The sequence below is a fragment of the Trachemys scripta genome, chromosome 14 (genome assembly GCF_013100865.1).
Source record: "Trachemys scripta elegans isolate TJP31775 chromosome 14, CAS_Tse_1.0, whole genome shotgun sequence".
In the NCBI taxonomy this organism is placed as follows: domain Eukaryota; kingdom Metazoa; phylum Chordata; order Testudines; family Emydidae; genus Trachemys; species Trachemys scripta.
This window is the reverse complement of record NC_048311.1, coordinates 8216627-8288050: the sequence shown is the minus strand read 5'-3', so window position 1 is coordinate 8288050 and position 71424 is coordinate 8216627. Positions and strand designations below refer to the sequence as shown.

Below are 71424 nucleotides of genomic sequence, written 5' to 3'. Positions count from 1 at the left end.
CTTCCTGTCAGTTCTTTCTCTGCTTCCACAGGGGGATCGTGGCAGTGATCAGAGGGAATTGTACTGGGAGGAAGACATAGAATCAGAGGAGGATCCCAATGCCTATCCCCCTTATTGCAATTATGAGCTGAAGGACTCTGGTGAGTTCACCCTGGATCCCATCGGGCAGTCTCCATATAGTCCCCTACAGGAATCACTGGAAGAGCTGCAAAGACCTCCTCCAATGACCCCCATAGTCAATACCTCTGTCACAAAAAGGGGACCTCAGGGAGGTTAGAGAGGAACAGAGGAGCAGGTAGAGACTAGACCCTTTACCCCTGACCAGGTTAGGGCAGTAGGGAAATCAGTTGGCCTGCTGAATAGGAGTACAGCCTTGGAGTGGATGGAAAGAATATCTGGCATGGCTGGATTCACTCCAGCTGTTGTGGCAGCTGTATGCAGGGAGTGTATGTCCCCCAAGGACTTTACAGGGCTCCCTTATGATATCCAGATGCCACCCCTTACCCCTCCCCCAACCGCGGCAGATGACACAGAGAAGCACATAAATGTGCAGAGGGAAGTAATACACACCCTCTTCCCGGGAGAAAGTCCCACCGTTATATTTCATCAAGAGAAGCAACAGGCTGGGGAGAGAGTAGAGAGTTATATAGCCAGAAAGAGATTGGCATGGAAACATTCTGGGCTGACAAATGTCATTAACCCAGACTTTGCAGTCCTCCCTTTCAAACATAAGAATGGCCGTACAGGGTCAGACCAAAGGTCTATCTAGCCCAGTATCCTGTCTACCGACAGTGGCCAATGCCAGGTGCCCCAGAGGGAGTGAACCTAACAGGTAATGATCAAGTGATCTCTCTCCTGCCATCCATCTCCACCCTCTGACAAACAGAGGCTAGGGACACCATTCCTTACCCATCCTGGCTAATAGCCATTAATGGATTTAACCTCCATGAATTTATCCAGTTCTCTTTTAAACCCTGTTATAGTCCTAGCCTTCACAACCTCCTCAGGTAAGGAGTTCCACAAGTTGACTGTGCACTATGTGAAGAAGAACTTCCTTTTATTTGTTTTAAACATGCTGCCTATTAATTTCATTTGGTGACCCCTAGTTCTTATATTATGGGAATAAGTAAATAACTTTTCCTTATCTACTTTCTCCACATCACTCATAATTTTATATACTTCTATCATATCCCCCCTTAGTCTCCTCTTTTTCAAGCTGAAAAGTCCTAGCCTCTTTAATCTCTCCTCATGTGGGACCCTCTCCAAACCCCTAATCATTTTAGTTGACCTTTTCTGAACCTTTTCTAGTGCCAGTATATCTTTTTTGAGATGAGGAGACCACATCTGTATGCAGTATTCAAGATGTGGCCGTACCATCGATTTATATAAGGGCATTTATATTCTCTGTCTTATTCTCTATCCCCTTTTTAATGATTCCTAACGTCCTGTTTGCTTTTTTGACTGCCTCTGCACACTGCGTGGATGTCTTCAGAGAACTATTCATGATGACTCCAAGATCTTTTCCTGATTTGTTGTAGCTAAATTAGTCCCCATCATATTATATGTATAGTTGGGGTTATTTTTTCCAATGTGCATTACTTTACATTTATCCACATTAAATTTCATTTGCCAATTTTTGTTACCCAACTTAGTTTTGTGAGATCTTTTTGAAGTTCTTCGCAGTCTGCTTTGGTCTTAACTATCTTGAGCAGTTTAGTATCATCTGCAAACTTTGCCACCTTACTTTTTACCCCTTTCTCCAGATCATTTATGAATAAGTTGAATAGGATTGGTCCTAGGACTGCCACGTGGGGAACCCACTAGTTACCCCTCTCCATTCTGTGAATTTACCATTTATTCCTACCCTTTGTTCCCTGTCTTTTAACCAATTCTCAACCCATGAAAGGACCTTCCCTTTTATCCCATGACAACTTAATTTAGGTAAGAGCCTTTGGTGAGGGACTTTGTCAAAGGCTTTCTGGAAATCTAAGTATACTATGTCCATTGGATCCCCCTTGTCCACATGTTTGTTGACCCCTTCAAAGAACTCAAATATATTAGTAAGACACAATTTCCCTTTACAGAAACCATGTTGACTTTTGCCCAACAATTTATGTTCTTCTATGTGTCTGACAATTTTATTCTTTACTATTGTTTCAACTAATTTGCCCAGTACTGATGTTAGACTTACTGGTCTCTAATTGCCGGGATCACCTATAGAGCCCTTTTTAAATATTGGCATTACATTAGCTATCTTCCAGTCATTGGGTACAGAAGCCGATTGAAAGGACAGGTTACAAACCATAGTTAATAGTTCTTCAGCTTCACATTTGAGTTCTTTCAGAACTCTTGGGTGAATGCCATCTGGTCCTGGTGACTTGTTAAGTTTATCAATTAATTCCAAAACCTTTTCTAGTGACACTTCAATCTGTGACAGTTCCTCAGATTTGTCACTTACAAAAGGCAGCTCAGGTTTGGGAATCTCCTAAAGAGTTCTCCCATCTCCCCATCCCTTGGACTTGTAAGCTGAGTCTGTGCTCTGTGCAGGAGGAATTGTGCTGTGTCAACCTGAGCACAGGACGAAGGATCCCCTGAGTGCTAGTTCCTGCTCTGCCTCCTGGGTGGAACCCACCCACAGCCTGGAGAGCCAGTGCAACCCCCACCCTGCCTTAACCCCCAAACTGGGGCTGCAGGGAGAGGAAGCAGCCCCAGTGCACCATGGAAAGGGAATCCAGTAGAATGAAGTGGTGCAGAAGGCTGCAGCCAGCGCTCCAGTGCACAGGCTGGTGGAGAGACTGGTTAGGGTGGACGGGCTATGCTGTGCTGGAATCCTATGTCCTTGCCCCAGTATGGGGGTGGATTTTGCCTCTGTAACACCCCTCTACTCAGATTACATTTCCTCCCCTCACAATAAACAAACCTATCATAGCAGATTGAAGCAAGATCCATCCCCCTTTTAATTTCCAATTTGTGCTCGGGGTTGAATTTGAGCTCATAGTGTCTACCTGATACTCAGATTCAGTGGCCAGTGCAGTCCCTCAGAGGCACACAGAGCCTATGAGACACAGCTGGCTTTCAACACTCTAGGGCTCTCTGCACATGGTCAGTGTGAACCCTTTGGTGTGGCAGTCATGGGAATCTCAGAGCTGATCTTGTCAGGCGAAGCCACCAGTGATCAGAATAGTGCTATGATGTCTGCTCCCCAGAAAGGGCTAGTGGGTTTCATGGGGGTAACCATCCAGTGAATGAGATGCTGGACTTTTCCCTGTCCGGGAGCACAAAAACATTGGTAGAAGCCTCCACTTTTAGAAAAGCTGTTTTACTCAGGGAGCTGTATCTTGAGAACCCTTCATCAACTGGTCTCAAATTTGGACCACTAGCCGGACCCTGCTTCTCCACAAGGCACTGCAAATGTCAAGGCAATCAGAGGAATTGTGTAGATTTTAGAGCACTTAAAATAGTCAAGTTTTAAACAGAAAGCTGATCTCAACTGTAACTCTACTCAGCCAGGTGGTCCACTACAATAAGGGAGGTGAAAGCACCCCCACCTCCTCCTCCAGACATTGGGTGTGCAGCTAAGCAGGTGCCTAACTCCGTGCACGGAGGCCTTAGCACATACTCCTCTCATTGGCATCTCCCATTGGCTAGCTTAGGTGGCTTCCCAACTAGAGTGCTGTTTTTTGTAGATTGCAGACTAAGGGTGTGTCTAAGACGCTGTAGCACTGTAGTGTAGACACTTCCTACATCGATAGAAGGGGTTTTTCCATCAGTACAGTTAGTCCACTTCTGGAGAGGCAGTAGTTAGGGTGACAAAGAATTCTTCTATTGACCTAGCTGTGTCTACATTAGGGGTTAGATAGACGTAACTACATCACAGAAGGTGTAAAATATTTCACCACTCTGAGAGATGTAGTTAGGCCGACCTAAGTTTTAGGTGTAGACCAGGCCTTAGCTAGAGTGCTACAGCTGTGTGGCTGAAGCACCGTACTGTACATGCTTCCTATATTGATGGAAGTGGTTTTTCCATCGCTCTAATTAATCCCCCTTTCTGAGAGGCGATAGCCAGGTCAATGGAAGAATTCCATTGTCTACACTGGGGGTTAGGTCAATCTAGCTGTGGCACTCAGGGCACACAATTTCTCACAGCCCTGAGGGACGTAACTAGGCTGATCTATGTTTTAAGTGTAGACCAGGACTAAGAGGGGTTTCCCTGGAGCTAGCTGAAAACACAGGGGCTGAGGGACTGGTTGACAGCTTTATGTGTGTGTGAGGCAGAGAGAAAGAGAAGCAGTCATGAGTGTGATCCTGGCAGGAAACTGAGAGACAGAGCTTGCTTCAGGCACAGGAGTCCCTAGAAAGGCAGACGTGGAGTTCTGAGTAAGGAAACTGCCTGTAGTTTTTTGTTTCTACTATGTCAGGGCACAGGAGTGTGTGACTTTGTAAATAATAACAACTCCACCAAAGAAATACCTGACTCCTATAATTAATTTTTCCTGCCAATGGAAGAACCTAGAAGTCCCCAAATACTGGCTAAATGCTGAGGTCAAAGAAGCAATGGTACACCCTGAGTCAGAATCTAGACCTATGTGTTGGTGGGAAATATTTGCGGGGAGCTCCCGCAGCAAAGAGCCTGTGCAGAGGAGTAGATTGCTCCTAATTGTGGACTTCAGCATATCCATCTTTGTATGCTGTGCAGTCCCCATTGTCCCTACTCTCCAAGCTGACACTCCTCTCCCCTGAGTCCAACAAAACCAAAATTAGGATCCCTGGCTTGTATTTTCCCCCATCAGAACCAGTCCACACAGTGATTATGAGCTCAGTATTGGCCCAAGGAGAAAAAATGATTGGAAGAGACTGGGGCAGCTGGAATGCGGCAGCGGTGGGGATGGTAGGATTGTTCCTTTCCCTTCTGTGTTACAAAGATTAAACCTAAAATCTTCTTTCCAGCTCTTAGCTGGTGTTTTGAAGGGGCTGGGCTGTAACCTTTAGACTGCAAAGCCATAATGCTTAGAGGATTTACCATAATATCACTCTTCAGCTCAAGGGTTGCTGCTGATTAGTGACTTGCTGCCATTTTCATGCCTTGTCACTAGCACACACCAGCTGCCTCTGACCTTAACCCAGGGAGCTCCTGTAGCCCGGCTGGTCCCAGGCCGGGGGTTACATGTTCAGCAAGACACAGCCAAGCCAAGGCTCCTCTGCACACACATTGTCACTGAAATAACTCAATGGGATTTAGTTCCCACCTAGTTTTGTTTCAGTGCAAGTCTGCATGTGGCTGTGGACACCCTCGTTGTGAATTAAGAATGTCCTAGTTCGATTGAGGACACATCTACACAGCACCTGGAAGGTGTGATTCCCAGCCCGCGTAGACGTACACATGTTGAATCTGCTGGAGCTAGCACACTGCCAATAGCAGTGCAGCCGTGGCGGCTTGGGCTAGCCACTAGAGGACAATCCAGCCCGACTCCCATCTGGACACGTACTGTGTAGACATACCCTGAGTTTAAGCATTTGTCATCTTGTTTGTTTCTTTCCCCCCCCCCCCCCCCATTTTCCTTTCATTGCCTTTTTGCTTCTTTACACCCTTCTGCTCTGGTTCTTTATCTATGTAGTTCCTGCTTCCTTCTTTTCTTATCTTTCTCCTGCTCCTTCTCCCCACCTCTCCTTTTTCTTCACTTCATTCTGCACCTGTGCAGCTGATATGAGGTGGGACAGGGAGCTCCCATTATCAGCAAAACTATTTCTGATGCAGAGAGAACAGAAGACCAGAGATCCCAGCAGCCATGGCCTCAGTGACTCCTGTACAGGAAATCCAAGAGGAAACCAAATGTCCCATCTGTCTGGAATATCTGACAGACCCAGTGACCATAAACCGTGGGCATAACTTCTGCCGAGGCTGCATCACTCAGCACTGTAAGTCATGGGCAGAGGGGGACTATGACCATTTGTGCTACCCCAGTTGCAGAGCCCCGATCCGGAAAGGGACTCTCCAGAATAACTATCAGCTAGCAAATATAGTGGAAAAAATAAAACAACTGCCTTTAGGAACAGGAAATAAGAATCTGTGTGTGAGACACCAGGAGAAACTTAACCTGTTCTGTGAAGAGGACTGGGAAGCCGTGTGTGTGCTTTGTGAGAGATCCCTGGAGCACAGATCTCACACAGTGCTTCTCATGGAGGAGGCTGCCCAGAAATACATGGTAGGAAACACTCTGGATCCTGGTTAATTCAATCCTTTTCATTTTCAGACTAAATCTCTCAGATCCACAGACTCTCCCAGTTTACCACACTTTCTCCCTTGATCTCTGGCTCCACCTAAATCTCTCTCTATCAGGCTCCTTCCTCTGGGCAAGTGCAGGGAGCTCTGGCTACTGATGCTGCCCCAGCCTGTCACCCCACACTGTTGATTAGGGGGAGGTGGGTACTAGAGCTCTGTGTGAGCTTTTCTTGCACACAGGATTGAAGCAAAATGGGTCCGTGCTGATGCCAGGCCAGGAATAGAGGGAATGAGCTGCTCCCACCACACCCCTGACGGCCCAGGCACTGCCAGCAGGACATTCACATTAATCATGAACATAGCAGCCTTCGCTCTGCTGCATTGAACATATATGCAGGAGAGGGTTTAATCACAGATACTATGGGCTTTTCCCTAGGGTCCCATCTTTTGAGTCAGATGATTAAAACAGATTCTCGGATTTCATAAAAAGAAAATCAGCAACCCAAATCTAGCCCATATGATTGAAAATAAAAGTTTGAAAATGTGGCCCAAGCATAACTGATATGGTGATGTGTGCCTGAATCTGCAGAGAGCCTGGGCTGATAGCTCTGAGAGGAGGGAACTGCCCCATGGAACTGAATGGGATGTTCCTTCCAAGATCTACTGTTCTGGGGTCCTCATGCACCTCTCCCTAGCTGTGCACTCTGTGTGTGCAGCAGGCAGGTAGGAAGGCTGTGGGCCCAGCTCCCCACTGGAAAATACACATGACAGGATCCAAGATGTACAATCTAGAACTGGGGTACTGCTGTGCCCCCTTAAATCTACAATGTGGGCTGTCTCTCATAATGCTTTGCTAATGTCAAGCAGCAAATCCCTGCAGGTGCTGTCATCACTCAGGAGAACAGCATGTGGAGCCCCAAACCCAGCTAGATTGCATGAATGCTCCCAGAGCAACTCACGAATCACACAGAGAGAGGCACCAGCCAATTCCTCCCAGATCCCAGCCTCGCAACCCACAGCTGTACCACCTTGCCCTGGTCAGAAGCCTGACCAGTATAAATTTATTACCCAGTCCGTCTCTCCCTCGATGTGGAGAGGACACACACTAGCCCTTGTAACCTGAGCTGAGATTTCCCAACCACATCAACCAAAACACACTGTTTTAGGTGAAATATAAAACATATTTATTAACTACAGAAAGATAGATTTTAAGTGATTATAAGTGGTAAGCACAAAAGGTCAGAGATAGTTACCAAAGGAAATAAAAGATAAGCACACAGTCTAAATCTTAAACTTTATTACACTAGGCAGTATTTAGATCAAGCAGTTTTCTCACCCCACTGGATGTTACAGTTCTTAATACACAGGCGTATCTTTTTAAGCCTGGGGCCAGTCTCTTCAGTTGAAGTCTTTGTATTCTCAGCATTCTTGTTGCTTCCAGCATAGGTGAGGGAGGAGAAAGACCCAGGCATGATGCCACTGTCCCTTATTTTATTCTTTTAGTTCATGTGCCTGGAAAATACTAGCCCAGACATGTCCTGGTGGGCTTTGCTGAGCCACAGAGTTGAGTAATCTCCCATTGTGTGATGCTTGTGTGACTGAGTCATGGAGTTGTAAATCCTCTGTTTACTATTTCCCTGCTGGTCAATGTCTGGTGATGATCATTCAGTGCCCACCCGGGTGTTGGTCACCTTATTTGTCATTGTCACTGGATAAATAGCATTAGAGACTCTCAATCTTACAACATATTTCAGTAACAACCATACAGCAAAATCTCATAACTTCATACACACTAGCAATATACATATTTGGACAGAACAAGGGGTTTCAGCATATCACAATCTTTCATATGATATCCTATATGGCATGCATTGTATGAAATATATCATAATTATATGATGGGGTCAATATGGGGATTCTAGGGTGCTGCTTTGAGGTACAGAGTGCCACAGCATGATACACAAATTTTCTGCTGTGCTCAGATTGCATACCCCTTTGACAGAGGCAGAGTGTACCACTATCCCCTTTCTACAATAAATTATGATTTCTGCATAGGGCTGCATTTGAACTCATGCTGCCTGTGTATTACTCAGGTTCAATGGCTGAAAAATTGCCCCTTGAGCCTCTCAAGTCCATGATTTGCTGCAAGCAAGCTAGCTTTCCACTCCCTAACCCTCCCTCTCTCTGCACCTACTCAGTGTTGTTCCTTGGTGCCTGACCCTTAGTCAAGAACCTAACAGTACAACCAAACTCTTTTGCTAATCACATTCTGAATTTTGCTCCCCCACAGGGCTAGTGGGTGCCATGCACTCTCCAAGGGCAACCCTCAAGAAAAAGAGACCATTGTGCCAGGGTCAGAACAATGGTTTGATCCTCAGCTCTGGACAAATATATATGTAACTCTTCTGCCCATCTAAGTTGGCAGCAACAAGGGCCGGGTTCTGTATCTAGGGGTTCTGTTTCAATAACGCAATGCAAAACTGGCTCGAGCCCCCACCCAGTGACCTGGGACAATTACATACCACCCCCTGGGGGACTCTAAGCGGCAATACTTCCCCTCTCGCAAGCACGGAGTCTGAGTGTAATAGAAAATGTTTAATAACATGAGGTAAACGACATCAGCATTAAATTGGAAAAACACCACAAACAGGATTCATAACACAAACCATGAGCAAAAAACCCACCCCAGCAAATTGGGCTGTGTCCTTTCCCTTTGGTTCTTGAATCCAGCAACCCAAAAATCACCCACAGTCCCCAAAGTCCAACACCCCCAAAGTCTCTTGGGTCCAGCAACCACCCAAAGTCCAACAGACCCCAAAGTCTCTGTCCCTGGTCAGTGCAGCCCCAGAGTAAAAAGGGGGGGGCACGCAGGGTGTTAAGGGACACCTTACGTGATCCGAGGCCGGCTGGCCGTTTCTCCGTGGGGTTCCATCACAGCCTTCACCACGAGCCAGTCCACTTCCTGCCATCCCACAAGCTGCTCCGCTCCGCTCCGCTCACCAACCTGTGAGCCACTCCAACCATCCCCACAAACAGCTCCGCTCGCCATTCCTTGGGCCACTCCAACCGGCCCCACAAGGCTGCGCACCACTCGCTGCTCCTCCAGTCATCCCCACAAATTCCTCCGCCAGCTGCTTAGCAATATAGCTTCAGGCTCCCCCACTAATTAACACAGCACCCAGTGATCTCAGCTCTTAATAACGTTAGCTCTTTTACAATTTCAGCTCATAGTAGTGGAGCCCCAGTGCAAGTGCACTATTAGCCCAAAGTGAATTCAGCTCAGCAGCCTGTAATGAGACTCCTAAGGGAACCAAAATTAGCTCTGACATTCAACAGTAGAGAGAGGCAATAGTACAATGGGCATTTCAAACCCTCAGAGAGGGGGCCCTATCCCATCAGGTAAAAATACCTGTCCCCATCCTTTCTCAGTTCACTGGGTTTTGTAACCCATGCTCCTTGTCAAGCAAGTGCTACTTAGGTAATGGTGAAGGACTCACTCAGTCCTTCTGTCATACAACAGTTCCATTGGCCTTGATTCACAGAATCAGGGTAACAAAACTTTATTCTTCCTGCCCCAATAACAGAGAAAACTGGGGATCCCACACCAGCCAAAGTAACCACTTTCAGTTGCTGTTGTTTCATGTCAGGTGAGTGGGTGTGCCTATGCAAACAAGATCAGCCCCTGGAGTTCTTTTCCACACTCGCCATAATTCACCACCAGATGTCAGGGTAGAGCTCATCCTGACTCTGCTTACATATAGTTCCAAACCATGGCAACCTTTGGAGAAGATATGGGGGGCCCTATCCTCAGGAACCCCTAGGACATATGATCCCAAACTTGGATTACTGATGGAGCATCACATCCCCATAATGCACAGCAAATCTCCAGGCAATCTGAGTAACCATGTGGATTTTACAGCACTTAGAAGAGTCCATCTTTAAACAGAAAACTGCCTTAATCTGAACTATCACAGAGCTGGCACTCCGTTATGTTAAGGGAGGTGGCAGCACCTCTCACTCCTCCTCCTGCATTTCCTGAAAAACACAGCTTAAGTGCCTAACCTGCTGGACTCCAAGGGGAGGGTTCCCAGTTGTGGGTCTCTAGCAGAGTCAAACACTTCCCTGCAGCCCAGACTTAGGTGCCAAACACCTTGAGGGGGGTAGGTTTTAGGACACAAACATTTATCTTCATGCCTGATAGCTCCCCACCTAACTTGTCTTTCATGGATCACATTCTGAGGCTACTGTCTCTCCCCATGCATTGTATAGGGACCCTAGGTGTCTCTGGCTTTGTGGATCACAGTGTTGTTCCAGTGATTTTTCTAAGCACCAGAACTCACAGTACAGCAATGCCCAAGTCCCATTTTGGATCTGGGCCTTGGTGCTGGCAGTATTGCATTGGCATCGATCAATTTATGTTTTCAGGCCAGTCTTCTCCAGCTAAGGCTCTAATGACCTTTAAAAATATAGATCCCTTATCCTTTTACTTCTCCCCCAATTCATGGGGGCTAGGTCCATTTGCTGTTTGGGGCCTCACAGCTCCATCCTCATTCCCATACCTTTCTCTCCCTACTTCCCTTTCTATGAATGTTCTGTTTAGATAATGATGGTCTTCCTTTGGGCTAACTAACAGAGTTAAAAGCTGAATACTCAGTGTCATGGTATTGCCAAACTAAGGCTAGGTCTATACTACCCGCCTGAATCGGCGGGTAGAAATCGACCTCTCAGGGATCGATTTATCGCGTCCCGTCAGGACGCGACAATCGATCCCCGAATCGACGCTCTTACTCCACCAGCGGAGGTGGTAGTAAGCGCCGCCGACAGAAAGCCGCAGAAGTCGATTTTGCCGCCGTCCTCACAACGGGGTAAGTCGGCTGCGATACGTCGAATTCAGCTACGCTATTCACGTAGCTGAATTTGCGTATCTTAAATCGACTCCCCCCTGTAGTGTAGATGTACCCTAAAGTGTTCAAGAATCATGAGTCTGATCTCTCCCAGGTGATGGATATTGCTATTATGAGATTCAATAATAATAATCAAAATACTAAATGTTGGCGTTTTTTCATTTGCCTTTCAGGTTCTAAGCCTTTTGGATGCACTTGGGTCACATTTTTCTGGTTTTTCTTTGCAGCCAGAAGATTGAGGAACTTCCTTGTTTTAGAAAATGAAAGTTGAGACCATAGGTGCCTACTCCATGGGTGCTCAGGGTCTCAAGCACCCACGGCGAAAAAATAGGGGCTGCTTAGCACCCAGGGGGCTGGCCAGGGCTGCTGCTGTGGTGGCCCTGGGGCTGCCTCACCCATCAGCTGTTGAGTGGGGCTGCCCCTCCACTTGCTTCTCTCTGCCTCTTCCCCTCCTCACTAACCTTAAGGCAGGATGGGGCATAAAGTAGCAAGTGGCTGGCGGGAGGCGCTCGGGGGAGGGGGCAGAGTGGGAGAGGGGCCTCAGGACAGGCCTCAGGAGAGGGGGAAGAGCTGGTGTGGGGCACCCACCAGCTAAATGAGAAGTTAGTGCCTATGGTTGAAACTCTCCTAATCACATACTTGCAGGAGCTGAGGTGTTAACAATCACGTCAATTATGGGAGAGACAGCTAGCATCAAGAGCCCTCTCCATTGCCAGAGCAGCCTTAATGTAAATCAGAATAAGGCCTTTCAAACACTGATTCCAGCTTTGCCACATTTTTAGCCTGTGAATTGAATATCACTCCTGAGACACACAGACTCTGCTTCTGCAAGCTCATCATCACAGCTGATGCTGATGCCCCCATGAAGCTCCATGATCGAACACAATGGGCTGATTGCAGGATCAGAGCCCTAGTGATACATATTTCACAAAAGTAGGGTGACCATGTTTCCCAAAGAGAAACCTGATCCCCCCGCCCCATGTGAGGCTGTTGCCAGTCGCTGGAACCATGTGGGGTCCCCCTCAGGAGGCTGTTGCCTGTCGCTGGAACCCTGCTTCTCCCGCCCCCATGCTGGAACACTGCCTCCCTCAGCTCTGCTTTCCCCCCATGCAGGGGCTGGCATCTCTGCTTCCCCACCCCTGGCATGTTCCTCTGCAGCACACCCCACTTTTTGGACAAAAGTGGGCATTTGTGCCATTTGCTCTTGCCAACTGATCAAGTCAGCAAGAGCAAACAGGACAAATGCCTCCTTTTTTAAAAAAAAGTCAGGACTGCCAGGACAGGGCAAAAAAGAGACTGTCCTGGTCAAAAGGGGACGTATGGTTACCCTACACAAAAGCCTCAACAGTGTAATGTTACCAGTGGGATCATTCCAGCTGAGAAGAGTCAGTTTCAGGAAGGGAAAGATCAAGTTGGTGCAGATGGGGCATGTTTCTGAGCTCATGATAGTGAACCTTACCCTGTATACTGCCCAGAGGAAGCACGGCCAGAGAACTGTGTGGAAAGTCTCCAGGATGAAGCTAAATCTGTCTGGAGTACTTCAGAGAACCTGTCACTCTGCAGTGTGGGCACAATTCTCCCAAGCCTGCATCACCTAGGGCTGGGAGGAATAATATACAACATCTTCTGCCCTCAGTACAGAGAAACTATGCAACAGGGAAACCTCAGGCCAAACAGGCAGCTGGCAACATATATCAAAACCACCAAACAGCTATTTTACAGGCAGAAAAAGGATCAGGACGGGAGAGGGTGTGTGGGGATCACAGCAGCCTCTCAAACTGTTCTGGGAAGAGGCTCAAACTTCTATCTGTGTGGTTTGCCATCTCTCCTGAGCTCCCCAAGCTCACATTGTGGTTCGTATAGCGCGGTCTACCTAGCAGTACAAGGTAAGGAATTGCTTTCAAGTTTTATGAGTAATAACTTTGGACTTTAATTACAGATTAATTTCATTGCAAGTTGCCTATCACAGCTATTGGTGTAACTGCATCATAGAATCATCAAAGTGTAGGACTGGAAGGGGCCTTCAAAGGTCACGGGACTGTGGAGGCCCCTTGCAGTAGTCCAGTCCCCTGCACTTAAGGCAGGACTAAGTAAAAACTAGACCGTTCCTGACAGGTGTTTGTCTAACATGTTCTTAAAAACCTCCAATGATGGAGATTCAAAAACCTCCCCTGGCAATTTGTTCCAATGCTTAACTACCCAGATCATTTCTCCAGTTTTTCCAGATCATTTTGAATTTTGGAATTTTAATCCTATCCTCCAAAGCACTTGCAATCCCCACAAACTGTCTATGCCATTATCTAAACCAGTCCTCCCTTACCAACAATAGAATCTGTCTGCACCCCACCCCACCCCCATTACGGAACAGTCAAGGCTTCCTGTGATTGGTGTCCTATGGGGGGCGGGACACACTGAGATGGATCAATCAGGCGAACTGCAAAGAATGGAGCAGGAGGATCCCCAAAATGGATGGTTATCCTAATAATTAGATTCACCAAGCCAGCAACAAAACAGCTTCTACAATACCTTACTGGTTACCCAGAAGCCAAAAACATAGTTACCTTAAAGAATCCAGCCTTGGGCTCTGACCCAGAGATCCAAGTCAAATATGATGAGGATTACTGAAAATCTTGTTCGTCATATAAAAAGTTATACCAGTCGCAAAGGATTGGACACATTACCCACCAGGTCAATGAATACTTCAGATCTTACCCAAATACACGCTTACCGCCAATTCTTATTAACTAAACTAAAATGTATTCAAAAACTAGAGAGATTATAGGTTAAAAGATAATGATATATACAGACTTGAGTAAAGTTCTTAGGTCAGTTCATAGTAGAAATGGTGAGCTTTAGAGTTGCCAAGTGTTCTTTCAGAATTAGTTCCATAGGTTATAGTCCAATGTCCAATATCAAGGTGATCTAGACTGTAACTGGAGACCTCAGTCTTGCAACTCAAACATCCCCTGATGAAGCTTAAGCAGATCTGAGATAACAGATCAGGGCCCAAGAGTTCTTTGTATAGTTCTCTGGCAGCCTCTTGACAGCAGGCATTCCTTGGGTGATGCATTGTGGCTTTGAAGTAGACCTCCTATTTACTAAGCACCACCTGTAATTAGCTGCATGGATTAGCATAAGGCAACTGCCCATCTCCTGCCATTTACAGGTAGTTTGCTACATACTTCAAAGAGAAATAAAGACAATGATATTACTACATTCATTGTTCATCTAAATGTTAACATCTCCTTTTGATCTCTGAATTAACAGAATACAGCGCCAGACAAGAACAGTTTGGTTACATTGTTAACCTCTAACAATATATATGCAAACGCACACAAATATACAATCATTATCTCCTAATATGTCTCTAACAGTTGAATCTGGATTAGTTAGTCTGCTAGTGCTTAACCCCTTCTTGGCTCAGTGCCACACTTCCTCAGCAGTGGATCTTGGGCTGAAGGTGGAGCTGGGGGCAGAAATGGGGATATGGAAGGAGCTGAGGCTAGAAGTGGAGCTGGTCTTGGGGTGTGTTGACACCAGGAGGCATTACTACCCCTGAAATGGACCTTTACTGGCTCCCGGTGGAGTGCATTACTGTCATATCAGTGAAAAAGGTCCACAGTAATTATCTTCAATACACAGCAGTTTATTGAGAAGGAATTATACAAGTGGTAAAGGGTTATATCAAGCACATAACTCCTATGTTAGACATTAAGAGCTATACATTCCCCTTAACGATTCTCTCTTTCACAAACATACACAAACAGGCCCTCCACTAGCCTCACGCAGTTCCTGCTTGGCAAACAGAGAAGGTGGTTACCAATTTTATAAATGGTTTCTTCTCTCGTTGTCTGTTCTTCTCAGCCCTCTGGTCTGTCTCAGCTTCCCTCAAGGCAAGGCCTTGGTTCACAGTCCTACTCGAGCCCACAGGGCAGAGTTTTGGCTACTCTGTCTAGCAGCATTGCTTCTTCAAGTGTCAATTAAGGAATCCCAAGCACAGTAATTTACTTTGCTTGATTCTTACACTCTTTTTCCTCAAGGAGTCACATGTCTTAAAAGCATGCCCAGTGGGCATGTGGTTACTAATTTTTACTTGATAAGTATTTTAGAAGGGGCTGGGGGGGGCGGTACCCAACAAAGATCATCCCATGTTTTCTCACTCGTCAGTCATTCACTCTATCTCTCTGTGTGACCTTCTTGCTGTAAGGTCACTATAATCAGACCAACCTGTGCTCCATGCTTGAACTTTATACATGTGATATTTACTTTTGCATGGGCCCATATTTGTCGACTAATAGGCTCAGTATCAATCGGACACACAGACTTTTCCAGTTCTTTATCAAATTTGCTTCTGCTTAAAGGGAACCTGCTCCCAGGATTCTCTGCTGCCATTCATCCATGTTTATGTCATGTCAATTTATGCTCTCACCATTCATTCAGTATGGCCCACCAATTTGGCACCATCCCAACACGGTGGAGAGGGAATGAGGACAGAGCTGGGCTGGGGGTGGAGTGAAGCTGTGGCTGAAGTTGGATCTGGTCTGAGGGTGGAGAGGGAGTGAGGGTGAAGCTGGGCCTGGAGGTGGAGCAAGACTGCTTGCCCCCACAAATGTTCCTCTGTGACCCCATAGAGTGGCATGCCACACACTTAGAGAACCACTGATCTAAATAATTTATGAAGATATTGAACAGAACCGGACCCAGGACCAATCCCCTCAATATGCCCTTCCAGGCTTTACTGTGAAACACTGGTAACTACTCTCTGGGAATGGTTTTCCAACCAGTTATGTACTAGTCTTATAGTTGCTCAATCTAGGCTATATTGCCCTAGTTTGTTTATGAGAGGATCATGTGAGACAGTATCAAAAAATCTTACTAAAATCAAGATATACCACATCTACCACTTCCCCCTTGCACAAGGCTTGTTACCCTCTTAAAGAAAGTTATTAGGTTGGTTTGACATGATTTGTTGATGATAAATCTATGTTGACTGACTGTTACTTATTACCCTTATTATCGTCTAGGTGTTTTCAAATTGACCGACTATTTGCCCCATTATCTTTCTACTGAAGTTTAACTGACTCCTATGTAATTCTCCAGGTTATCCTTATTCCCGCTTTTATAGATTGGCACTATATTTGCTCTCTTCCTGTCCTCTGGAAACTCTCCTATCTTCCATGAGTTTTCAAAGATAATCACTAATGTCTCAGATATTTCCTTAGTCCTTGAATATTCTAGAACATATTTCATCAGGCCCTGTTGACTTGAAGACATCTAACTCATCTTAGGCTTTGTCTATACTACCACTTTTGTAAGTAAAATTTTTGTCAGTCAGGGTGTGAAAAAACACACCCCTGACCGACGTAAGTTTCACTGGCAAAAGTGCTGGTGTGGACAGCGCTATGTTGGCAGGGGACATAGCTAATGCCACTTGTTATGGGTGGTTTAATTATGCTGGCAAGAGAGTTCTCTCTTGGAGGCAAAGACAGGCTACACAGGAGACCTTACAGTGGCACAGCTGTACTGCTACATGGTTCGTAGTGTAGACATAGCCTTAGTAATTTTTAACTTGTTCTTTCCCTATTTTAGCTGCAGATTCTACCTTATTTTCACTGGTTTTTCATTATGTTAGATGTCCAGTTGCTACCAAGTTTTTTGATGAAAACTGAAACAGAAAGTCATTTAGCACTTCTGCTATTTCTACATTTTCTGTTATTGTCTTTGCCCTCTCCTTGAGTAATTGGCCTACCCTGTCCTTGGTCTTCATCTTGCTTCTAAAGTATTTGTAGAACGTTTTATTGTTACTGTTTATTTCTCTAGCTAGTTTAATCTCATTTTGTGCCTTGGCCTTTCTAATTTTGTCCCAACATGCTGTGTCATTTTTTTTATATTCATCCTTTGTAATATGAGCTATGTGAAGCCTTCATTGTATGAAACATGATATAAAAAGTAAATTAAAAGTAAATTATGCAGTATGAAGACTTTAGAAATGCCCAATATGGGGGGGGGGGGATTTAAAAAAAGCTGAATCCTTTTCAAACTCAGCTCCCACTGGTGAAATAAGAGAACTTTCTACAGAACAGAAGCTGTTAATGATCAGTGAGGTTTAAATCACAGGACCTGCAGTCCAAGTTATGTGAGAATGTTGCCTTCAGGCTGGAAATTTCAAGCTGTTGTTGTTACTGCTTTGTATTATTATATTTATTAGTGTTATTTGCATCACTGTAGCCCCCAAAGAGCCCATATGAGATTACCTCAATTTGTGCTGGGCTCTGCACAAAACACAGCGAGGGACAATCCTGCCCTCAGCAGTCTAACTAGACGAGAGAAAGGGTGGGAGCGGAAATGGAAGCATTGAGAGAGGGCCTGCCTGGTCCCCCAGCAGATTGGTGGCAGAACTAGGAATAGAATTTAGGTCACTGAAGGGCCAATCCAGGGCCTTAACCACTAAGCTATGCTGCTTATATTGTCTTTTTGTTAGGCAAAAAGTCAGAGCGGTTACCAATCACTTATAATCACTTAAAATCTATATTTTGTAGTCAATAAACTTGTTTTACTGTTTATCTTTACCAGTGAGTTTGCCTGAAGTGTCTGGTAAATAGCTCAGGTTTGCAAAGGCTGCTGTATATTGACTTTCCATTGATGAAGTGGTGAACCAATTAATACATTTGCACTGCTCATCTTGAGCAGTGGAAGACGGTATATTCCTGAAGTGCAGTGCTGGGAGCTGGGAGGATTTGGCTGGTGCCTTTCTCTGTGTGATTCATGAGTGGCTTGGGGAGCATTCATGCAATCTAGCTGGGGGTGGGGCTCCACATGCTGTTGTGCTGAGTGATGTCAGCACCTGGAGGGGTTTGCTGCTTGTCACTAGCAAAGCATTATGAGAGACATCCAAGACTAGAGAGTTAAGGGGGCACAGCGGTCCCACAGTCCCAGGCTCTACCCTGGGGATCCCATCACACCTACCAATCAAGCTTGGGTAATTGAGGTCTCTCTTTAATTCCTGAAAAGATTGAACCTTAATTGGTAACATGTCTGAATATTGGAGCATAAGCTTTCGTAGGTGAATGCCCACTTCATCAGACGCAAGACTGATGTTGCTTTTTACAGATTCAGACTAACACGGCTACCCCTCTGATGTCGGAATATGACACACTCCCAGTCTGCATTAATAAGATCTCATTTCTTTGGTTTCCCTGGTGCCATAAACCTAGTAGGACTGGCAGTGATCTAAAGAGTCTTGGGGCTTGGGTGTAAAATCAACCCCTAGACACATGCATTGTTAATCTCAAAATAAACCAGCCAAATCATTTCTGTTTCTTCAGGAAAAAATTCAGGCCCACCTGAAGACACTGAGAGAAGAGAGAGAAAAGCTGCTGGGATTTAAAATGGCTGGAGAGTGGAAGAGCCAGGAGTATTTGGTAGCTGCCCATTGTTATTAGCCGGCAAGGACTTGCAGTTAGTAGTCAGATTCCTCTCTGGCCTTGGTGAAGGTGGACTTGTGTGAATTTCTCCATGATCATGATTGCTTAGGGTTACCATATTTCCACAATCAAAAAAGAGGACACTGGGGGGAGGGGGGGAGCCCCGCCCTAGCCCCGCCCCCGCCCTGCCCCATCCACTCCCTCCCACTTCCCATCCCCTGACTGCCCCCTCAGAACCTCCAACCCCCCTGCTTCTTGTCCCCTGACTGCCCCCTCATGAGAACCCCCCACCCTAACTGCCCCCCTAGGACCCTACCTGTCCCCTGACTGCCCTGACCCATGGGTAGCAGGTTTGTAGAAATTTTGGCGGTGCCCAGAACCCGCCCCCCCACCTGCCTTAGGGAGGAGGGTTGGGTGGGGGGAGGAGGTCTGGGGTGCAGGTCCTGGGCTGGGGATTAGGGTGCAGCAGGGGGGCAGGGTGCAGGCTCTGGGATAGAGTTTGGGTGCTGGGTGCAGGCTCCGGGCTGGGGCAGGGGGTGGGTGTGCAGGAGTGAATTCCTGCAGGTGAGACTGAGTTAGAAATATTCCAGATACCAACACAGGGACAGGGCAGCTCCTGCATCAGGAGCACTGGGGTCCAGCAGTCAGAGAGCTCAGTGTAACTCAGTGTGTGCATTCCTGAAAGGTGAATGACTATTTCTCTTTGCAGCATTACAGACACATTGATATTAGAGATGGAAAAGCCCCACTAGCTCAGTGAATTCATGGTCCTGGGGACAGGCTAGGGCCTCTTTTCCCCATATTTACAGTACTCCTTCCCTTGGATCCCTGGTGTGTCAGGTGATACTGAGATTCTTTTTCTCTCTCTCTCTCCTCTCTAGGATGTCAGAAGCACCTTGAGCAGGTACGGGGCTCCTTCTCACTCCCCTCACACTTCACAATGCTGGGAAAAAGTTTGGAAACCATTGTAGGCACTGATTCCATGGGTGGTCCAGGGCTAGAGCACTCACAGAGAAAAATTAGCAGGTGCTCAGCACCCACCAGCAGCCATGCTCCCCTCTCTCTTGCCCTCCCTCCAGCTCCTCCTGGCTGCCATGATCAAATGTTTCATGGCATTCAGCAGGCTCCAGTAGGGAGGGGGAGGAATGGGGATGGGGCATGCTCGGGTGAGGGGACAGAAAGTGGCGGGGAAGAGGAGGGGTGGGGCAGAGTGGGGGCGGGAAGAAGCGGGGTGGAGGTGGGGACTTGGGGGAAAGTTTAGAGTGGGGGCAGGGGTGGACTGGAGGTGGGGGGGTTGAGCACCCCTCGGCTAGCGGGGAAGTTGGCACCTATGAAAACCATGTTAGCACTGCATCTCCCCAGGGCCATACAGCTAAATGTGTGGGGGAGGTTACATTTTGGATACAAATATCTCTGATCAAACTTCATCCTGAAGACTTTGGGATGATACATTCAGTGGGAAAGAGTGACCTAAAGTATTTCCTAGTTATGTTACATCCCTGGGGGACTGGCTGCCTCGAGATTGTGGGGATGGAATATGGGCCTTTCTCTACTGGGGCACTATTTACCATTCAACCTAGGCCAGCAGTGATTAAGAGTCTTTCCCATCTGAGGATTGTTTGGAGACCTGTGTGGAATGAGCTGGGGAGAGGGGAGCTGGTGTATCAGCTAGCTCCTCCTGGACAGATTTCTACAACACTTAACATGGGAACTTCCTGTCCATCAGAAAATGGAGGCCACCGAGTGAATTGACCATTGAGAATCAACTCCCCTTTTATCCCCAGAGCTGGTCTCGCCAGACCAGAGTTAAAGAATATTAATGAGACCTTTGGGGGGAAGGTTGCACAGCCATGGCCTGTGCTGCACCTGCTCTGAGGATGGGAAAAGTGGAGGAATTCTAACTCCAGGCCCATTAGAGCAGCAACTCACTAGCAAGAAATTATGAGTCACTAAATGAAATAGAAAAATGTGAAGTTATTTCTCTCCAGGTGTGAGAAGGGGAAATTCCAGCAACCAGTGGAGATCTCCCAGAAATCTATTGCTCTAATGGAGGCTCTGAGGAAATTCAAAGGTACTGAGTAGGAATCTAGAAGGGGAAATTGGGATGTGCCTCTGAGACTGTAAGAGGGGATGGGCTCTGGCCAATTGGTGCATAATTAGATGACATATCTATTTAATGAGAGGTGGAAAGTAGAGAAATTGAGCAGGCATAACAGGGGCCCAGGTGTCAGGACATCTCAGATTAATTCATGATTTACAAAGGTCACAACACTGAGGCCCAAATTTAACAAAAGGGCCTAATTTGGGGACCCTGAGTATCTCTCTGTACCACAGAACTTGCATGGGGGTCAGAGAAACAGGGTTGCCATTCTAGATAGATCTTGGGGCATCCCTAGCCTGTGCCAAAGTCTGCACAGACCTCTGCAGCCACTGAATAGGGGATTCACAAACTACCCCCTGTGACGGGTTGGATCACAGAAACCCCCTTGGGAGCTGCCACCAGATGTGCAAAGACTACTCCTGCTCCTGTTTTCCCTGCCAGCTCAGGACTCCAGCACCCTGTCTTGCTGAGCCAGACACTCCTGTTTGGCTCCAGCCACAGACCCAGGGCCTGAATCACTCGTCCCAAAGCTGCAGGTTTACCTGAAGACAGCTCACAGTAGTGTGCTTGTCTTTAGCACTCAGATGCCCAACTCCCAATGGGGTCTAAACCCAGATAAATCCGTTTTACCCTGCATAAAGCTTATGCAGGGCAAACTCATAAATTGTTCGCCCTCTATAACACTGATAGAGAGATATGCACAGTTGTTTGCTCCCCCAGGTATTAATACATACTCTGAGTAAATTACTAAATAAAAAGTGATTTTATTAAATACAGACAGTAGGATTTAAGTGGTTCAAAGTAGTAACAGACAGAACAAAGTAAGTCACCAAGCAAAATAAAATAAAATGCGCAAATCTATGCCTAATCAAACCGAATACAGATAATTTCCTCACCAGTTCCAGAGTGCTCCCTTTTACAGGCTAATCTCCTTTTAGCCTGGGTCCAGCAATCACTCACACCCCCTGTAGTTACTGTCCTTTGTTTCAGTCTCCTCCAAGTATCCTGGGGGTGGGGGGGTGGAGAGGCTCCTTCTTTAGCCAGCCAGAAGACAAAATGGAGGGGTCTCCCCTGGGTTTAAATAGACTCTCTCTTGTGGGTGGAGACCCCCCTCCTCCCTCCTATGCAAAGTCCAGCTCCAAGATGGAGTTTTGGAGTCACCTGGGCAAGTCACATGCCCCTGCATGACTCAGTCTTTGCAGGCCCACGCCATTGTCCACATGGCATCTTGCATGTCTCCAGGAAGACTTCTCATGTGGATTGGAGCATTCCAAGATGCATTGTTCCTCAAGTGTCTCCTGATCAGGTACTTAACCTGGCGAATTCCTTCCTAAAGAAGCTGACCAAATGCCTCACAAAGCTTACTTAGAAATCAGGCAAGCATACAGCCCATATTCTTAACCTCGAGTAGAAAATGATATATATGTACAAATAGGATGAATAGATATAGTAGACCATAACCTTTACGGAGATATGTTACATGGCACAGGCAGCACAAAACATATTCCAGTTATGTCATACATACATTTATAAGCACCCCCTCCCCATAAAGCCTTATGGGGTACACTGTCACACCCCCCTCTATCCCTTTGCCTGGTTAGGGGTGAATCTGGTCCATTGAGACAACCCTTTCCCAGCTCAAATTTCCACATTGATAAGATAATTTATTGTTTGTATTTCAGTCTATGGAGGACGAGGGCCCCATTGTTCTGAGCTCTGTAGAGATGCTGAGTAAATAGACCCAAAGAGATTACAACTGAGAGCCCTGACCCTGTAAACTCTCAACATCCCACTAAAGTTGAAGGGACCAAAGTGAGTAAAGTTACGTTCAAGCTAAAGTCTTTGCAGGATCTGGCTCTAGGGTCTGACAAAATGCAGTAGGTGAATGAGACAAACTAGCTGGGGTCTGCAGGGGGGAGGGGATGACAAAGGAAAAACAAACCTCTCTTACAGATCGTATGTCCTAGGATTGTTGTGAGGCTTAGTGGATGTTGAGTCCACTGCTGAGAATTTCCTCAATGAAAGAGGACATTGAAGGTTTCAGATTATAGAATCATAGAATATCAGAGTTGGAAGGGACCTCAAGAGGTCATCTAGTCCAACCCCCTGCTCAAAGCAGGACCAATTCCCAGCTAAATCATCCCAGCCAGGGCTTTGTCAAGCCGGGCCTTAAAAACCTCCAAGGAAGGAGACTCCACCACCTCCCTAGGTAACGCATTCCAGTGTTTCACCACCCTCCTAGTGAAATAGTTTTTCCTGATATCCAACCTGGACCTCCCCCACTGCAACTTGAGACCATTGCTCCTTGTTCTGTCATCTGCCACCACTGAGAACAGCCGAGCTCCATCCTCTTTGGAACCCCCCTTCAGGTAGTTGAAGGCTGCTATCAAATCCCCCCTCATTCTTCTCTTCTGGAGACTAAACAATCCCAGTTCTCTCAGCCTCTCCTCATAAGTCTTGTGCTCCAGACCCCTAATCATTTTAGTTGCCCTCCGCTGGACTCTTTCCAATTTTTCCACATCCTTCTTGTAGTGTGGGGCCCAAAACTGGACACAGTATTCCAGATGAGGCCTCACCAATGTCGAATAAAGGGGAACGATCACGTTCCTCGATCTGCTGGCAATGCCCCTACTTATACAGCCTAAAATGCCATTAGCCTTCTTGGCAACAAGAGCACACTGTTGACTCATAATATAAATTATCTTATATTTATATTAAAGACTTGGGTGTCTGTTTCTCTGTCAAAATTAAAACACAGTTATAGCAGTTGTGGAGATGTATGGACACCCCATCCCTTTTCGAGCTGTATCGTGGTGCACTGAGACCACGGTTACAGTCTACCCAATGGCCAGAATCAAAGGGGCAACCCTTGAATGCAAGGCAGAGTGGCCTAGAGACCAGAGTCAATATAGCAGCCGTCAAGTGCAGTGGCCCTTCGGTGCAGGGCAGTGTGGCCTAGTGGCCAGAGTCAGTATAGTGGCCCTTGACTGCAAGGCAGCATGGTCTAATAGCCAAATCCAGGGGCCACCACCAAAAATGGGATGATGGCCGGGGTAGGGGACCCAGGGCCACCTGACTACATCAGGTCCCAACCCCACCAGGTCCTGACCCAGGGCCCAACAGTAGTGGAGTAGTCAGCCACTGGGTCAGCAGTGAATCCAACCACAGCATGCTGATATTACATGGGTGGGAGATAGCACTCACTCCACCTCCCTGGGTCACTTCCTACCAGTCTTCCGGAAGCTGCAGTCCATGTGACGTCAGGGTCTCTGGGTTCCTTAATTCCCAGGACTCCGACTCCAGCCAGTCATCTGTATGCAACAGATCTCTGGTCTGGGTCTTGGGATCTCCGTCTCCTGCAGGCGAGGGGTGTAATGGCTCCTGGGCTGGTGCCTCCACCAAGAGTCCTTCCTCTTTGGCGGTCAGCCCAGACTGAGCTGGGCTGCTCTCCTTTATACTAGCACAGCAATCGAAGCATGCCCAGCAGGGTCTGCGGGATGCGACTTCCTCTGCCCATAGCGTGGGATTATCCCTTTCCTGCCTAGTGCAGGGTATGCACACCCTGTCACAGCAGTTAAGAGTGAGAATGCTGTTACCAATATGAAAGCAGGAAATCCCATCTCTTTTATTCTTTTCCCCACCAGACACTCTGCCATCTGAACTGAAAACAAAAAGAGGGGGATCCCTGGGAGCACACATACAGGGTAAGATTTCAGGTGATGATTATCTTTAAATTATGACAAAATTCCATGAAAAAATTGTCATGAAATTGTTGCTAAAGTTACCAACCCAAGCAACACTGGGCATGATGCACACAGCCTTAAAAATAAACACATTAAACAGTAAGGAGACCCCAAGCAATCAAATAATGTGACACCAAAATTATTGCTGAGTTCATGTCCATGCTGATTAACAGAAGCACTCTCATGCACCAGCATCCAAATACCCTTAACTCTGACCTTGGGTCAGACATTCATAAGCCTTTTTAATATTAAATTGAGAGGAATGAGTAAAGAGATCTCTCCCCTGAGGGCTGACACATACCTCTCCTTTACCCCAGTGGAGAGGTCTCCTCTATCACTCTTCTCCAGCCTTTTACCTTTCATTTGGGCAGGGTAGGGCTCTCCCATTAGAGCTGCTCACTGACTGGGAAGATGCTCTCCCTCTCATGCTGGCACATCCTCCATTCTCTACAGGCTGCCGATGGGGCTACCTCCCCAATGCCACCTCCTACTCTTTGGTCTTAAGTAGCTTTTCTCCCATGCTCTATCTTCCTCTCTATTCCCTGGTCTGGGAGTGGTGAATGCATTTAGCAGAAGGAGCTTTCCTCAAGGGTTTAAAGCTGTTACCTGCCTCTTCTGCTCCCTCCTTACTAAAAGTTTCTGCTACCTTCCTTGCTGTTTCTCTGCTGCTGGGAATGGACCAGCCCCAGCAGGGGGAGCAGGAAGCAGAAGCAAATGAGAAACTAATAAAAGTGATTCACATTAAACAGGCTGAGGAACTGCAGAGACATCTCTGCTGAGTCTCAGGTGCCCAAGACAAAGGCAAATCCTTGGGAACGTCCCAACTAGAACAGGGCTGCTGAGTAGTGTGAGAAATCATCCCAGCCTCTCCCAGGGCTGAGCTCTGCCCCTAACTCTCTGATTCTCTCTCTCTCCTCAGTGAATATGTCTCTGGATTCAGACACGGCTCATCCCGACCTCGTCCTGTCAGAGGATCAGAAAAGTGTGAGATGTGGACATGCACGGCAGGATCTGCTCAACAACCCTGAGAGATTTGACACTGAGCTCTGTGTGCTGGGCTGTGAGGGCTTCACCTCAGGGAGACATTCCTGGGAAGTGGAGGTCGGAGATAGGGGATCCTGGTCTGTGGGGGTGGCCAGAGAGTCTGTGAGGAGGAAGAGATGGATCAGCCTTAATCCTGAGGAGGGGATCTGGGCTGTGGAGTGGTGCTGGTGGGGTCAGTTCTGGGCTCTCACCTCCCCTGTGACCCCCCTGCCCCTGAGCCGGGAGCCCAAGAGGATCCGGGTTTGTCTGGACTGTAAAAGGGGGCAGGTGACATTTTTTGATGCTGGTAACGAGGCCCCAATCTTCACTTTCCCTTTGGCCTCAGTCCCTGGGGAGAGAATCCACCCCTGGCTCCGGGTAGGGGCAGGAGCTCAGCTCAGACTGTGTCCCTGAGGCATGGGCTGGGGGGTGGGGGTTAGAATATCCCACTGGGAACCCTGGAATCAGCCTGTGGAGCCTCAGACACACTCATCTCTATCACCCTGGATGACTGCTGTCATCCTAAAGGCTATATCCTGCAGTCTCTATGACCCTGGATGTATTTTGCATTCTCTAGACTCTCAAACCATAGAGAGCAGGGAGTGACTGAGGTAGAAAAGCCAATCTCATTGCCCCAAGGATTTTGTAGCCTGTTTGTCACTGTCCTCTATTGTCCAGGAGGACTCGGGGATCCCAGCTCAGGAATTGTCATTAAGACATGGCAGGAATAACCCCCTAGGAATTTTTAAAAAAAAGGACTTCTTTAGCTGCAAACATCCTAATCTCTGCGACTCTGAACTGCTCCCATCTACCCACCCTCTAGTTCCTTATCTCTATGACCTCTGGAATCTCCTCCCTCTTCCGTCTCCAGGGATGGGAGGCAGAAGGGGAGTGAAGAACCCCTGGAGCTGCAGCAGGAGCAGAGGGTCCCTGAGGGGCAGATGTGTGGGATGGGCAAGGGGTAGAATTAATAGGCTGGGGACAGGCAGATGTGGGGGTGGCAGGGACACAGAATTAATTCATTAGGGTTTGGAGAAGCTGGAATCTCCGCAGCAGCAGGGCATGTTTTGTATAAATCGGTGTCATTAAATCTCATTGTAGTCTTTCTGCCAGAGCTCCTGCTGTAAGGGCCAAAGTCACTTCCCTTCATAGAGATCATGGGCGAGCCGGCAACACTGTAATTGTCTCACACCCAGGGGAATGGGCAGCGGGAGTTCAAAAATCAAACGATAGACAAAAGTCAGTTGTGTTTATATATTTTAAACTCGTGATTTTGGGGTTAGTCTCATGCTTTTGGGGGGATCTGACATTTTTATTTTTTGGGTTGTCTACTGGGAGAGGCAAAGGTAGGGTGGATATAACCAGAGGAAATAAAAGAAGCAAGAAGAAAAGATAAATGGAAGTAAATCAAGAAGAAATGGAGAATCCTGGAAAAAGGGTGGAAAATAGAAATGAAAAGAATGACAGGAAAACAGCCCTGAGTGGGGAAACAGTACAGGGGAAGCATGAGGGGAAGGGATAAACTCAAGGAAAAGAGTGGAGAATCTGAGGGCAATGCTCTGTGACAGGGACTAGTGTAGAGTAGGGGAGACAAATAAACATGAATGGGGAATGAGTGCTAGAAAAGAATGCTGAGTAAAAAAGGACAGAATGGAAGAAAAGGGAAGATCTGAGAGAGAGAGATTATAAAATGTTACCGAAAGGGAAAATGTAACTCATTAATTCCATTTATTGGTTCCTGCACATCGGTGATAGTTGACAGTGCAGTTAATAAAACTCTTGTCAAAATCTGTGGATCTCTTTTCCATATGTTGTGATATGTCGCTATGCAGTCTGGGCTCTGTCTCTTGTTTCTTTATATAACCAGGTAAATCAGGAATTCCTCAGCTGTGCTCTGTAGAGAGTGGTTGGTCACACGGTGCCGACTGTCCTCTTTGTTTCCAGATGTTCTGAAGTATATTTAAAGGTGGCTACAAACATATGAAATTTGTTGTTCACATTTCTTCTGCCCATCAGCAATTGTTGTGGTAGGTACAGGAGTGTTCATGGGATGGGACCTGCTCCAAGAGACTCTCTCTAAGGGGTTCTCTACAAGAGGAGGCAGGTTCTCACTCTCCCTCTTTGTAAAATCATAATGCAGACAAGGCAAGTAGCAGTTTCACCTCAATGAGGAGCTGCACTATCTGGGTCCAGTGTGGGGTTACACAGTTCCCACCATATAACCAATAACTTGAGGTAGACACTCTTCAGCTTAACCCACTGGGGCTCAGCTCACTTCTGAATCCTCTCACCCTTCCCCCTATGAGATGTGTACAGGATACCAAGGGGGAAGGCTTGTATTTTGCTAAAATTTTCTCTGGTGAAAGTTCATCTGGCACTCTTACTTCATAGCCATATGTCTGGTGAAGGCTGATATTTTTGTCATCGTGTCAGGTTTAGATCATGAAGGAAATAAAGTTGCTTTAATAAATTTATCACAATCAAAATCATCCTGCTTATCAGTCACCAGTTGCACTAATGCTCTGTAAACAAATAACGATTTGTTTGTTAAAAGGGATCTTGAGTGAGATCATTTCTGTAGAATTTGCTAAGTATAAGGGGATGCACATGACATTGCATTGCTATGACTACTTCGTGTTTTAAAGTTGGAAGTTTATTCACATACTGTCCTCCACTTATCTTGAATATTTGAAATTTTTGCTAAAATTACTTTTTAGTGGATTTGTGTGGGAAGGGGGGGTATGAGGGGTACCATCCAGTCCTTTGCTTTGCTGATGGTGTAGAGTGATGAAGCTACAATTTATCTTCAGTGCATGATACAGGGGAACGCTAAACTGAAAATAGATTTTTTTTCCATAACGTTTCATTAAAAATGTATTTATGTTCCTTTTCCTATTTCTTATTAAAATTATGTGTACTTGTTATGATTTGTTGTTCAATCTTATTGCATCCATACATTAAAAATACTGTGATAAATAGGCAAAGACATTTTGACATGTGAATACATTAAAATGTCACTAACAATATACTGTATTAAATTTCATGAAGACAATGGAGATGATGTTCATTTTCAGATATCTACAACATGATTGTGTAGTTGAACAAATAGTGAAAGGAATATGAAATGTAAACAATTACCTCATTAATGAAATCAGGACCCTCATCTATCAGCATCCATTGTGGACATCCATGTCAATATATAAATTCCACAGATATTCCTCATCACCTCACATAATGTCATATTCTTAAGTGGAAATTGTGACATTACCCAGGGTACAATCTGGACTGATGAACAGCTGTGTCCCCTCAGTTCCCCAACCTGGGGTGCTTTTTACATCATTTTGCTGTGACAGCCACCACTCCTGGTCTGCTCACACACAGCCTCCAGCATGTAAGTTACTCTCGGCTATACTATATCAGTGCTATACCAGCCACCCTTGAATTACACTGCAGAGCAACACCAGCCAACTCCCAATCCCAGACTTTCCCCAGAAATGTGAGTCTTGTGCTGCCCAGCTCTCTCCTGGACAATACATGCACATAGAAAGTCCATCATTTGTTACTAGAAAATGATATGCACAAATCCAGTTATCCCAAATGGAGTTTCTCAAACACTTCAGTTCAAACACACTGGTTAAGATAAATCAATAAAGCAAGTTTATTAACTATAGGACATAGATTTTAAGTGACTACAAGTAATGAGACATAAAAGTCAGAATTGTTTACAAGAAAATAAAAGTAAAATGCAACTAATGCCTAACTTAACAACCTAAAGTGAATTCAAAGCAAAGATATCTCTCACCAGGTGTTTCAGCAGTCTTACCGGTTGAACTCCTTTCAGTCAGGATCCCTCCCCCCGTTGAATGCTGCTTCCTTTGTTCTTCAAGTGTTGTCAGTGCCATGGGTAGAGAGAAAGGGAGAGACCATTTGGGGCTTCTACTCTCTCTTCTTATAGTTCTTGCTGTTCTTTGAGAATTGTCTCCAGCTGAGGTTTCGGAGACAGAAAGTCTGTATGGATGGGAACCCCAAGATCTTTCTTTGTCAAGATGTAGATTTTTCACCCACACCCTCTTTCCTGCCAGAGAATGGCCACTTAACCATTTGGTTCATTTGATTATGTGAACTCCTAGCTGAGGCATCACCTAGCCTTTTATCTCTGAGGAATTGGTTTGTCACTGCTCTACAGACTTGGGATATGTCTTAGTAATATCATACAGTAGAATCTTTTATCTTTATATATAATGTTGCCACACATATTTTACCAGGACAATAATGGTCAGCAAATTATGAGTTTTCAAATGATACCTCACAAGGCATACTTCGTACAAAATTTATCATAGTCCTGTAAAAGGACTGAACATGGGGGTACAGACTATGACAGAAATGCTTCTAACCATTTTGAGAAATAAACAGTAGAGGTCAATACTTGTAACTGTTCTTCATTATTGGTAATGGCCTGACTAAATTAATTTCCAGTAAATCCAAAGGTTTAATGACCTATGTGCATGGATATAGGATAGAGTTATTATTTGGATTTTTTGGGGACGGACTCCTAGAATCTTGCACAGTTGCCATGACAGACAACGGAAAAATATGGATGAAGGAAATGAAAAATCCCAAAGGAATATGAGAGAGGGTTTTTGTTAGTTTTTTTTCCTGTTATTGTTGTCTTTCATGATAATTCATTTCTCTCTTCTGCTCTAAATTGTGGCTCTAATGAGCATAAAGCCAATCCAGCCTCCATCAGCCTGGCATTTAGGTTTTGACAATGTACCCTGCTTGCCTGGTGCTGCCTCAACTAATCCTGCTTCTGGGAGATAGAGAGCCATTTTGCTTGTCAGCCTAACCCTGCCACCAGCTCCCAAGCTTTTGGCCTGACTGTGGCCTGGTATAAGCACATTTATCTCAATATAACTGCATGTACTCTAGAGCTTGTACCAGTATAACTATAGCAGTAAGAGAATCACACCCATAAGTGACATAGTTGTATCGGTACCAAAATTGTGTGTCGACCAGACCTTACACTGTGTCCATCACCATGGTATCTGAGCTCTTTCCCATCACACATTCAGTGGCTTGACTGACATCTGTCATATGTGGTACCCTTCTACTTTTTCTGCTCCCTTTCCCAGAGGAATAATTGCTTGTCGATTTTTAAAATTAATTAATTATCTGCTCTGTGTGGTTACTAGCAAAGGCAGTCAAAGAACAGCAGCTTGCACTTGGAGCAGAAGATGATTTTTTAAAAAAAAATATTATTTTCCTGGTTCTCAGAGGATGGTTAAGTTTTGTCTTCATAGTTGCTAAGACAATGGAGAAAATGGTGGGTGCCGGTACACAGCCTTGTTTTACACCAGTTCGGATGAGAAAGGGATCAGAGGGAGAGCCATTGCACAGGATGGAGGTAGTCACTGGTCGTGGACGAGTCTTACAATGGTGATACATTTGTTTGGGCAGCCAAACTTTGACATGATTTTCCACAGAACCTGACAGAATTGATGGAGTCGAAGGCTTTGGTCAGATCGATAAAAGCCATATACAGCTCCTGGTGTTCTTGACATTTTTCCTGGATCTGCCTGGCTGCAAAAATCATGTTGGTTGTGCCTCGTGATGTGAAGCCACACTGGGACAGTGGAAGTACTTCTTCTGCAAGAGGGAGCAGGCGATTCAGTGAGATTCTAGCAAGAATCTTCCCAGTGTTGAGGAGGAGAGCAATGCCTCCATAGTTGCCACAGTTGGCCCTGTCTCCCTTCTTGAAAATGGTGACGATGTTAACATTATGTAAGTCAGTGTTGAGATGAGTTCCTGTCTGCATCCTGTAAAACTTGCCCATACCGGTATTGCCCTGGCCTCTTCTTTTGTCATTCAGTGTTGCACACATTCTAAAGCAATATGCATTTCCTCATCTTTTGGGGGCGAAGCCAGACTTTGAGGCACCTGCTCCCCTACTTGGTGTAAACTTTGCTTGTGCCAATCAGAAACGAACATAAACAGGTTTTGGGCCCCGTCCCCTATGACACTTCTATGATGTCATAGTTGGTACTTTATGGGCTGCCTGCCATGTGCAGGCAGGGAGAGGAGAAAGAAAAACGAATCCTGTGTATCCTGTGTACACCCGTAACCGAGCCTGATCACCTCGAAGCCTCTCTCTCAGCTCACGTGTTTCAAACAGAGTTTCTACGTTTGCCGGTCGTTATGCGTTGGTTTGTATTTGCAAGTATCAGTTATTACTAATTGCTGCATCTTTGTTTATAAATATTGTTAGTAGATATTTTAGTCATTGTGTGTTTTAAGTTTCATTAACTCTATTAGCTAATCAAACGCTGCTCCCTTACCCCTTGTAAGAAGGGGTTCCTAAAAAGGCCTGCTCAGTCGTGACTGCTGCTGCCGAAAATGCCCCTCTATCCCAGTCCAGGAGCATGTGATGACCATCTTGCGGTCACCACCTGAATGTAGATCTGTGACTAGGGACTCCTGGTGATCACTTCACCTGTCTCCATTGCCACTCACTCATTGCCTAAGGACTTTTATGGGTGGAGTTGGGAAAAAAGTTCTTCCTGTGAAGAAGGCTGTGCGTGAGTAGTTTAATGTGCGGGAGCCATTGCACACCAGCAACCACACAAATCTTGGTGGAAGAGGTATCGGTGCATGGTGGCAAGGAGGTCTGAGGTGACCAGGGTTTCTCCTTCATTGCAGCCTTCATCCACCTTTGCAGCCATTGGGAGGTGTTCCTACATCAATTCCCTGCTCTGCTTTTGAAGTCTTACATCTACTTGTAAGGGGATCTACAAACCCCATATTGGTCAGAGGTTTGTAGGGGCAGGGGAGCCTCTCCGGCCTGCAGGCAAGCAGTCTGGAGAGAGCACAGAGAAAGAAGTGGGGCAGAAAGGCCTCGGACAGCAAAGGGGGTGATGTACCTGTACCAGGCTGCCTCTAGAAACACAGCCCAAAGGCACTGATGCAGACCACTAGGCCTAATTAAATGCCAGAGGCTAACTAAAGAAAGCCAGTCATGGGGTAGTAGAGACTCCCTGAAGAACCGTATCAAGGACTGGTGACATCACCTGATTCTGCACAGACTGGCTTAATGACTGTGGGATAATCAGTGAGATGATTATCAGACAAATTCTGTGCGAGTGTGTCCATTTGTCCCCTTATCCTCTTCTCCCAGGTTCTGGCTGCAGAGGAAAAGGATTGTCCAGTAACTAAGGCGCTAAGTTACCCTGAGCAGATTCAGGTTCCATTCTTTGCTCTGTGTAAACTCACTCAAGTCACTTATTCTGTCTGGCCCTGACTTTCCCCTTTCTGAAATGGGGGTAACAGCCCTTCCCCAATCTCACAGCAGCAGAGGCATTGTATAGGGGGGCACACGAGGTCATGTGCCCCCCCATTTGCTGCTTGGCTTTACTGAGCATTCTCAGTAACATCAGCTGTCCTCTGCCCCCACCAGCAGGTACAGGTTGTCTCTGCTCAGCAGTACGGCGAGGCTAAGCACATTGAAGTTTGTGAGGTGCTCAGGTAGTGCGGTGATGGGGGACAGATAAGGACCTGCAATAGCTAGAAGTGCAGCTGTTTCCTGTCCACATCAAATCACAAAACATCACATACCAGATGCAGTTGATTCCTTACCACTGACTGTTCCTTTAGTTCGGGACACTGCCACACCACCATCACAAGAGAATACAATAACGAGCTGTGCACCTGAACTTATTCATTGTTTAGTTACAGTGCTGCTATTCTACAGAAGAATGATCTCTTGCTATTTAAAAGTATGCAGTAGTCCACCTGCATTGTTACTTAGGTTATACAGTGTTTCATGTTAGCCATGTAATTGATAATGTATATGTGTTTGGAAAAATTTTTAAAGCAGGGTGGGCGAATGTGATGGACTGTTCCTTTAAATGTTCGAGCACTCCACCCTTTCCAGTGCAAAGCCTCGCTTTCATGTTAGTTTCAGATTTGCAGCTGAACAATAAAGCCACCACAGCAGAAACTGTCTATCTGTCAGCTCACTGTGTCTGTCTATTGCCTTCTCTGCTAGTCCAAACATAACATGTCTCTATGTCCCTTCTCCCATTGCCTCAGCTCTCAGGTAATCCTTGTTTGGGGGAAGTCACTCACCTCAGGGCCAAAGCTACTTATGTCCCACACTGACTGGATCCCCCTCCTTTGCCTGCTCCCCACAGGCTCCACTTCCCCTCCATTTGACCCCTCCTCAGACAACTTCATGGATCTCCACAAGCCATACACATATCCTGCCTAGGCTGGGGAAAGCTGCACTGGGACATGCCTGTGTCTCCCTGGGAGACTGCCATGTAATGCAGAATCCATGGTGCCACCTTTCTGATGTTGCAAAGGTGCCAACAAGCCCCAAACCCACTGTCTGAGCCAACCCCTCGGGCTTCACCCACACACTGAAGAGGGAAGGGTACAAGTCCTGGTTTGCCCCCACTCAGGTTCCCTAGGTGGCTGTGGTCACCTGGCACTGGATGCCCAGCCTGGCACAGAGATGGACACGGCTGGCTCCACTCTTCACTACCTGTCTGGCAGGGGGTGGGGGAGGCAGATGGACCCTTCACTGCCCAGTCTGGCAGCACCTGGATCCACCTCCCTTAAGCCATGTGAGTTCCCACTCAGCCGCCAGCAGCTGGCTCTGGGGAGAAACACAATGGAACCTTTAAGGGGTTCCTTCACCAAGAGCAGCAGTGATTCTCACCTTGTAATCCTGGGCAGCCTCCTCTATGGAGACTACTGTGTGAGGTCAGTGAGCCCAGGATGTCCTGCAAACCACACAGATGGCTTCTCCATCCTCCTCACAGAAGAGTTGGAGCTTCTCCTCATGTCTCTCACAAAGATTCTTCTTCTGTGCATTCCCTGGCTTTAACCCCGCTGTGCTGCCGGTGGTGGGTGGGGGCCCTGGGCTGTTTTAAATCGCCTGGGGGGGGAGCACCTGGGGGCAGAAGGCGGGGCTGAGGGAGAGACCCAGCCTCAAACATTGCTGGAGCCAGGCCAGGAATATTCCTGGTGCCCAGGCACTACGGGTCCATAGAACTCACTGCCCATCACCTTTGTGCCTGATTCAGGCTCCCTTTGCTCACTGTACTGGGTGATGCAGTCTCGGCAGAAGTGGTGCCCACAGTCTATGGTCACCGGCTCTGTCAGATACTCCAGGCGGATGAAACAAGTGGCTTCTTCTAATGCTTTCCCTAGGGGAGCTGCTGAGGCCATGGCTGTCTGTGTCTTGTTAATGGCCGGTCCCCTTACTGCTTGGTTCAGCTCTTTACATGCACAGAATGAGGTGAGGTGAGGGAATGGGGGTGGGGGGTGTCACAGAGTATGTGGGAAAGTGAAATGGGGTGAGATGGAGAGAACAGGTGAGAAAACTTTATTGACCTTCTGTAGGTTATTGGATATATATATATATGGATTTTAGAGCACTTTGTGACAATCAGCTCTTTACTGCTGAGGGAGAGCTATATCTGAGCAATGCCTTCACCAAATGACCACAACTTGCACCACTAACTCTACCTCTGGCCCTCATATGTCACAGCAATATTTAAAGGATGCATGTGGATTTTAGAGAACTTTGAAATATCGGCTCTTAAAGAAAAAGCTCTGCCCTTCAGACAAAGTTTCCAACAGAAGCCCATTTCCCGAGGCAGACAGGGTAATAGTGCACAGCAGACAGGCAACCTCAGTACTTCGCTAAGGAAAGGACTCCAAGTTACAGGCTCTAGATAATTGCTCTTCTCTGATCCCTGCAGCCTTGAGCTACCCAGTGACTAACACCAGCTGTGCTTCTACACACTCTCCTATGACAGAGCAGCAGCCCTGCAGCACATGTCTCTGCAGCACCAACACCCAGGCTTGAGACAGTTACTAGCTGGAGCTAACTTTAACAGTTATTAACTTTTACAGTATTGCTTCCCCAAAGGGGCACTGGGTGCCAGGCATTAGCTGAGATCAACCCTCAGCAGCTGAGATCAGTTTGGGTAGAATCAGAGCAATAGGCTGAGCCCCAGGTTTGTGCAAATATTTTATAACCAGAAAATGTTACTGTCACTTGTTTGAGGGGATGGGGCCCTGCCTCTTGGGAAGCCCTTATTCAGATAACTTTACATTTGAACCATGAACACTAGCCCAGACCTGCCGAAGGCACAGAAGTTTTCAAGACAATCCACAGCAGCATTTAGATTATATAGCACTTAAAAGACCAGCTGTTAAACATAAGCTTGTCTCAACCTTATCGGTAGGGTGCTGTCACCCAGTGGAGGAAACCAGAAACAGAAGATTAGATAAGGGGTGGAGTCAGCAAGATTGTCAGCTCCAAGGAAGGGATTCTTAAACTGAAGTTACACCACTGACCCCAGTCCCTGCCCTCCTCTGGGAGCCACTGGCAGCCTCCTTCCATACTGGGTTTCACTGGCCATGGATCCAAGCACAGATTTTGGAGCAGACTCAGACTGGTGAGTCTGAATCTACTCAGGTTTACTCACAATGGGCCAGTCCCAGGAAAACCAACTTCCACAAAAATTCATAACTGGTCTGGGTGTCACGTATATCTAGCCTGATCCCTAATAGGGATCTGCTGAACCCAGTGCTATCTGAGAGCATCTGTCCCTCCTTGGGCTGGTACTAACCCCAACCCCATTCTTTGAGTGCATGGGGCTGCATCCCCCTTCACTGGCTCCTGGGAACAAGGGAGAGAATCCTGGACTGCCACTTCTGCAATCTGGGGAATCAGCCCCAGTGACTCCAGTGGGTAACTCCTGATTTACACAAGTCCTGTGTGTTTTCCTGCCCCTGCTCCGTGACATGTGTGTAATGTTACCCAAAATAGTAAGCTTAGGGAGGACTAATGACCCAGAAGAGTTTGGCAGAAAGCAGCACATTTATTATACTGATAGCTAAGCTCAAAAGAAGCCGGGGGGGGGGGGGGGGTCACACTTGCATACTAACGCTCCTAGGACAGGCACGGCACTGGAGATGTCAGGATCCTTCAAGGTAAGTGTCTCACAGCGCAGTGATGAACGGTGCAATGAAGGTAAGTCTTCCCAAGGCATGATGGAATGCAATGTGGCAAACCACTGGCCAGGCAGTCCAGGCGAAGGACCTTCCTGGGAGGTACAATCTTGCGAGTGCACTGCTGAGCACATGGTCCTTTCCCCTTTTAAGGACCTGCTCCTCATGGCCTGCGAGTCAGTGTCTGTTTGGTCACACTCCACCTCCATGCATTGGGCATGTGATTGCTGCCTAATCAGAGTCCCAGACACCTTGTTTACCTGGGAGCTCTTCTGATCTTCCAGTTGCTCAACCAGCCCATTCATCCCACAAGTATTCCAGGAGGGAGGGGGAGGGGAAAAGCCACTTCACAGGTATTCAAAGAGGAAGAGGAGACATAAAGGGGAGGAAAGTGTAACAGACCTTTTGAACCTACAGGTTATACAGAGCATAGTCATACAGAGTATACAGATCACTGCTGCTCCTACAACATCTATCACTCTCCATTTGACATGTGTGGTACAGGGTTTGCTGTTCCTGCTCCTGGTGTTTCAGGCACAGGCAGATCCCTGGATCACTGCCTGACCTTCCTGAACTGGAGCACCCAGGAAAGTGACTCTGCACAAACGGTCCCTCCTCACCCCACCTCTGCTCCCGGGTGGGGGTCTGCAAGTCCCAGAGCTGCTGCCGTCCCTGACCCCCACAGGCTCTGCTCCCCAGAGTGCCTGCAGGAGCCAATCCGGGTCTGGGAGAGCGAACACCCTGGGACTGGGCTAGGGACGGAGTCTCCAGTCTGAGGGGAGAGGAGGGGGGAAGGAGGGAGAAGGCGAGATGGAGACTTAAAAGGGCAGCAGGGGAATGAAGTGGGGAGGGAGGTTCCCAGCTCCCAAGTCTGCCTGGTTCCATGAGTGATGTGATGGGGAACAGGAGGAGAGGTATGCAGTCCCTTTGTGAAGATGCCCCAGGGCCCAAATGAAGAGATGGTGGGAGTGGGACCAGTCAGTCCTTACCGTCTGTCTCTGGACTCAATGTCTCCCCAGCTCTGTCTGTCCCTGGGAGCTGCCAGGCCCCCTGTGCTTCCCTCAAGCTCAGTGCCGCTCTGGAGTGAGCAGCCCTGTGTCCTCTCCACCCACAGGCACCACCTTCCACTGGGCCTGGGGAGAGAACCGCCCCCAATCACAATAGCCCGGCCCTGTCAGGGTGTGTCCTCCCCCCACCCCCACTCTGCATGGGGCAGCTGCTGTGCAGACTTGTCAGATGACACAGGCCAATTGGCAGCTTCCTCACCTTCACTTGACCTGATTCTCCTGTTTGCCCCTGTGTGAACCAGGAATGACAGGTTTAATTTCACTTCCTTGTTCCCATAAAAGTGCTGCCCTAACAGCAACCGGACATTTCCCTTCTGCCAACTGCCTCCTGCTGCGGGGTGAGTTGGTAATAGTCATTGCGACGAGGAGCCATAGGCCATCCTCATGTCAGCCAGTTCCTGCAGCTTGGCCTCTTCTCAGCTCCAGCCAGTCACTCCAGCTGCTCTTGGTGTGGACACTGTACAGGGAACAACTGTGTATGTGGGCATCACATCTCTCATGCGTCTGGCTATCCCTGCACACACCTCCTGTGTCTGTCTAGTTACAGAACCCAGTGCCCATCACCGCAGTAGCTCGACTGACGTTACAAAGCAATCGCTCAGTCTGAGGACCAGGATTATCCCCTTGTCCCATCGCATGCTGAGAAGTGTGAGCACTAACCTCCCCCTCCCTCTGCCTTACCTCCATTATTACTGTATTACAGTAGCGCCCATAGGCCCCAGCTCAGACCAGCCCCCCACTATGCTAGGTACTGTAGCCCCAATTTCCATATGGGAGCAGATGGAGGGACAGTGACTTGCCCAAAGTCACAGCACCCGTCAGAGCCAGGGTTGGGAATAGAGCCCAGGACACCTGTGTCCTATCCACTAGTGCACATGGCCTGCCCTTTCCTTCAAGAGTTGCTGTGGGGAGCTGCTGTGCAGAGCTGGGCCAGGCAGTTTGCTCTGACAGTGGTTAGGTCTGTGCACATTCTCCAAGGCCGTTGTGTGGGTTGGGGGAGGAAGGGGGTTCCAGAGCTGGATACCTGTCATTGAGCAGGCCCTGTCCCCAATTCAGTGGTCCGAGCTGCTGCGGCAAGTCGGGTGCATGGGGAGAAAAGGGGGTTCTGAGAATTGGGGCCCAGTTCGTTTGTGGATCCAGCCCCTGCAGTGAGGCTCAGTGGGAGTTAGGCAGGGTGTGGGAATGGCAGGGTGATGGGGTCACATCCCCAGTGTTAGGTAGAAGATGGGCTGCCACATGCTGCATCATCTGAAGTTTTCTCATGGTATTTACTGGTTAGAGCCACCAGAATCAGGGCCTCCTTTCCCACCTCTGATCTGCATTCCCTGCATGCCCCAGGCATCTGCTGAATTCCCCTTTGCCCACGGGAAAGCGAGCAGCAGAACCTGAGCCAACGCTCAGGGTCTCTAAGCCTCAGGGCACTGTGCACAGTGTGGATTTTAACTCTCCAGAGAATTACTGGGTAACAATACAACACAGTGCAATACAATTAATAATTTCCAGGGCTCAGTTTTTCCCATCACTTTTTCCTTTTTTTCCTTTTCAACTTGGTGACTTTTCCAAAGCTGAGGAAGTTGTGGTGTACTGAGGACTGTGCTGGAATTGCAGCTATCACATTAAGAACAGGGAATGGGGGTCCCCTGGTCCTGCATGCAGGCTAGTGGGTGCTGTTACTCTAGCAAAGCGTGCGATAGAGTCAGTCAGCAGAAGAAGGTGGCGTGAGTTGTGTCCCTTTACCTCAGGGAGCAGCCCAAATTAACTTTACTGTGAAGATAGACCTCGTTAGGGCAGAATGCAGCAACCTGCTTCGGTATGGGTCGGGGGTTCCTGCCTGTGGGTCCCAATACAGGGACAGGAAGTAAAAACTCTTTTCCAACTGCTAGAAAACCCAAAGCAAAGAGGCGACTCCTCTGAGCATTTCAGGTCAGTTGGAGGTATTTACACTGTAGGCTATGAATCAGAAAGCTGCAGATCTCTTCAGATACCTGCTTAAAGGATCCTGACTGTAACCAACAAGCCATTGTTGATGTCTGACTCACAGCCCAGAGAACCGGTCTGAGTGGTTTGTGAAGAATTATAAAGAGGTGAGGAGAAATTCATACAAATAAATATTTCCCCTAACACATCAGAGCTCCAAAATGCTTCACTCATAAGTATTTAGCATTATTACCATACCTGAAGCAATCAATTAATTAAAAACACAGAAATTTTGTTTTTAGAAACTTTTTCTATCCATGGACTCTCCTCTCACCCCGTGCATAGATTCCAAGTGCACACACACACACAGGGCAAACAGAACCAAATACAAACAGAGAAAGTTACACACAATTGTGTCCTCTTTCAGATACGGAGGGAAGCCATTCCAAAAGTCATCTGCTGGATCTGTGTGTCCTGACTTGGTCACCACAATTCTTTGGTAAACCGTCAAATAGTTTCACATTCCAAACTCACAGTGACATTCTGCAGAAAGGCAGCAAGGCCAGGGCCTGATGAATCCCATGATTCCACAGCCAGCAAATTCACCCCAGCCATACCACCGGCATCCAGAATCTGAGCTCTTGGCCCAGCCCACTGTGGCACTGTACAGGGGCTGTTAAAATCTGTATTTTGTTGGGGAAGAATTTCCCCCATATAGACTCTGTGCAACACAGCAGTAGGCTCTGCGTCAAAGGGCCTTTTGGAAGCCCCACCATAAGGGATGTGCTGGGAGTACAGCTGGGGGCTAGTGGGGCTGGGAGGGAATGTGCTGCAGGTAGAGGGAGTAGGTCTATACTGTTAGCAATGTGGGCATTTTTCACAGTATGGTCTCCCATAGGTGGCCCACACTGGGCTCCTGTGACTTTGGGTAGTTCCACTGGCTACCTTAAATTACACTGGGGATGCTCTGCTCCCCTCCTGCTCCCAGAGCAGCCTGAAATCCCAAGGATACAAAAGTGGTGTCAAGTAACCTTTGCCGTCCTCCCCCAGAGCTGTCAGTTCGTGCTGCAAGTCGCAGAGGCCCAGCACAGTTTTGCACCCTGTTTCTAGCCCTTGTGGTTGCAGAGATAACCTTGAAAAGGAACAGAGTGTAAGTGATGCAGTGACACCTGCCTGAGTCTGCACACAGCCTGAAATGATACCACTAGGAAATGGGAATATCTCCATTCCTCACAGCTCGGTGGACTTGCGATGCTATGGAATTCAGCGTGTCTGCCACAGAATTCACAATGTTGCTGGGGCAGGCTGCCCAATGTTTTATCTTCTGTGTCCCTGCCCTGCTGCAAACAGCAGCGGGGGGAGCCACCCCTCACCTAAACAGCCAAGGCTTCAGTCTGAGAAGGAATCTTCCTTCCCTCTTTCAAACATGCAATAGTCCGACCAACACTGAGCAAACACACCCTGGACGCTTCAATTCTAACTAACTATCACCCAGTGTCAGACCTCCTGGAGTGCAGGACAATCCTAATGAATATGTGATTGAATCTAATACAGCCTGATCAATACCTGACACCCCTGGTTGTGAGTCTCCTGGGCACAACTGCTGAACAACACCTGTTTCCTGTCTGACAGTTCTGAGCCCCTGAGTCAGAAACAAGATCTGCCTAAGGGGTCAAATCAGCAATGGGCATTAACACACTCTATCAATATAACAGAATCAAATCAAATAGTAATAATTAATAAATAGCAAAGGAGATGGGAATATAATCTGCAAGAAAACACTCTGCCATCTCAGGGAAAGCTGCACACGCTGGGGTCCCTCTCAGCATTGGAGCTGGGAGGAGAATGGCGTTTTTGGTCCTTTGGCAATTCCAAAATGTTTTTTTTAAAATTGGTCGTGGTTGAACCAAAAATGAAGCTGTTCCGAATTTTTGGCAAATTGAAAAAGATTCATCTCAGGTTGAACAACCTGTTTTGTTTAGTTTCTGGGCATTGTAACGGCCTGTATTAAAACGTGAAGGAAAAGAAGGGCTACCATGGTCAGAGGAGGAGGAGGAACCACTTTCCTCCATTTGTCTCCCATAGCCCAGTGGTGAGATCACTCACCTGAAATGTGGGAGATCCAGGTTTAAAGCCCTCCTCAGCCTGATTTAGATCAGGGACTTGACCTTGGGTGTCCCCCATCCCTGGGGAATGGTGTGGTGTTTAATACTCACTCTCAGTCCGTCTACACAGCAGCCACTGGGAGGTGTCATTCCCAGCTCAGGTAGACATACACATGCTAGCTCTGCTCCAGCTAGTGCCTAAAAATAGCAGTGTGGCCACAGCAGCTCAGACTAACCGCCTGCATATGTTCCTAGGTGGTCCAGCAGGATGGGACATGGGCAGCTAGCCTGAGCTACTGCCCATGCACCACAACCCCACTGCTACTCTTAGTGAGCTATCTGGAGCAGAGCTACAACATGTACGTCTGCCCATGCTGGGAACCACACCTCACAGCTGCTGTGTAGATGCCCCTGGGAGCAAGGGAGGCTGGCGGAGCGCTGCTCCAATCAGTGTCTGAGCTCTGGCTGATCAGCATGGCCTGACACAAACCTCTGCATCCCATAACAACAAGCTTCAACTGCCTGAGCCTCTCAAAGGTGCAGTTCCCCCCTCCTCCTGCCTCAGCCAAACTTATCAATGAAAACAGTTAACAATCATCATTAATATAACACAGAATTTCAAATACTTACAGATATAATCCCTGGACATTTTCTTTATTTTTACAGTTTTATGTGGGGGTGGGGGTTGTGGCCTGGGGGGAATTTTGTGTTATTTCATTGCATCCATGCAGCAGGGGGGCAATGGGGAGGTAGGTCCTGCCCTGGTGGGAGGGAGGCCTGGAGTGCTGTGAAGCGTGCCTCTACTCCACACTCCAGCTGTTGCAAAGTGGCACAAGGGGTCACAGCACCACTCAGGTTGGGCCCAGCTGCCCTTCCATCATGATTAGAGTGGGTGGCCAGGCTAAATATGAGAGAGTGGTGCTGCAAACCTGTTCACCAGGTCACAATGCCACTTACTCAGATCTGACCTGCCCCACTGTCATGATCATGTCTCGGTCGATTGGATGCAAACAACAGAGGTAAGCCTAGTTGAGCTGGCCAGGGTGGGCAACCAGGAAAGGGCATTTCAAAAACATGGGGACTTTTCAAGGTGGAGCCGGGCTTCTGGTTTCTGGGACCCCTGAGCAGGGGAGTTGACGTTTGTGAGTAGACCAGTAACTATTGTGGGGACTGGGGCACTGTGGGGCAGTGGCTGGAGAACTGTTGGGGTTCATGCAGGTCATACAATGTCTACACTCACACTGTCGACCTAAGTAGGTCAACAATAGCTCTGTGCCATTCTGGGAGGTGGTTTAACTGCATCGCCATGGCAGGGTGTGTGTGTCAGCCCCGGACAGATTGTAGTGTAGACACAAACAAACATTGCTCGACACAGAGCAACCTACGTCAATGAAACTTTGCAGTGTAAACCTGGCTTGTGCCTATCGGGGCCGTTTGTGCAGAATGACTTTCATGCCCATCCCCAGAATTTTCCCCCAGGTCTCTCCTCACCTGGAGTCTCCAGCTCAGGAGGTGATGTTGGCAGAGTCTGGGGCTGCCCTAGGGCAGTGGTTCTCAACCAGGGTACGTGTCCCCTTGGGGTATGCAGAGGTCTTCCAGGGGTATGTCAACTCATCTAGATATTTGCATAGTTTTACAACAATCTACATAAAAAGCACTAGCAAAGTCAGTATAAACTAACATTTCATACATACTTGTTTATACAGCCCTACATACTAGACCAGTGTTTCTCAACCTGGGATTGTGGTTTCTTTTATAATTATGTGATAAAAATGAGAAATTAAGCAATTTTTCAGCAATAGCATGCTGTGACACTCGTCTTTTTATGTCTGATTTTTTAAGCTAGGAGTTTTGTAAGCTAGTTTGAAACTTGGGTACCCAAGACAAACCAGACTCCTGAAAGAGGTACAGTATTCTGGAAAGGTTGAGAACCACTGTCCTAGGCCGCTGGTTCAAGCCACCAGAGGAAGCCCCCCTTGACTTGGTGCAGAGGGCGCTATAATGAAGCTAGATTCTCCCCAGCAGACCCCACCACTGAGGAGCAGCAGCTGCTCCGCCCAGGATCCCAGGTTATCTGGAGGCAGCAGCAGTTTGTAAGTGGCTTTATCACTAAGGCTACATCTACACTACAGGCCTTACAGCTGCAGAGTTTTACCACTGCAGCTCGCTGCTGTAAGGTCTCCCGTGTAACCACGAGGAAGCGATCATATTATATTCACTGTAGGGTGACCGTATGTCTCCATTAGGCTGGGACAGTCCCCTTTTTAGGCCCTGTCCTGGCCGTCCCAACTTTTTTAGCAAAACTGTGCATTTGTCCTGTTTGCTTTTCCCATCTGACACTCAGTTGGCAAGAGCAAACGGGACAAATGCACAGTTTTGCTACAAAAAAGTGGGGTGCGACCCCTAGCAGGGCACAGAGAAACATGTGGGTGGGAGGGGGGATGAGCAGTAATGCCAGCCCTGCACCAGAGGGAGGGCTTGGCAGAGCAGCTGGGACCAGGCCAGCCCTGTGCGGGTGAGTGGCAGGGGGCCTTGGTCTGGCCTTGTGCACAGGGTGTAAAGGGGGGCCTTGGATGGTCCTATGTGTGCAGGCGGCTTGGGGGCTTGGACCAGCCCCATGCGGTGTCCCATTTTCCCTTTGGGAAAATATGGACAACCTAACTCACTGCAGTGACTCTGGGTCACTGTGGGGAGCCCCAGGCAGCTGCTGCTGGGGACCCCAGAGCTCTGGCTGCAGCTGGGAGAAGTGAATATTAAGGCATAATATTCCCACTGCTCCCCAGGAGACTGTCCCAGTGCAGAGACCCCAGCCTGGCCAGGAAACCTCATCCTGGGACCCCAGAACCAGATTTCTTCCATTCTCATTGCAATGACACTGCTGGGCAAAGGAACTTCTGGCCAAACCAGCACCAGGAGCTGGCACAGTGTGGCATCTGGGCCATGCCCTTTATCTGGCCATGCCCCCTGCTACCAGATGCAGGCAGAGCCCGGAGTAATAGGAGCCCTGAGAGAAGAACTCACATTTACAAAAGCAAGAAGAGCCAGAAGGGAGAGTGTGTGAGACAAGGGCGAGATTTCAAACTGCTCTGTGAGAAGAATCAGATCCCAGCTGTGAGATGTGTGACAGAACCAAGGACACAGAGCTCACACTACAGTTCCCATAGAGGAGGCTGCCCAGAGTATTGTGGTAGGAAAGCATTGTCCAGTGTAACATTTCCTAGCTGTTGTTGATTTCTTTGTAAGATGCCTGCACCTCTGAACTTGTTGCTCCTCTGTTGGAATTCATCTTTCTAAGCTGACTACCCATAGTCATTAAATAAATAAAGTATTTGTTGGCCTTTCTCTGTATGCACTGTACAGCCCAGAATGAGAGCAGGGCACCACTGGGTGACACAGGAATCCTGATCTATTGCAGGAACACCACTACGGTGTGCCCCTGAGAGTTAAACTGTAACCCAGGAGCCTCAAACCTATTGGGTGGCGTTCTGGGAAAGGGCGTGTTTAAGCACAAGGGAGGCTGAGGTGTCACCACTGCACCCAGAGAGTCTAGGTAGTCAGACACTGGGTCCCCATTCTCAAGATGAGGTATTAGACAATAGGTCTTCACTCCAAGAGTGTGGTAGGGAATTAGGGTACAGGCTGGACTAGGTTCAGGCTCTATAACTGTGAAATACCCCAGGGAGCCAGAGCAGCAGAGACTTAGATTCCCCTCACAGCTGTCCTATGGGGTGGCTCACTATCATCTGTGCCACCTGTACACCAAGCAGAAAGGCAAGCTGAGAGCGCTAATATGCACAGCATGCAAATCACCTGAGCAGAGGAATGAACTCCTTGTCCTTGAAATCAGAGAACACTGGTTATTCCCTCAAATCATCAAGTCAGTGCACGGTGCCATGGGTGTTCTTGACAAAGGAGTTTCTGAAGAAACATTTGCTCACAGAGGTACTAAAACTTTGGCAGCTCACTACATTGTGAGATATTCCTAAACTGGTCTTTCATGCCATTGAAAAGCTGATCTTGGGGGCAGTCCAATGGGACCCATTTTTGGATGATCAGAAGCCTAGATTTGTTTCAGAGAATCAGATCAGAGAATTAGGAGGGACCACAAGGGTCATCCACTCTAACCGCCTGCCAAGATGCAGAATTTCATGTGTCTAAACCATGCAAGACAGATGGCTATCCAGCCTCCTTTTGAAAACCTCCAGTGAAGAAGCTTCCACAACCTCCCTAGGTGTCTGTTCCATTGTCCTACTGTTCTTACAGTTAGCAAGTTTTTCCTGAGATTTAATCTAAATCTGCTATACCTAATTCTAAAACAAAATGTTATAAAAATCTGAAAATGATAAAAGCAGAGTATTTGGGGATATATCTTGGGAACCCCTTGACCAAATAACCCCAAAATAGCCTCACAAGCTGTATTTCAGACTCTTTTAAAGAGTACCATTTTTAGAAGGAAGATACATATCCACATGGGTTTCAATATACTTCAAAGTTCATAAGTAGGTCATTTTGTGGAGGATGGTAGCTCTACAGCCCCTTAATTAAACCACTCAACTTCCACCTTAAAGTGTATCCCCCCTTAGTCCTAATTTGTGTTTTGGTCAGTGGTGAATCAAATCCTCTGCACCTCCTTGCTCCCTCAAAAGAGTGGAAAACACCAAGCAGAAAAAAACTTTATATTTATTTAAAATGTTCAGTTTACAAAAAAAATGAGGGCTTCAATCACTTAGGGAGTGATTATGTAAGGTCAGAACAGAGAAAAAGTGCAAAATTTGCAGAAATCACTTTTTCAATGCATTAAAATGGCTACACTTTTCATGGACCAGTGAATTAAATAGATGGATTACGTAATGAATGACACCATCATGTTCAGTAGCATTCCCAGCCTGTCTGTCACTCTGGCTCATGTCTCTCCTTGTCACTTCCTTTCACTTTCATTCTCCTATCTGGCAGTCTCTGACCCCTACAATCAGCTACACTCCTCAAGGATCACACAGGCCAGTGACAAACAGGCTGCACAATTCTTGGAGCAATGTGGTTGGTTTCTCCATTTCAGTAGCACCTTGGTCTTTATAGTTTAACAATTCAGAGGCCCCATCAAGCCTTATGGGTCATACAAACTGATTGTATCGTAGAAGGTTTTCAGGAAGACAAGAGTTCTCCAGGATCATAGAGATTAGGGTGTCTGAGGCTAGAGAGGTTGATTTCAGGGTCCTTAGAGGGGATGTTTTCCCCAAGTGTCAGGGACACAGTCTGAGCTGTGATTGTTCACTCTGAACCCAAAGCCAGGGGTGGATTCTCTCCCCACTGAAGGAAGCTGGTGGGAAAGTGAAGATTGGGGCATCATTATCAGCATCCAGAAATGTCACCAGCCCCTGTTCATAGTCCAGACAAACCCGGATCCTCCTGGGGACCCAGCTCAGGGGCAGAGGGGTTTTAGGGGAGGTGAGAGCCTGGAACTCACCCCACCACTGCGCCACAGCCCAGATCCCCCACTCAGGGTTAAAGCAGATCAATCCCTTCCTCCTCACAGACTCTCTGGCAACCCCCACAGCCCAGATTATTTCACCTCCCACTTCCACCTCCCAGTAGTATCTCCCAGATGTGAATCCCTCACAGCCCAGCACGCACTCCAGGGTATCAAATCTCTTGGGATTGTTGGGCAGTCTGTGCCATTTGTCTCCCCATCTGACACTTTTCTGACCCTCAGAGAGGAGGAGTTCAGGATGAGCCGTGTCTGGATCCAGCGTCACATTCACTGGGGAGAGAGGAAAGCAGAGTATTAGAGCCAGAGATCATCTCTGAGGTGAGTGGCCTGTCTACTCATTCCTATAAATTTAATATATATAATGTGTATGGATATCTATGAAAATCCCAGGGTCAGAATTAAGGGTGTTTGGATGATAGTCAGTGAAAATGTTTCTGTTCATTGGGGTGGGCATGAACTCAGAGTTAAGGTTGCTGTTGGATTGTTTGTCTGACTTCAACTTGGGAGCATCTTAGTAATGTTTTTATTTTTAGGGCTGGTTGTGTCATGGTCAGCATTGGTTTGGTTGGTAACTTTAACTACAAGTTCAAGAAAACATTTTCATGGGAATTTTCTCATAACTGAAAAATAATTTCCACCTTGAAATCTCACCCTGTCTGTGCGATCCTAGAGTATTCTCTTTTTTTCCCTCCAGTTCAACTGGCAGAATGTCTACGGGGGAAAAGATAAAATCAATGAGATTTTATGTTGTCATATTTATAACAACATCCCCACTCTTAACTCACATGACTGTGTTTTAATTGTGGCAGAGAAACAGACAGAGAGAGACAGAGACACATATAGTTCTTTAATACAAACAAGTCTGAAACCTTCCATTTTCTCTTTCATTCAGCCATCTCACAGCAATGGAATCAATATCCATTAAGTCTCTGAACCATCCTAGGAGGTACAATCTTTAAGAGATGTTTACTGTTCTCTCATCATCCCCCTCCAACCCTTGGTTGGTTTGTCTCATTCTCCTATTGCATTTTGTCATGACCTAGACCCAGATCCTGCAAAAACTTTAGCGTGACCATTATGCTCAGCATTGGTATAGAGCTCAGAACAATGTGGCCCTTGTTGTCCATTGTCTGAAATACAAACAACAACAAAAATATTGCATAGATTTGGAAATTAAGGCTGGATGAGGTTTGGCTCAATGGGCCAGACTCATGCCTGCTCTGGCAAAGGGATAGAAGGGGACAGTTTTTGATCTCCCTAATCAATGCTTACAGAGGCCAGTATAGGCTTGGCACATGATAGAGAAGTCCTGAGGTCCTGGCACAGTTACACCCTTGTGCCACTAGCCTCTTGTGATATTTCCCAGGTGTACCCAGGGCTGTGAGCACTTCACTGCCACATGCCTTACCAAGAGAAGCCATATCTGTACTTGCCTTGGGCCAGCTCCCAACTCCATTGGCCATAGGCAACACAGGCACTGCCCTCTGGGCTCCACAGGCCCTGCTGTCTCACGTCACAATAGTGATTGGCTCATTCCTACCCTCAAACCCTGCAAGCATCTTGCTGGAGCGTCCATGCCCTGGTTCACTGGACACTCATAGTGTTCACAGATTCGCTGCTTCTAAAGAATCTAGTTTAGCAGTTACACTTCTGGCCACTGTGCTGCTTGACACATGGAACTTAGCTATTTTTATATTGAAAACAAACACCATATACTTTTATTTAACAAACAATCAAGATTCAAGTCATAGCGAGTAGTATTGGAAACAAATGGTTACATTTAAAATAGGGCTGTCAAATGACTAAAAAGCATTAATCTGTTGATCTGGGGTAAGTGACTGATCTCTTGGGACTAGAAGCAACCTGAATATATTGTGATTTTTAGTGTAAAGCCTTGTCTACACGACATAGTTTTATCGGCAAAAGTCAGGTTTCATTGACAAAACAGTGGAGGTGTACACACTGCAATGTTCCTTCTGCCAACAAAACTCTCCTGCTTTGCCAACAAAATAAAACCACCTCGACGAGAGGCTTTTTGCAACAAAGTTATATCAACAAAGTGTTATTGTAGACACCGTGCTTGGTTATGTTGCTAGAAATGGCCTCCAGGAGGTTACCCAAAATGCCCATCGTGAATGATCTGGTCAGCAGCCCAATACCCAGGTACACACCCTTTAAAGGCCAGGGAATTTTTGAAATTCCACTCCCTGTTTCCTCGGCATAGAGAGCTCACATCTCATCTTCCCAGCTGACCATGGTGGCTCCATGCAGCAAACATTCTCCCAGTTGGAGTACACCGGAGTTGTTGGATCTGCTGATGCTGTGGGGAGAGGAGGCTGTGCAGTCCCAGCTGCACTCCAGCTGTAGGAACTTCATTACCTATGGGCAGATTTCTCATAGCTTACTAGAAAAGGGTTACGAACAGGACAGTCATCAGTGCTGAGTGAAGATAAAGGAGCTGAGGCAGGTGTACCAGAAAGCAAGGGAGGCAAACCGTTGCTCTGGTGCTACGCCGAAGATCTGCTGCTTCTATAAGGAGCTGGCTGCCATCCTTGGCAGTGACCCCATCTCCACCTCCAAGAGCCTCGTGGATACTTTAGTGAGGCTGCAGGCAGTGGACAGTAGACTCAACCCCAAGGACAAAGTTGTGGACGAGGAGCTTGAATTGGAAGACAATGTGGAGCACACGGCAGGATCGTCCAGTGGCACAGCGAGTCAGGACCTCTTTTCCACTCTGGAGGGATCTAGCCCGTCCCAGCAGTCTGGCTCTGGCATGCATGATACAGGAGAGGAGAGCTTTGGTAAATGATCTTTTTGAGTTGATACTGCTCGGTTATATGAGGTAAAGCTGTCCTTTTCTCTGAGAATTCTAGAAGTGAGTGAAAGGATAGAAATGTACAAGACTAGCTGTTTTTGCGTGTGCTCCACTTTCCCTTGTGCAGCTAAGCAATGCAGCAGAACTGTGTTCATGCACATCGAGATTTCATGGGAATCCTCCACAGAGATCTCTAGGAATTTTCCTGGAGGTACTCGCCAATCCTCTGCCGAAGGTTCCTTGGCAGAGCTGCTTTGTTCCTTCCCCCATTGTAGGAAACTTTCCCATGCCAATTGGCAATCACTTGTGCAGGGACCAAAGCAGCACACAGGCGAGCAGCGTAGGGACCCGGTGTGAAGCCCCTCCTCTGGTCAAACTCACCATGATTAGGGTGCTCACTGAGATGTGTGCTTGCCTGGGGATAGTGAGAAAGTGATTTGTATGTAAAAAGAGGTATTTTACTATAATGATTCAAAGCTATGTGTGAACTAACAATCATGATTCTGTTTATTGTTTGTTGTGCTTCTGCAGATGCAGCCTTCACGGGAACCCCCTACACACCAGCGGAGTGCCTCCCCCAGACAAGGACGCAACCAAGGTGGAGTAAGGAGGACATGTTCCAAGAGATGCTCCAATTCTCAAAGGCTGAAAAAAGAGAACACAGGGACTGGAGAGAGACCCAGAAGGAAAAATGTAAAATAGAGAGGCAGGACAGAAAGGAGAATGAGGAGCACATTATAAAGGGCCAGGAGCGGATGATAAACGTGATGGAGGAGAAAACAGAGATGCTGAAGTCCCTAATCATGCTCCAGGCAGAACCCATGAGTGCTCATCCCGCCCCCCTCTCCCCTTGAAGCTGATACAGAACTGCTTTCCATGCCATCCCAAACTTCCCAACCCATCTTGGTACCCCACTCGTTCCACCCCCTCGGATAGCTTCCAAAATGATAGCTGGACGTACACACAGCTATGAGAGCCTACACTGCCATGTGCTATTATCTCCCTTCCCACAAAGCCTTTTGTGTGTGTTGTTAATAGGTATTTAATAAAAACAAACTCTTTGAAAGATAACCAATCTTTATTTGTTTCCTAGACATGGTGTTTGCTGCTGGTAGTAATATGCAGTGGCAATCTGATCATTTGCTGAGTAAAAATCCAAATCAGGAATCATTGCTATTTTCATGCAAGGTGGCAAGTTAGCAAAGCATGGCAGAGTGCTATATAGATAGACATATTACTGGTGCTCATTGTCAGAATGTTGTCTCAAAGCCTCCTGGATTCGAATAGCCCCCTGTTGTGCCCCTCTAAGAGCCCTGGTATCTGGTTGCTCAAAATCAGTCACCAGACAATCTGCCTCTGTGCTCCATCACTGGGGAAACTTTTCATCCTTAGCCTTGCAAATATTATGAAGCACGCAGCAGGCTGCTATGATCATGTGAATATTTTCCTCATTTAGGTCTAACCTGCCATAAAGGCAGGGCCAGTGCACTTTTAATTTACCAAATGCACATTCTACAGTCATTCTGCACCTGCTCAGCCTATTAATGAAGTGCTCCTTGCTGCTGTCCAGGTTTCCCATGTAAGACTTCATGAGCCATAGGAATTAGAGGAACGCTGGGTCTCCCAGGATCACTATGGGCATTTCAACATCCCCCACTGATTGCAAATTTCTGTACAGGCCAGTGTTCCTGAAGATGCATGTATCACGCACCTTCCCGGACCACCCCGCATTGATGTCAGTGAAATACCCATGGTGATCCACAAGCGTCTGCAACACCATAAAGAAGTGCAATACTCCTTTCTATTGATGTACTCTGTCACAAGATGGTCCAGCGCCAAAATTGGAATATGTGTGCCATCTATCACCCCACCGCAGTTAGGGAATCCCATTGCCGCAAAGCCATTCACTATTTCACTTGCATTGCCAAGAGTCACAGTCCTTTAAACCAGGATGTAATTAATGGCCCTGCACACTTGCGTTAATGCAGCCCCAGTGGTGGACTTCCCGACTCCAAACTGATTCACGACTGACCAGTAGCAGTCTGGAGTTGCCAGCTTCCACACAGCAATCGCCATGCGCTTCTCCACCAAGATGGCAACTCTCATTTTGGTGTCCTTGCACTGCAGTACTGGGGTGAGCTCCACACACAGTTCCAGAAAGGTGGCTTTCTACATCTGAAAGTTCTGCAGCCACTGCTCATCATCCCAGACCTGCATAATGATGCGACCCCACCACTCTGTGTTTGTTTCCCAAGCCCAAATGTGATGGTCCACTGTACGCAGCTATTCCGTGAATGCAAAAGTAATCTGGTGTTGTTTCCTTCCATGGCACACAGCAGGTCAAGCAATTCTGATTCCTATTCAGACTGGGAGTTCATGATATACTGCATGACCATCTGCGATATGTCCATAAAAGTGACCACAACAATACACAGCAGGGCAGGATCCATCTTTTCTGACAGAGATGGCGGGCACACAGTAAACAGCGGCCATTAAAAAGTGCAGCAACACACAGCTGGAATCCCATGGAATGATGGGAAGGAAAAAAATACGTCATAGGACGTTGATCCTGCCCCCATGATGCACTGTGATCCACTCCACCTTCCCACAACTTCTGGCTGCAGAAAGTGGCGAGTAGCACAGTGGGATAGCTATCCACAGTGCACTCCTTCCACTGTCAATGCTACAGCATCAAGTGTGGACATGCTCCGCTGACAGAAGGAGCATTGTGTGAACATGCCTTAGCAATGTAATTATACCAGTTTTTGACTGTTGGCATAAATTGGTTGACAAAACTGTGTAGTGTAGACAAACCCTAAATGACCATTTATCCCTAAATCCAGCATACTCTCTACTCCATTATTCAAGTAATTAATGAAAATATTGATTAGTTCCACACCCAGTTCTGATCTCTGTGGTACCCCACTAGACGCACCCTTACAGTTTGGCAGTGAATCACTGATAACTACTATTTGATTATGGATTTCAAACCAGGTTTGCACCCATTTTATAGTAATTTCATCTAGATCCCATTTCCCTAGTTTGCTTATGAGAACATAATGTAGGACTGTATCAAAAAGCTGACTAAAAGCATGATACAACACATCTAAAGCTTTCCCCCAGCCCTGGACCAGTAACACTATTGTAGCCCATACAGCCAGCTTTAGCAATGTGACATATGGGATCTGTGACACCACACACCAGTCAAGGCACTCATTATTTAACTAGTATTGTTCCATAGCAGAGTCCTTATACATCTCATTCACAGTCTCCTTGCCTGTGCTTGACCCAGATAAGGATTTGTACAGCCAATTGGCTGTTGTCCATTCCTTAAGTCATTTCATAAGAACATAAGAGAACATAAGAGCAGCCATACTGGGTCAGACCAAAGGTCCATCTAGCCCAGTATCCTGTCTTCTGACAGTGGCCAGTGCCAGGTGCCCCAGAGAGAATGAACAGAACAGCCAATCAAGTGATCCATCCCCTGTCGCCCATTCCCAGCTTATGGCAAATAGAGGTTTGGGACACCATCTCTGCCCATCCTGGCAACATCTCAAAGACAACATCTATAAGGAACACATCAACATTCCTCCTTTGGTGGGCGATCACACAGAAAGCCAAACATGGAAAATCCCACAGATGGCCTGTTGCTCAGAAAAGGGCCATCACAGCATTTGTAGATAGGATATGTTTGAGGCGGATACTGTCCTGTGTGGACTGCAGGGAGAGGATCAGCTATAGAACCTATCACATCTTTGTGCCAGGTCATACTGACCAAATGGAAGACATGGATGGAGAGGGTGATCTATGATGAAAATGGCCAGTATTGTGTAGTAACCAGCCATCAAAAGTATTTATGTGATCAATTGGAGTGTCAGGTCACAGAGCCAAATTTCTGTTTTACCCCAAAACAACATACCTTAATAAGACACATAGTGATTTCTCCTGTCCCTGCATTTGAAAGCACCACTATTATCATATCTGACCCAACCTATCAAGACCTAATTGTCCAAAGCACACCAACATTTCTTGTTTATATTCCTCCACTGAATTTACACTTGAAACATTTAGTGGATCAGAAAGACACACACCTCATACAAATTACCAATAATGTCCATGAGGCTGACCAATCTTTTACATCATCTGTATTAATCGAGTGGGAAGTCCTAGCAGCACCATTACGAACAAAAATTGAGTTAAAAGGATGGGTTATCACTCAAGACATTGCAATAGGATTATATTCATTGTATTCGGATGCATGCAGTGTAAAATCAGGAGATTAAGTACAAAGGGTCAAGTAACCCAACAACAACCTAGGGGGATGAAAGAGGATAAAACTAGCCAAAGTGTAAGCATGGGACCTACAACAGGGACATATCTGGTATCGGAGCATCCATATGCTGCATTTATAACTACACAGCCAGAATCAATCCCTCAGGTCCCTTAACCTCAGTGACAGGAGACTGAGACTGGCACCAGAACCTCCCCCTCAGGTAATCAACCATCTACATTATAATATATGTAATAGGGTTCATTTGCAATCACCCCATCAAAGGGGGGACTTATAGCCGATAGCCAGCTTCAGCATTTTATTTTTACTTTGCAGTAATGCAAGGAACCTACAGGCCTGTATCCTGTAAGATATTGGCGTAAGCAGTTAGCATATGGCATAAGTAAGTTAGCCTGAGGCTTTGAGGCCTATAACCTTAGCACTAGATTCCCAAACATGAGAGTATGTGAGTAAATGAGCATTTGTGTGAGGAATCATACAAGATTTCATCTTATCTCTGTATTTTGCTGTCTTTGTATGTGGTATAGATGTCTTTGTCTTTACTAATTGTGCTTATAGAAGTAGTTAAAGCTTTGCTTTGCCCTCACTGTGAGCATCTCCATTGTGCACACCGGGGTTTCCAACCAGACTTAATAACCTTAATTCTGTTGTGCCTGATTCTGGGACTAGAACCCTACTGCAATCCCCCAGCTCTTTAAATTAGAATTAATAGGAAATATAAGCAGTTACTACTAAAGAATTGAGCTATACTGTCAAAGAAGGAAATTAGGTTGGTTTGGCATAGTTTATTCTTGACAAATCCATGCTGACTATTCCTTATAACCCTATTATTCTCTAGATGTTTACAAATTAATTCCTAGTATATGTCTACCTTCCAATATGTATTAAATAGCTACATAATCTAATTATGAACCATTGGACTGAGACCATCTCTTCCCACATGCTCAGAGACTCATCCTGATTTCCTCTCCTTGATCTCATCTCAGTACCTTTGACCTTCCTCAGCGTCTCCATTAGAGCAATAGTTTTCTGGGCGAAATCACTCAGGCTTTTTTCCAGTTCAAGAGAAATCTCTGCCGGCTGCTGGAACTTCCCCTTCTCACACCTGGAGAAAAACAATCTCTTGTTATATTTAATTTAGTAACTCATTATAATTTTGGCTTGTAAAAGCTGCTGCTCTAATGGGCCTGGCATTAAAATTCCTCTACTTCTGCTAGCCACAGAGCAGGTGCAGGATAGGCCATGGCAGTGCAACCTTCTCCCCAAAAGTCCTATGAATGTTGTCCAACTCTGGCCTGGAGACACCAGCTTTAAGGTTAAAAGGGGAGTTGAATCTCCATGGCCAATTTGCTCCTTGGCATCCAGCCTGGTAGTCGTAGTATTGTAGACATCTGTCAAGTGGAAACTAGATGGACTCACCAACTCCCCCCACCCTATCCCACGGCACATAACAGGTCTCCACAGGGGCCTTCAGGTAGGAAAGACCCTTGATCACTGCTGACCTGGGTGGGATTGTTGCCAGTGCCCTAGAGATGAAAGGCCCAGATTCCACCCCATAATCCAGAGACAGCCAGTCCCCCAGGGAGCTGACATCTCTAGGAAATATTTTAGGTTAATAATCTTTTACATAGGGTGGACAATGCCAGATTCTTCTCTACAATGGTGAGAACCTCAGGATTAAATTCATCAGAGAGATTTGTATCCAAAATGTGACCTGCCCCACACATTTTGCTGTGGAGCCCTGCGAAGATGAGGTTTTAACATGGTCTCCAAGCACTTTCCCAGCATTGTGAAGTGTGAAGGGAAGTGAGAAGGAGCTGCAGTACCTGCTCAAGGTGCTTCTGACATCCTAGAGGGGAGAGAACGAGAAAAAGAATCTTAGACCTATGTGGCAGATGCTGGGGATCCCAGGAATAGGATTTTGTATACATGGGAAAAGGAGACCCTGCCCTGGCCTCAGAGCCATTCCATTAGCTGTGCTAATGGGGCTTTTCCATCTCTTACATCTGAATCTGTAACTCTTCAAAGAGCAATAAATACTGACATTTCTGCACTGCACTCACCGAGTAATACTGAGGTCTCTGATTGCTGGACTCTAGTACCCATGATTCAAGAGCTGTCCTGTCCCAGTATTGGGATCTGGGATATATGTAACTCAGTCTCACCTGTAGGAATTCACTCCCTGGCTTCTGACACTTCCCCTCCATCTCACTAATCAGCTCACTGAGACGGGAAATCTCCTCAGAGCATTTGGTGGTACTTTCATTCTGTATCTTTACAACCTTCTTGTCCAGCTTTTCTAGCTGGGCCAGCAGGAGTCGCTCTTGTTCCTCCAGGAACTGCCGCAGTTGCTGAAATTCAGACACAATCTTATGCCTCTTGGTTTGTGTTTGTTTCTATAAAAAAAAAAAAAAAAGGCAGGGCAGGTACATGGAGAGTCTGGAGTCCTGCGTGTGCAGGAGAGAGACTTTATTTGCAATCTCTAAGATTTCTGACATTTGACTATATCCTGTGGTTACTAGGCAGAGGATTTTCTAACACCTTCCCATTTGGCCCCAATCTCTCTTAAAGGGTCATTTCTCTGTCTGACAAGGTCAGGATATTGAGCTATCAGTGTTCTGAGTATCCAGATTCAGGGCAGCATTAGGCAGGACTCAGCACTGTAGCTGGGCAACATTTTTCACACTAAAAATTTTTGAGGTCAAATGTAGATTTGGTGACACAAACATTCATGAATTATGCCAATTTCACCAAATGTTTTGATTTAAAAAACCTGAAAAAATCAGAACATTTCATTTCCACATTTTCAGAAGAAAGTGAAATCTCCTTGGTTTTAATACAATTAAATAATTTTTTAAAATGCATATAATCAAAAAAAGCATTTGGATTTTGTTGAAATGAAACATTTAATTGACCCAAAATGACAACAAATCAGCCTTTGATTTACTGAAAATTTAGGAAAAAAATGTATTTGGTATCCCCCAAAGTAATACTTTTCCTTAAATGTCCAGTGAATGAAAAGATTTGTTGTTCAAACAACTGTATTGAGAACTACATTGACAGAGATGATGGGGAGAAAAAAAAAGAGCCAAACAATTACCGTAAATAATTCAACAAAGAACTGCAGGCTTAGACAGACAGCATTGAATTGGGCACATTCAGTTCACCTTTGGAAGCTTTCCATCCAAGGCACAAAGGCTAGTAATTAATTTATTCATTGAAATAAAGCTTTGATTCTGAAGAGGAAGATGATGGCCTTCTCTAGGGAGAGTTTTCAGGTCCTCTGTCGAAATGTGTGCGCGCACACCCACCCACACACGGTATCCTATGATCATGGAACAACATACAAAAGCTCACATTCACCAGGACCATGGAGACCTCTCAGATCATGTCCCTGCAGATTAATAACAATGGGAACCTACCAGATATTCCTGGATTCTATTCTTTACAATCACATTCAGTCTCAGGAGCTTTTCTCTCTCTTTCCTCAGAGTCTTCAAATGGGTCTGAATTTTCTTCTGAAGAAACAAATGTTTTGGTTGGTTTGATTTTACAGGTGAGAGTGGGGTGATCTTTTCCCGCCAAACAAATATAAATGAATAAACAAACAATACAACACTCTACTGATGACTGGAGAACCTAGTAGGTTTGTGATATCAGAGATACCAAGAATGAAACCTCCTTAATAGATCCTGGGAGTAGCTTATATTTGTACTTTGGGAAATTATTTGGCCCAGTTTCTCCACTGAATTAAACCAGCATGAAACTGGGGTCACATCCTTGGATTTTTCTTTCACCATGTGAAATAACCTATTTTTTGAGTTTTCACTAACAAAGTGATATGAATCCCAGAAGCTACCAGGGCCTGAAATATGGGCTGGATTCCCAAATCCCATTCAGCTTCAGTCCTGAACCCCTGGGGATGGTGCTGACTGGACAAAACTGGTCTAAGGGCAAGTGCAAACCCCCTTAGAGGTGCTGATTTGTGTAAGGAATGGTTGAGTTTTGCCTTAGTGCTGTCCTGAACCCTTTTGGTGGGAATGCCCTCTGGGTAGCTACCCCTTAGTTCCTACCATAGAGCCCAGAAACAGTGGATTGTAGGATATTTGAAAAGGCTGCATTGTGCGACTAATGGAACCACTTTAGCTGGTCCTTGCCCACATACACAATAGAACAGGTCAGACTGACACAGGTCAGCACTGCCAAGGAGTTAGTTTTGCTGCAATCCAGTCTAATCCCAATGGTATTTGGCATGGACCTGCGCTGTCTAAAGCCCTCAAGGTGCTCGGGGTCCACACAGTGTTTAGCTCAGTGACCTTGTCTAGTGCAGGCTGGCATCGGAGTTTAACCCCTCATGGAGAAACACAGGAATTCCGAATCCCAGTGAGAAACCCCATCTCCCTGCTAGGCCTGGGACCCTTACAAAGGAGCCTTTCCCACCTAATGGCCACACTTCATCACTACATAGTGCTGCTGGGGAGGCAGCACGGACTAGTGGTTAGTGCCCTGGCCTGAGGCTTGGGAGATGTAGGTTTTACTCCCAGCTCTGTCACTGAGCTGCCAGGTGAGTTTGGGTAAGTCATGTCCCCTGTCTCAGCCTCTGTTTCCCCTCCCACCCATTGTCTGTTTTGTCTAGTTAGATTGTAAACCGCTCAGAACAGTGATTGTCCCTTGCTGTGTTTTGTGCTGGGCCCAGCACAATGGAGGTCAGATCTCATTTGAGGTCTGTAGGGACTACTGGGATGAAAATAATAATAAAAATAAATATTGTGATATAAATCAGTAATAACAACAGCTTGTAACATCCCCTTCTCCAGTCTGAAGGCAGCACTCGCACATAGACTGGCCTGCAGCTCTTGTGATTTAAACCTCACTGGTTGTTTAACAGCTTCAGATGAGTTGAAAGGTCCCTTATCTCACTAGTTATCTTTAATGCCTTCATTTTTGCCTTTTTCCACATTCCCCTAAACATTTCCTTTTATATCGTTTTTCATACAGTGAATGACACAGTTACATCAGTAGCTGTAGAAGGGAGCAATCAAATAAAACCAGCAAGTTATGATGACATTAACCTGTAATGAAAATTCAGTTAGAATGATTTACATGAGGCAATGATTCCTACCTTGTACTCCTGGGCAGCCTCCTCTATGAGAACCACAGTGTGAGCTCTGTGAGCCTGTGATCTGTCACACAACACACAGATGGGGGTTTGATCTTCTTCACAGAACAGTTTGAGAGGCTTCTGGTGTTCCCCACACACACCATCCCCTCCCGCTCCTTTTGCTTTGTGTAAATTCAGCTGTTTGACTATTTCTAGGACATTTGCCAGCAGCCTGTTCAGCTTAAGGTTTCTCTGTTGCACAGTTTCTCTGCACTGAGGGCAGGAGAAGTCTGTATCTGATCCCTGCCAGCACTGGGTGACACAGGCTCGGCAGAAATTGTCCCCACACTCCAGAGTGACAGGTTCTGTGAGATACTCCAGACAGATGGGATAAGTCACTTCTTCCTGGAGACTTTCCATGGGGTTCTCTGCAGCCATGGCTCCCTCCCAGCAATGAAACTAGGTTAGTTTCACTTTCCTGAGTTCAGAGACTCACCCCGCCTGCAGCAGCAACTGGGTGTTTCTCTTACTGTCACTGACTTTTGCTGTTTGCTGAGCTGGATGGAGCCAGTTGTTGACATTACAGCCCAGGAGGCCTTTGTGGAAAATATGCCAATAAGGCTCTGACTGTCCCCTTACTAAAACTCAGTGGGGGTGTTTTGATTGGTTAACTCCCAGTGCCAAAAGAAAGGGGAAGGGTCGATGGGCAATCAGAACCCTGAGATTGACAGTCCCGAGGAACAATGGGGAGAGGTCAATGCTCCAGGTCAGCCTGATTGACAGGGCGGGCAGGCTAATCAGGGAGTCAGGGGGGGTCCGGTCCTCCCTGAATTGCCTGGGTCAGACAGAGCGGGTTCTGAGCTAAGGAGAAAGCAGGAGCCTGAGCTGAGCTGGGGAGCAGAGCTGTGCCAGCCAGAGGGGCCAGAAAAGCAGCTCAGGAAGCAGGTCAGTATGTGGAGCAGAGTCACAGAAGCAGCCCACAGAGCAGACCTGTGCTGGGAGGAGAGCTCCAGCAACCAGAGCCGGAGGGGCCAGAGAAGCAGCCCAGGGAGCTGGAGGCAGAGCAGCAGCAGCAGTAGCAGTGCTGAGGCAGAGTGGAGCTGGAGCTGAGACAGAGTAGAGCTGGAGCTGGGGCTGGAGCAGTCCAGAGCCAGGTGCAGTGAGGAGCTGGTGAGAGTGAGGGGGACCCTTGCCAGTGGGTCCAGCACAGGGAGACGCCCCAGCCAACATGCCTTGCAGGCCAGACTTGGAGGGGGGATCGTAACCCTGACGGGGCAGATGATACTGGGAAGAAGGGTCCTGCCACCTAGAGCCTGAGAGCGTGTGGCCACCACTAGAGCAAGTGTCTGACCCGCAGCATCCCTGCAGCACAGCCAGGGCCTGAGAAGGGGCCTGGGACTTGTGAGGAACAGACTGAACTTTGCTGACATTCCAGAGATGCTGGTTGTGACGTCCCTGTGCCACAGAGCGGGGTGATGTGTTTTCCTTTACACTTTCCCATTTTTTCCTTATTTTTTTTTAATTGATTGTTGTTTAATAAATTGTATTTGCTTTGAACTATATGTAATGATCAATGGGTCAGGGAAGCATCCAGTGCAGAGAGAGCACCCCGGAGTGGGGACACCCTAGCCCCTGCCCTAAGTAACCACAACAAGTTTGGGGGTTGAGCCCCCCCAGGAATCCTGGGCCCAGCCTTGTTGGGGTTACGAGGACTCTGCCACACGGGAAAGTGGAGGGAGAGCTCTCGAGGTCAGGCAGGCTTCTGGGTAAAGGAAATGGGAGCGAGGACTCCGATCCTTTTGCTAGCCCACTTCACCGGGGTAGTGTATAAGCCAGGAAAGTTCCCCACAATAGCGGGACCATTCCCCCGCTTACATTTGCAAGCCCCTGAGCTGATGGGTCACTGGGGCTTCACCCAGGTGTCAGTGCCCAGCTGGGATGCTGAACTTGCAGGACCAGGGTTTGTTTGTCTAAGGAGTGATACTAAAGTCACACAAGCTAAAAATTGGGTTAAGCTGGAAGGCCTGATTCTCATTTACACTAAGGCTTCTCTGGCAGTGTGCCTGGGCCTTAATGCTAGCAGTGTAATCAACTCTCATGCTTTCATCATGTGGTTCATGACATTTCATATGTTTCCTAAAGCCCCAGCTCCTGAAATCAAGTGATAAGGTGAGACTCCTGCCTTTCATTTTCTAAACAAAAATTTCTAGACCTTGTGGCTCCAGAGAAAAAATTTAAAATATGGCTGAAGTTCAGCCTAAAAGTCTGAGAAATGAGAAGGAAAATAAAAAGAACCCAACACTTATTGTGAACTAGTATTTTGTTTTTTAAATTTAATTATTTTAAGGTAATTTCATCATTTTCGGGGGTCTGTCTCAGTGGCTCCTGATTTTTAAATGATTGACAGTAGTGTGCCACTGAGAATTGAGGCCTTATATTTCTATCAGCTACCCATGGCAAGCCCCCTAAAGTAGTGCCATCATTTGTCTAAAACAGCACAGGCAATAGAAAGGGAAATAGAGAGGCCAAGCCATGTGAATGCACTTGGAGCTGGGCTGTGGACCCAAGCAACAAATGAGCATAGCCCCCCTGAACTTGAGCTGAACTCAAAAGATAAAGGAGAATGTTCACTTTTATATTTAGGTCCTTAGAGCCTTAGCTGGAGAAGACAGGCTTGAATACACAAACTGACCAATGCCAATGCAGGATTGCCAGCACCAAGGGCTCAGAACTCTTGAGACTGGCTGTAGGCATCAGGAGAATTATTTTCCTAAAACCATCACACATTGAACTTTTTGTTTGTTTGAATGCGAGGGATGAGTTTCACTCTGATCATGTGAGTTTGTCTATTCATTTGTTTGTTGTGTGCTTGCTGCTTACCGTGTACCTGCATGATTGAAGTTTATAAAAATATAAGAATGGCCAGATAGGGTCAGACCAGAGGTCCATCTGGCCCAGTATCCTGTCTTCTGACAGTGGCCAATGCCAAGTGCTTCAGAGGGAATGAACAGAAGAGGTAATTATCAAGTGATCCACCCCCGGTCGCCCATTCCCAGCCTCTGGCAAACAGAGGCTAGGGACACCATCCCTGCCCATAGTATAGTGTTGTCTGTTTGGGGGGCTGTGTGCTGAGCCTAGTGACCTGCTAGGCCAGGCTGGGGCTTCTTAATGAGGCTCTAGCCTGCCATCCTTTGATCCCTAATTCCTTTAGCATTCCTTAACAAAAGGGAAGGGCTAACTCAGGGAGAACAGGGGTTTAAAAAGCCAGCTCTTAAGTGACCAGAGGAGCTAGTGAACAGGAGTTTAGTGAGTGAGTGTGAGAGCCATTCTCTAAACTCATTCTCTACACTTAGGCCAATAAACAACCCCCATAAAACAAAACAAAAAAACAAAAAGCTACAGGAGTAAAAAGAATTCAGGCAGCCATCCAGCAGCAGAGAGGGGGCTGTCCAGTTGATTGAACTGAATGCAGCATGTGTGATTACCCACGTTGTGGTGTATATGCACATTGGGTGCAAGCAGCTCATGGCCCTCAGAGACCGAGTATGGGCACTTTAGGCCAGAGTTTGGTTGCCAATTTTAGTTGGACATATTCCTGGAGGTTCCATCACATGACATCATCTTTAATTAAAGATTTATCTTTAATTCCTGGAGACTCCAGGACAACTTTGGAGGGTTGGCAGCCCTAGGCCAGAGTGGTTGAACTGGAGGAGCTAAGGGAGACAGAGAGGTGCAGAGAAGACATTTTCTGGGACAAAGTGGACCAGTCCCACCCCTAGTCTGACAGCCTGTGTGCTGTTGTGGAGGAGGAAATTCGTGGGGAATTTCCTCAGCTGGAGCTGAGGGAAACAGATGATGTCAGGGTATCCTCTCGCACTGAAGATACTCCTCCAGGAAATGGAATCCCAGTTATTAGGAAGAGATGGGAAATAGTAATGGGGGATTCTATCATTAGAAACGTAGATAGCTGGGTGTGTGATGACTGGGAGAGCCACAATGTGAACTGCCTGCCAGGTGAGAAGGTTGCCGATCTCTCAAGACCTCTAGACAGATGTATATGAGATGTTGGGGAGGAGCCTGTGGTTGTCGTACATGTCGATGCCACTGGCATAGGGAAAGGTAGGAGAAACATCCTGGAAGCCAAATCTAGGCTGCTAAGAAAATCCAGAACCTCTATGGTAGTGTTGTAAGGTCTGAGGGGAGACCTTCTTTTGCAGTTAAAACAACAGCTATGAGCTAAGTTGCAGAGAGTCACATCTCACATTCCATCTATTGCACCAAAACAATGTAATATCTGACTGTTAAGAAGGCACTCCTGTCCTAATAGTACTCACCATCACCAGATAAAGAAAGAGATCTTAAGATGTTTAAAGAAAACTTTGTTTGATAGCATTCTGTCTGGCAAGAAACCACTTATCAATATTGTGACTGTGAAATCTGTTCTTTTTGTTTTGCCTTTATGGCCCCTACTTCTCTATTGTTTATCTGTCTGGGCCCTGTCTGATTCTTTAATTGTTTCTGTCTGCTGTGTAATTGGTTTCACAACACTTGAATTAACTCTTGTATGTAAAAGGTGGTAGGCTAGGGTTTGTGAAAAATACTGTTTTGTAGTACTTTATTTTAAAATGATTGGTTATGGTATAGCTAAGTAGGACCTAGATTTTACTATATAAACTGCAGTCCAAAAAGAAGTTCTTTGGCAATCTAACTCCATTACACAGTCCAAGACCAAAGCCACCAGAACTTGATAAACTGAATGACCATTCCATGCAGAAGCCAAAGACGGAGCTCCCAGGCGATTCAATCCTGACTGGACATCAGGAGAAGCTCATCTGCCTTAGTGGGAGTGGTGAGAATTGTATGCTCAGCGTTTGTTTTCCTGTTAATCAATTGTTAATAAATAGAGTTTAAGTATATTACTGTGTAAGCTTCTTTCACTGGTAAGAGGCCCTGCAGACCCATAGAGCTCTGAGTCCACAGAGGGGTAAAGTTGGATCACATACTTCCTGAGTACCTAAAAGAGAGGGTAGGGGAGTGGAGCCCTAACTTGTGCAGTTAACTGCATTCTCTGAAATGCTTCCAATTCCATGTGCAGGGCCAGTTACACAGGCAGAACGGCAGGGTCTCAGAGCATGGATGAGATAACATTGTAGAGAGCAGAGTTTACAGTTTATCAGGAACTGGGGAACATTTTGGGAATGGAGGAGTCTATACAGGAAGGAAATAGAACCAGATTGCTAGCATGTAAAATTAAAAGGCTCATAGAGGAGTGTAACAGGATCCCCAGGGTGCAGCCTGGGACTGTGGGACCGCTGTGCCCCCTTAACTCTCTGCAGGTTGGGCTCTCTCTCACAATGCCTTGTTAGTGACGAGCAGCAAACCCCTCCGGGGGCTGTTATCACTCAGCATAATCGCATGTGGAGACCCAACACCCAGCTAGATTGCATGAATGCTCCCAGAGCCACTCATGAATCACACAGAGAAAGGCACTGGCTTTCCCCTCGCTCCCAGCACAGTACCTCAGGAATATACCGTTTTGCACTGCTCAAGATGATCAATGCAGATTTATTAATTGGTTCACCACTTCTTCAATGGAAAGTGGACATACACCAGCCTTTGCAAATCTGCTCAGGTTTTGCAACACACTTCATACAGCCTCACTGGTAAAGATAAACAGTAAAACAAATTTATTGACTATAAAAGATAGATTTTAAGTGATAGGCAAAAAGTCAGAGTTAATTACCAAAATAAAATAAAATATAAGCATGCAGTCTAAACTCTCAACCCTATTAGACTGGACAATATCTAGATTAAGCATTTTTTCTCACCCCACAGGATATTGCAGTCCATAGTATACATATTTCACCCTTGAAATCTGGGCAGATCCCCTCAATTGGAGTCTTTAGAGTGTCCTTGCTGCTTGGAGTGTAGCTGGGTGAGGGCTGAGGGGGGATATGATTGCTCTCTTTAAATATATCAGAGGGATAAATACCAGGGAGGGAGAGGAATTATTTCAGCTCAGTACTAATGTGGACATGAGAACGAATGGATATAAACTGGGCGTGGGGAAGTTTAGGCTTGAAATTAGACGAAGGTTTCTAACCATCAGAGGGGTCAAGTTTTGGAACAGCCTTCCGAGGGAAACAATGGGGGCAAAAGACCTCTCTGGCTTTAAGATTAAGCTAGATAAGTTTATGGAGGGAATGGTTTGATGGGATAACGTGATTTTAGTCAATTAGTCAATAACGTGCCATCGCTGGTAAATAGTATCAATGGTCAATGAGGGTCTGGCTGAAGAATCGTGCCTGCATGCTCGGGGTTCTACTGATTGCCATATTTGGGGTCGGGAAGGAATTTTCCTCCAGGGTAGATTGGCAGAGGCCCTGGAGGTTTTTTGCCTTCCTCTGCAGCATGGGGCAGGGGTCGCTAGCTGGAGGATTCTCTGCAACTTGAAGTCTTTAAATCACGATCTGGGGACTTCAACAGCTGAGTTAAGGGAAAGTGGGTGGGTCAGCTTTTGTGGCCTGCATCATGCGGGAGGTCAGACTAGATGATCATAATGGTCCCTTCTGACCTTAAAGTCTATGAGTCTATGAGAAATGCCCAGCATGTGGCCATTGTTCTGTTTTATACCCTTAGACCCATGTGGTTGGGGAGCACAAGTCCAGGCATGTCTGGGGACCTTGCTGAGTCTCCAGGCCAGGCTGAGAAATTCCCCTGGTGTGGCCTCATGCAGGTGAGTGATTGAATTGTAGCTCCCTTGCTGGACAATGACTGTTGATGGGTTGTTTCACACCCCGCCCAGGCATTGGTTACTTTGCTTGCTGTTGCCTCTGGGGAGCTAATATCTGGCTGAATCCCCAACTTACAGTATGTTTTACTGACAACCATACAACATAATTGTCATAACTTCATGTGTGGTAATGATGTACATATATGGATAGAGAAATGACTTTCAGCAGATCATAAGCTTTCCCTTGATACCTTACAGGGCATGCTTTATATGTAAAATCATGATTATATAAAAATGAGGAATATGGGGATTCCAGGACACTCCCCCAAGGCATAGCCATCGCAGTAATTACTGTGGTTTTTCATGTCCACACTACCCTCCTTCTGCCAGTTGTGTGCACCCTCACAAGCAGTGTTTCAACTGACTTAAGAGGGGAGCTTGGCTGCCTGGCACTGAGAGCCCGGGCTCCCGGTTCTCTGCGCTGGGAGCACCACACAGCTTCAAGAAGAGAGACTGGGTGCCCCCCCCCCCCCAATCAGACCATCCCTTAGCCCCGTGGGTAGGGCATTCACCTGGCAGGTGGTCAATCTCCACCTGAGGGGGAGGAGGGACTTGAACTAGGGGTCTCCTACCATGAGGCTTCCTAGGAGTGCCCAGCATTGTGAGGCAACTCACTACCCCCTGCCCTTGGTGTGAGGCAGTCTTGGCTGTGCCTGCTGGGGTCAACTCCTTGACTCAGCCAGCCTCTGGCAGTACAAGAACTTCCCCCACAGGCCCTGCTCTCTCTGTACAGGCTAGTGATAAGCATGCTTCAAGCCCTCCAAGCATCTGCTGCAGCCACCAGCCCCTGATCCACTGGGCAGCCACAGAATTCCCAGATCCTCTGTTCCCAAAGGAACACACACCCCAGCTTGCCAATTTCAGGATCAGTGCTCCGCTCCACACATAGCAGTTAGATTTGTTTATAGGGAAAGCAAGTAAGTTTATTTACCAAAGAACAGAGACTGCAATGACAGCAAGCAGAAATATTGGAAACAAAGGGTTACATATTAAATAAAATGAAAACACACTGTCTATGGCCTAAACTCAACCAATAAGACATGGTCATTGATATACAGCAAATGCTCACACCAAATCCTTCCAGCGTATTACAGCCAGGCTTGGCTGTGATTTCCATTCATGAGACAAGTCACACTGTCCTCATGCCTCCTCAGTGGAAAGATGCAGCGTTTGTCTCTGTCCCTCCAAAAATCTACTGTCTTCCCTTGCAGAGAGCATAACCCCTGCTGCTTTTGTTACCCTGTCTAGGATCTCCCCTGAGACTTTACAATCACTTGATTAGCAAGCATTTGGCTCAGACTGGGAATGGGCATTGAGTGTGAAGTATACATCATCAGTGTACATGAAGACAGTTTGAGAGGAAAACATCTTCTGCCTGAAAGACACTTGGTTATCAACTTCTGGTGACTGGCCCCAACTCACAGACCATGAGAACATAATTTTCAGTATCTATGTACATAACTTCTCACTTATTTTCCATACATACATCTCCCAAGGAACATGAGAACTAACTTGACACAGGCTTTCAGTGGAGACCTTGGGTGACACTCTTTGGTGAACTAGCACCTAAATCCCAGACCCAGCAGGTCCCTGTAACCCTTATGCACATTTGTGCCCCCTGCCAGCTGGCACCAAGAGGTCCCTGGATCATACCCAGATCCCAGGTGAGTACCTTAATCACTGGGTGAACGGGGCGGGGGGGGGTCTTCCCTACAGGAGTGTGCTGGGCTTTGTGAATCCCACTCTTAGGTACCCATCTGCCTCCCGTCATTGTACAGGAAACGTGAGCATCTAACTCAGGGTTTGTGAATCCCAGGGATTTTCTAGGTGCCACTGAGCATCCCAACACCTGTGTCCCTTTATGAATCTAGCCCCAAGGAAGAGCTGCTAAATGTTCTCTACCATTAAATTAGTTAGCAGACAGCTTATGCCAGATGACTGGTGTTAGGATATAGATATTCAGGCCTGTCTGTAAAGGTCTATACTTTAAGAATTTACATGTATTCTTATCACTTAGCTAGTTATAGAGGTATAAAAGAGAATCAAAATCACTTTCTGTATGTGTAAGGGCCTTCTCTTCTGTAACAGTCTGAGGCCTGGTTCTTAGGCTAAGGCCTGGTCTACACTAGGCGTTTATGTCGAAGTTAGCGCCGTTACATCGAATTAACCCTGCACCCGTCCACACCGCGAAGGTATTTAGTTCGACATAGAGGTCTCTTTAATTCGACTTCTGTACTCCTCCCCGACGAGGGGAGTAGCGCTAAATTCGACATGGCCATGTCGAATTAGGCTAGGTGTGGATGGAAATCGACGTTAATAGCTCCGGGAGCTATCCCACAGTGCACCACTCTGTTGACGCTCTGGACAGCAGTACGAGCTCGGATGCTCTGACCAGCCACACAGGAAAAGCCCCGGGAAAATTTGAATTTGAATTCCTTTTCCTGTCTGGCCAGTTTGAATCTCATTTCCTGTCTGGACATCGTGGCGAGCTCAGCAGCACTGGCAACGATGCAGAGCTCTCCAGCACTGATGGCAGTGCAAGCTCAGAATAGAAAGAGGGCCCCAGCATGGACTGATCGGGAAGTCTTGGATCTCATCGCTGTGTGGGGCGATGAGTCCGTGCTTTCCGAGCTGCGATCCAAAAGACGGAATGCAAAGATCTATGAGAAGATCTCTAAAGACATGGCAGAGAGAGGATACAGCCGGGATGTAACGCAGTGCCGCGTGAAAATCAAGGAGCTGAGGCAAGGCTACCAGAAGACCAAAGAGGCAAACGGACGCTCCGGATCCCATCCCCAGACATCCCGTTTCTACGAGGCACTGCATTCCATCCTCGGTGCGGCCGCCACCACTACCCCACCACTGACTGTGGACTCTGAGGATGGGATAGTGTCCACGGCCGGATCCTCGGACATGTTAGCGGACGGGGAAGATGAGGAAGGAGATGAGGAGGACGAGGCAGTCGACAGCGCTCACAACGCTGATTTCCCCGACAGCCAGGATCTCTTCATCACCCTTACAGAGATCCCCTACCAACCCTCCCCAGCCGTTACCCCGGACACAGAATCTGGTGAAGGATCATCCAGTAAGTGTTGTAAACATCTAAACATTTATTTGTAACAGAACATGATTATTAACAATGTAAAAAATGGGTTTCTCATGATTACTTTGAATAACTTAACGGTTCAGTCATGGGCAGTGCAAGTATTTCAAAAAAATCTAGCAATGTCCGGTTTTGCATGATTGTCCTGCCCAAGCCGCTCTACTGTGTAGTCCCTGCTACTGCAGCTACAGTAAGATGCGGTCTATATGTCCGGGGATGGAGCAGAAATCCTCCTGGGACATCTCAAGGAAGCTCTCCTGCAGGTAATTTGAAATCCGCTGCATTAGGTTCTTGGGGAGAGCGGCCTTATTGGGTCCTCCGTAGTAGGACACGTTGCCGCGCCACGAGACTAGCAAGTACTCCGGAATCATTGCTTGGCACAGCATGGCGGCATACGGCCCTGGTCTTTGGAGGCTTTCCCGGAGCATTCTCTGTCTGTCGCTCTCAGAGATCCTCATGAGGGTGATGTCGCTCATGAAGACCTGCTTTGAATGAGGTAGGGGAATGTTATTAGTGTTGGCTGGTTTGCAGCCACGCGGTGGAGGCGGGAAAGGGTCAGCCGAAAGGGATCGTTCCCGGGGACAGCCGCGAGGGTGTGGGACAGGAGCAAACTTCCTGCTTGCCGGATTGCTGGCAGCAGGGACCGACATTGATTTCAATGTGAAATGAGGCCATTGCTAATATTAAAGTTTTAAGCTGCCACGAATCTACGGCTTACCATGTCTGCCTGCAACAGAAATTCCGTTGTCCTGACAGGGTTCTCAAAAGTGCTCTGCAAAACCACAGACAGTGAATGCGAAGGCCGAGAATTCGACCTTGTGCTGAGTGCGCATGTGATAGGTGCTGTGCATGGTCCTGTTCACAGAGAAAGACTATGTTCTTTGTTCACAACTACATTTATGTTTCTGAGGAATTCACTCCCTTTTTCCCATTCCCACAGCCCCATCTGCGACTGTCTCACAACCTAGCCTGTCATCACACTCCCAGAGGCTAGGGAGGATTAGGCATAAGAAGAAGAGGACACGGGAGGACATGTTCTCCGAGCTTATAGCCTGCTCCAGAGCACAGGCAGCACAGCAGACCCAGTGGCGGGAGAACTTGTCCCAAATGCACCAAGCCAACATGGATCGGGAGGAGAGGTGGCGTCAGGAAGACCAGCAGGCGACTCAAACCCTGCTTGGACTACTGAGGGAGCAAACGGACACGCTCCGGCGCCTTGTGGATGTTCTGCAGGAACGGAGGCAGGAGGACAGAGCCCCGCTGCAGTCCATCTCTAACCGCCCTCCCCCGCCACCAAGTCCCATACTCCCTTCACCCAAAGTGCACAGAAGGAGAGGCGGCAGAGTCCCTGCTAACTCTCACTGCACCCCTGCAGAGAGCTCGAGCAGCAGAAGGCTCTCAGTCCCCAAAGTTTGACAAGTTCTTTCCTTCCCGCCTGACACAAGCCCCCGTCCAAGTTTCACTTCCCAGTCCCCTGTGTAGTTGTTAATAAAAAATATGTTTCTGTTAACTACTGTTTCCATCATGTTCTTTTGGAGGAGGGGGGGAAAGGGGGTTGGTAATTGGACAGGACAGTCACCTTTGGCAGGGTACATAGTCGGGGGCAGGCACAGCAGCAGGGCACATACATAGTGCAGTGATGCAGTGACTACTTACCCTGGTTAGTCTGGGAGGTTCTTTTCATGTTATGTGGTGGGAGGTGGGTTGCTCTGTGACTTTGTGGCACGGGAGGGCAGTTAGAGATCTGAAGCGGCGGTCCTTAGGCAGGATCACAGAGCCACACAGCAGGGGATCTGTAAGCGTCCCCCCCCGCCACAAAGTCACATAGTACCCCCATACACACAGTCCCTATCAGGAGGGGTGACAGGCTCCGTTGAAAGAACCATCCCACCGCACCGGAGCCTGTCAGTCCTTCAGTTTAGAAGCTGCATTCGCGCGACTACACTACACCCGCTCCGCACCACAGTCTGCGTCCCAGTTTTAAAAAATTCCCGCGAAAACAGTATTACAGAAAACGGTGTGCTTTAACAAAGTAGAACTATTTTTATTTTGAAACGTGTGTTGGAAGTGGGGTGAAGGCTTCTCTGTACACAAAATTAGAAAGTCACAGGTTACCCTGCTCACTCAGGAACTTTGCTTTCAAAGCCTCCCGGATGCACAGCGCTTCCCGCTGGTCTCTTCTAATCGCCCGGCTGTCTGGCTGTGAGTAATCAGCAGCCAGGCTAATTTCCTCAACCTCCCACCCCGCCATAAAGGTCTCCCCCTTGCTCTCACAGAGATTGTGGAGCACACAGCAAGCTGCTATAA

At 47.0% G+C, this 71424-nt stretch overlaps 2 protein-coding genes across 4 annotated transcripts in view; one reads left to right on the top strand and one right to left on the bottom strand.

The window, feature by feature from the left end:
- Positions 1 to 25829, top strand: part of LOC117887604 (butyrophilin subfamily 1 member A1-like) — a 26289-nt gene extending 460 nt beyond the window's left edge. The window contains exons 2-3 of the mRNA XM_034790250.1: positions 32 to 140; positions 25312 to 25829. Coding sequence (XP_034646141.1) covers positions 32 to 140; positions 25312 to 25829 — 627 coding nt within the window. The remainder of the gene's footprint in view (positions 1 to 31; positions 141 to 25311) is intronic.
- Positions 25830 to 46187: 20358 nt separating this feature from the next.
- On the bottom strand, positions 46188 to 59711 carry LOC117887156 (zinc finger protein RFP-like). Of its 3 annotated transcripts, none has more exons than XM_034789462.1 (7): positions 59243 to 59711; positions 57543 to 57638; positions 56286 to 56516; positions 55839 to 55969; positions 55110 to 55225; positions 47666 to 47725; positions 46188 to 47284 (listed from the first exon to the last, which is right to left on the bottom strand). In XM_034789462.1, the coding sequence occupies exons 1-7, from the start codon at positions 59657 to 59659 to the stop codon at positions 46767 to 46769; spliced, it is 1569 nt and encodes a 522-aa protein (XP_034645353.1). In that variant the 5' UTR covers positions 59660 to 59711; the 3' UTR covers positions 46188 to 46766. The 3 variants fall into 3 exon arrangements, with proteins under 3 accessions (XP_034645353.1, XP_034645355.1, XP_034645354.1); XM_034789464.1 differs by having other exon boundaries at positions 55947 to 55969; XM_034789463.1 differs by having other exon boundaries at positions 56286 to 56471.
- Positions 59712 to 71424: the final 11713 nt, after the last annotated feature.

What these genes read in the sequence shown, in the direction of transcription:
- LOC117887156 (XM_034789462.1), bottom strand. Translation starts at nt 59,659, where the DNA reads ATGGCTGCAGAGAACCCCATGGAAAGTCTCCAGGAAGAAGTGACTTAT. An exon ending in AGGCTGCCCAGGAGTACAAG is followed by an intron (nt 57,639 to 59,242) that starts GTAGGAATCATT and finishes TTGTTTCTTCAG; the next exon opens with AAGAAAATTCAGACCCATTT. An exon ending in TCCACAGCAAAATGTGTGGG is followed by an intron (nt 55,226 to 55,838) that starts GCAGGTCACATT and finishes GTTTTTCTCCAG; the next exon opens with GTGTGAGAAGGGGAAGTTCC.